This window comes from Mustelus asterias, chromosome 2, assembly GCF_964213995.1.
Source record: "Mustelus asterias chromosome 2, sMusAst1.hap1.1, whole genome shotgun sequence".
Lineage (NCBI taxonomy): Eukaryota > Metazoa > Chordata > Chondrichthyes > Carcharhiniformes > Triakidae > Mustelus > Mustelus asterias.
Window position 1 is genome coordinate 157426438 of NC_135802.1, and position 72089 is coordinate 157498526.

Below are 72089 nucleotides of genomic sequence, written 5' to 3' on the forward strand. Positions count from 1 at the left end.
TCAAAAGAAATCCCTGATTGATGGGCCACTAAAAGACATCCCCGATTGATGGGCCAATCAGGGAGCCTCTTGCTTTGTATTTAACCAGCAGTGCCAGTTCCTCTGGGACTCCTAGTGTAGACTACTAATGGAAAGCACTCTGTATGCTGCTGTCAGACTTGTAAACTAAGGGATTTTGATAAAAGGGACTTCTGCCTCCAAGGACTTATTCAACTTTACTAACTTTTTCACCCAGTAGGAATTGGTTTCTGCTGTTCCACAGAGGAGGAGGTGAGCTGTTGGTGAGTATCTGGTAAATATCAGGTAATGGGTCAGGGTCATGTGCTGCAGTTTGTGTGAAGATTAATTAATATCTAAAAGAAAATGAATAATTGAATCAAATAATTAATTAGTTGAAGATCATAAGTATGGCAGGACAGGTGATGTGCCAAGGCTGCAGCATGTGGGAACTCAGGGATACCAGTGTGATCCAGAGCAAATACATCTGCAAGTGAATGTGGCTTGAGGAGCTTCAGCTCAGAGTCAGTGAGCTGGAGGCTGAGCTGCAGACACTGATTCACATCACCTGGATGCTTTGTGTCAGAAGGTAGTCACACCCTTTAGAATAGAATCTTCTGATTTGGCCCCTTGAGCTTGCTCTGCCATTGAATAAGATCAGGGCTGATCTCTTTGTGTTTTGAATTCCACATTCCTATCTACCCCACATAATGCCGAAAAATATCTATCTACCTCCACCTTAAAAATATTCAACGATCCCCGCCTTCTGAAGCAGAGAGTTTCAAAGTCACACAACCCTTTGAGAGAAAAGATTTCTTCTCACCTCTGTCCTAAATAAATGGACTAAAAGGATGATCCCTAATAATAAAACAGTACTCCCTAGCTCTGGACTCACCCACAAGAGGAAACATCTTTTCCACATCCACTTTGTCAAGACCATTCAGGGTCTCATATACCTCATAAGAAGTCTTACAACACCAGGTTAAAGTCCAACGGGTTTATTTGGTATCACAAGCTTTCAGAGTGCTGCTCCTTCATCAGGTGAGTGGAGAGTTGGGTTCACAAACACGGCATATATAGACAGAGACTCAATTACAAGATAATGGTTGGAATGCGAGTCTTTACAGGTAATCAAGTCTTTAGGTACAGACAATGCGAGTGGACAGAGGGATAATCACAGGTTAAGGAGGTGTGAATTGTCTCAAGCCAGGACAGTTAGTATGATTTTGCAAGTCCAGGCAAGTCGTGGGGGTTACAGGTAGTGTGACATGAACCCAAGATCCCAGTTGAGGCCATCCTCATGCGTGCAGAACTTGGCTATCAGTTTCTGCTCGGCAATTCTGCGCTGTCATGTGTCGTGAAGGCCGCCTTGGAGAATGCTTATCCGAAGATCAGAGGCTGAATACCCTTGACTGCTGAAGTGTTCCCCGACAGAAAGGGAACACTCCTGTCTGGTGATTGTCGTGCGGTGTCTGTTTTTATATACTTCAATCAAGTCACTCCTCACTCTTTAAAAATCCAGTGGGAACAAGCCCAGTCTGTCCAACTCTTCCTCATAAGATAACCTGTTCATTCCAGGTATCAATCCAATAAACTTCCTCTGAACCGCCTCCAATGATCCTGGGCTTAACAAATAGAGGCACGGAAGACAAAGTACAGAAGTTATGATAAACTTTACAACTCTGGTTGGACCTGAACTGAAATCTTTGTGTCCAATTTTGAACATCATTATTTTGGAAGAGTTTAGAGGAGGGGCAGAAAAGATCTATGGGACTGGTTTCCTAGATGATGGATTTGAGTTACATGGATAGATTGGAGAAGTTGAGATTGTTCTCCTTAGAAGAGAGAGTGAAGGTTCAGAGGAGATTGGATACAAGTGTAGAAAATCATGAAGGCTCATGATAGAAGGAAACTGTGTCCCATTGTTGGAAAAATCAAGGACCAGAGAACACCATTTTAAGGAGGTTGTCAAACCTCAATGGTAAAATGAGGAACAACTGTTTTATGCAGTGAGTGTTTAGGGTCTGGATTACGCTACCTGAGATGCAGACCCTACTTCACAGCGCCAGGGACCTGGGTTCAATTCCGGCTTTGGGTTACTGTGTGGAGTTTGCACATTTTCCCCGTGTCTGCGTGGGTTTCCTCCAGGTGCTCCGGTTTCCTCCCACAGTCCAAAAATGTGCGGGTTAGGTGGATTGGCCATGCTAAATTGCCCCTTAGTGTCAGGGGATTAACAGGGTAAATACATGGTGTTACGGGAAGAGGGCCTGGGTGTAATTGTGGTCAGTGCAGACTCGGTGGGCTGAATGGCCTTCTTCTGCACTGCAGGGATTCTATGATTCTATGAGATGGAAGCAGACACAATCATGCTTTTCCAAAATGAATTTGATAAGTAGCTGAAGAGAAAAGGTTTGCAGGGATATGGGGAAAAGACACGGACAGCTAGTCTGTGCAGAAAGCCAGAATGGATATTCCGGCCGCGCTCGCCCCAAAACGGGAAAATCCCACCCAAGATCAACAGACCTTTGCATCTTCTGTCCCCTGCCCGCTACGATTCTCATGGCAGGTGGGATGGGAAAATTCCGGTAAATGGATCAAAGGGCCCTCTTTGGAGCTGTAGCCATTCTATGATAATCCTGTGGGATTCTTTTTGTGTGGATAGTCAATAATAATATTGGGCGGAATTCTCCAATACTCACCCAGGGTTGGGATTCTCCGGTCCCGCCGCAGTGAATGGAGTTTTGGCTGAGCCAGCTGGCAGCGGTGATGGGGTGAATGAGATTGGAGAATCCCAGCCATTATTTTTTGCTTTGGGTGATGGCGACTCTTTAAGTGTTTGGATTTATTAATATGTGAGGACATTATTGGCTGGATACTGGCACTGCAGTTTGATCTGTAACCTGGCTTGAGGCATTGATAGAAACACACATATTAAAGTAAATACTGGCAAGGCATTTGGTGCCACAGATTTACTGCCCAGTTTCTAATGCTGTGGGTTGGGATGGACTCATTTGAGTTGCTCTGGGAGAAGCTGTGATGGGTCTAAAATTAGCTGCCTCAGTTAAGCCCGTGACAGAGTGAATTGGAAAGCAAACTGGGACTGGCAAGATCTGTCAGGTCTGACAGCCAGAGGAAACAGTGTAGTGGTGTCTTGTCAGCAAAATAACACCATTCCTCAACTAGGAAAAAAACAGGCTTAGCTAATCTCTAAAGCTTTCAGGGACTCTTTACTTTCTGAAGTCTCTGGGTGTCTTTATTATAGAATCCCTACAGTGCAGAAGGAGACCATTTGGCCCATCGAGGCTGCACCAAAAACAATCCCACCCAGGTCCTATTCCTGTAACCCCACATATTTACCCCACTAACCTACGCATCCAGGGACACTGAGGGGCAATTTAGCAAGCACCTAACCTGTACATCTTTGGACTGTGGGAGGAAAACAGAGCACCCGGAGGAAACCCACGCAGACACGGGGAGAACATGCAAACTCCACACAGACAATGACCCAAGCCAGGAATTGAACCCAGGAGCTGGGAGGCAGCAGTGATAACCACTGTGCCACCATGCCATCATCTTCTTAGGCATCGATTGGGAAATATTACACACAACTAAGTGGCTTGAATTCACTTTTTTTCTGTTAGATTCTTTGCAAAAATCAGTTCCCCCAGTCCCATCGGAAATCTAACCTTCTTTATACTTTCCCAGAGTTCACTAACCAGTCAAGCTCTTCTTACACTTTAATGCTATAGTTTAGAAATAATTAAATATCATAAATGATTTAGCAAAGTGTAAGTGAGGAGTCTTGTTTCATCCTCCCTAAACTAACAAAAGATATATAATATCAGCCCTATTTTAACCACGCAAGTGGGTGGGTTTTGAATGAATGAATATCTCATCCAGCATCTCAAAAGTTTCAATGAAATACAGCCACCAGCCCTAGATCCAAAAATGCATTATTATGTTGCTGGCTCTGAAATTTCACTGGAGTTTTTCCCAGTCTCCCACTGTTAATCCAGACGAAGGCTGGTAGAAGCCAAAGGAAAATGACATTAAGAGGGATTTCACTGTACTTCCAACGGAGTTGGAGCAAGAAATCCCCCTGGTGAATTTCAGGCTGATTACAGTTCCCGTCCCATGTTGTCTTGGCAATAACATGAATTAGAGTGGCAACAAAACCAATCCAAAAAGCATTATAGAAAACTGATCACTAGTGATTCATCTTTGAGGCATTAACAATTTAAAAAGAGAAAATCTATTGTGTATATATGTATCCTGTATAATTTCAGGAAGGGCGGCATGGTGACAGTGGTTAGCACTGCTGCCTCACAGCGCCAGGGACACGAGTTCAATTCCAGCCTAAGGTGACTGTCTGTGTGGAGTTTGCACTTTCTCCCTGTGTCTGTGTGAGTTTCCTCCAAGTGCTCCGGTTGCCTCCCACACTCCAAAGGTGTGTAGGGTTAGGTGAATTGGCCATACTAAATTGCCCCTTAGTGTCCAATGATGTGCAGGTTAGGTGGATTGGCTATGTTAAATTGCCCCTCAGTGTCTCAAGATGTATAAATTAGGGGAATTACCGGGGTAAATATGTGGGATTACAGGGATAGGGCCTGAGTAAGGTGCTCTGTCGGAGAGTTGGTGCAGACTTGATGGGGTGAGTGGCCTCCTTCTGCATTGTAGGGATTCTATGTTCTCATATCAAAAGTCCTAGCTTTTGTAACACGTGAGTTCTTATGATTCTTTCAGATACACTCATCTCATATCTCCATGTCCACAACTGTTTAATCTGGAACAGTTTGTCATATAGGTCTCCATGGATAAAAAAAATGAACATTGCTTCACTACACACATTTATGCAATGTGTACATTCAGTAAGTACAGATGATTAACCAAGTGCTGATAACTTATTGAACTGTCCAAGATAGCCAGCACACTGGCCATATTTTAAATAGTTCCTTGGGCATTAAGTCACAGAATTGATATGGTGCAGAAGGAGGCCATTTGGCCCATCGTGTCTGCACCAGCTGAACATCATGACTAAGTGCCATTCCCCTGCCTTTTCCCTTATCGCTCCACATTGTTTCTATTCAAGTTATCATCTAATGTCCTCTTGTTTGTCCCGATTGAACCTGCCTCCACCACATTTCCAGACAGTTCATTTCAGACCCTAACCACTCACTGTGAAGTGGTTTCAATATGGCACCAGCAAATGGGCCACAACATTTGGTCAATATAAACAGCTGCCCGTGCTGAGAGTGGACCTCTAATTGATGAGGACTGTGCTGGTAGAACTATAATTGGCTTAAATCTATATTCAGATTTGATTTGATTTTGATTTGATTTATTATTGTCACATGTATCAGTATACTGTGAAAAGTATTGTTTCTTGCGCGCTATACAGACTAAGGATACCATACATAGAGAAGGAAAGGAGAGAGTGAGAATGTAGTGTTACAGTCATAACTAGGGTGTAGAGAAAGTTCAACTTAATGCGAGATAAGTCCATTCAAAAGTCTGATGGCAGCAGCGACGAAGTTGTTCTTCAGTCGGTTGGTACGTGATCTCAGACTTGTATCTTTTTCCTGAAGGAAGAAGGTGGGAGAGAGAATGTCTGGGGTGCATGGGGTACTTAATTATGCTGGCTGCTTTTCCCGAGGCAGCGGGAAGTGTAGACAGAATCAATGACTGGAAGACTGGTTTGAGTAATGGATTGTGCTTCATTTATGATCCTTTGTAGTTCCTTGCAGTCTTGGGCAGAGCAGGAGCCATACTGACCTGTGATACAACTAGAAAGAATGCTTTCTATGGTGCATCTGTAAAAGTTGGTGACAATTTCCTTAGTCTTCTGAGAAAGTAGAGACATAGGTGGGCTTTCTTAATTTTAGTGTCGGCATGGAGGGACCAGGACAGGTTTTTGGTGATCTGGACACCTACATACTTGAAGTTCTCAACAATTCTACTTTGTCCCCATTAATGTAGACGGGCATGTCCTCCACGACGCTTCCTGAAGTTGATGACTATCTCCTTCGTTTTGTTGACATTGAGGGAGAGATTATTGTAATCGCATCAGTTCACCAGATTCTCTATCTCATTCCTGTACTCTGCCTCATCATTGTTTGAGGTCAGACCCAGTACGGTGGTATCATCAGCAAACCTGGAGGGGAATTTGGCCACAGTCATAGGTGTATAAGGAGTATAGTAAGGGGCTGAGGAGGGTCATAATTTACTGCCTCAACTGCCTCACTTGCTCATGCCCCAGCAAAGAAAATAAATTTGGAGCTGGCAGCCAGTAACTTTATTAACCAGGACCAGGGATCTGAGTGGAGAAGATCAACCCAGAAACCAAGGTATGGAACAATAGAAGGAGTTCAGCACCACGGACAGTGCCAGGCCACTACAGGCTCATTACAAGCAGGTGGCATTAGGGACTTTTTCTATACTATTAGAGTACATCCAATAAATGTACAAAACAGCAACCATTCACAAAATGACATGATAGTAAAAGCACCAAGTGCATTTCACCATGGATAACTATCACCCTTAAGGGTGGCATGGTGGCACAGTGGTTAGCACTGCTGCCTCACAGCGCCGGAGACCCAGGTTCAATTCTGGCCTTGGGTCACTGTCTGTGCGGAGTCTGCACGTTCTTCCCGTGTCTGCGTGGGTTTCCTCCAGGTGCTCCGGTTTCCTCCCACACTCCAAAGATGTACAGATTAGGAGGTTTGGTCGTGCTAAATTGCCCGTTAGTGTCAGGGAGATTAGCAGGGTGGGGTGACGGGGATAGGGCCTGGGTGGGATTGTTGTCGGTGCAGATTTGATGGGTCAAATGGCCTCCTTCTGCACTGTAGGCATTCTGATTCTTGCCATTTACCATTCGCAATAGCATGACAGAAATTAAATTAGGACCGCCCAGTAAGACAGGCCATTTACACTCTTCTGCTGAAAGCTAAATAAGCTTCAGTTTAGATCAGATTCCCAGCAGTCCATTAACTCAATTCTAATTTATATATTGTGGGAATAGTTTGCCTGCCCTGCTTACACCCTCTCCCCATCACCATCATCTGTTGAAATACACATTTTACCAATTGTACCAGCAAGTGTTTAATCATATTCTTAACTTGCAAAGAAGTACTCAATAAGGAATACAGCTACTTCCAGGTAACTACCTGCGACCATATATAATACAGGTACTGCAGATTTATCAAAGTCATGCAGAACTTGTGAACAGGAAGGAATCGAATGAGCCTCAGGTGTTACATGATTTCTAAAAAGAAAATTTATAGAGGATAATTTTCTGCATCTATTTATCCATAACATCCTGTTAGTGGACAGGTCATCCGGTAAAAAGATGGCAGTACTTGCTGTTATGTGTATCCTTCATCCAGCCACTAAAATATCTACCCAAGTTTGTAGGTTCGAAATGTCCGGGTGCATCCTCTTTTATCCAGAGTTTGGGGCAGCAATGGTGGCAAAGCTGTCAAAGTTCAGCATCATGACTCCTCCGAAAATGATCTTGGAGTCCGCACATGATCTTGGCTCCCTGGCACTGTGAGGCAGCAGTGATAACAACTGTGCCACCATGCCACCCATTTGGAAATGGTACAGAAAAGCCTACCGTGAGAATATACAAAATAGAAACAGGAGAAGCCCCTCAGATCCCATCTGCCATTTACTAAGACCATGACTGATTTATATTCCATCTCCAAAGAGTGGATAAAACTGCACAGTGAAATAAATGAAAAGATTATTTGAACCAACTCACGCTGTGTAAATCCACGATCCCTTGCTGATTGATTACAGCTTGACATTTGAATAAAACACCTTTCTTTAGTCACCTGCTGATCGTGTACAAGCCGGAAAATATTCTGTTTCTGTTTATTCGCCAGACTCTGGAACACTGTAGCTATTCAAATGGATGTGCCACCTGCATCTCGTCAACAAATCACTTACTTACAGCAATCTTAGTTTTAAATGTGAAGAGTTCAATCATGTTGTTTATCCACTCACATTTTCTGCATGAGGTCAGGTAGGTTAGCTGGAAACCAAAATGGAGAGTATTTGATTGGAAAAACACAAATTATCACATTTTCCTGAAAAAGACGACATTCCCACTCATACGGGTGAGGAATTTTGTACTGTAATCCCCAGTCTTTGCGCAGTTAGCTGATCCCAGCTGGTTTAGCAGGGAAACAAAGATTAATGAAAAGTCCCCAATCATGATGGCAGAGTGTAAAACCTCTCAAGGCTCATACTTTCTATAGGAGGAAACTAATAAGCTAACAAAATAGAGAAGGAAAAAGAAACCTCAACAACTGCATGAATCAGTCAATGTTCCTTGGCATTCTCCTGGCAGAACCAAAAGACACTAAGTATTACAGTACATCAGTGTTGTGTACTGTCATCCAGGGGGACATTCAGACTTGGAGCAGTAGTAGTAATCGTTTTATTTATAGATTATGATGCATGTACCCCGAGGAACAATTTGGAGATGTCCTTGCAAGTAAATCATTACAATGAATATCCTAATTAGGATCAAGAGTGATATTCCAATTAGCTGTTTGACATTTGTGCAAGAGGCAAAGTGATTATCTTCCCTGAGGAAACACGGTAGCACAGTAGTTAGCACTGCTGCTTCACAGCGCCAAGGACCCGAGTTCGATTCCAGCCTTGGGTCAGTGTCTGTGTGGAGTTTGCATGTTGTCTATGTGGGTTTCCTCCGGGTGCTCCGGTTTCCTCCCACACTCCAAAGATGTGCGGGTTAGGGGGATTGGCCATGCTAAATTGCCCCTTAGTATCAGGGACTAGCTAGGGTAAATATGTGGGATTAAAGGGATAGGGCCTTATGTGGGATTGTGGTTGGTGCAGACTAGATGGGCCGAATGGCCTCCTTCTGCACTGTCAGGATTCAATGAATCAACATCAGAAAAACAGATTATCTGGGTCATTATCACATTGCTGTGTGTGGGAGCTTGCTGTGCACAAACTGGCGTTTCATATATTACAACAGCGATCAATTTTCATTGGCTTTGAAGTTCTTTGGGGTGTCCTGTGGTCATGTAAGATACCACACAAATGCAACTCTTTCTTTCTTCGAGCTTTTATTATATTTTTCACTAATTATTTGCCATTTAAATATTGCAAAATGAAGAATTATCAAAGGAAATGATATCAACCCATCCGAAGCACCCTGTAATTTTGCAAACTGATAATCTGTCCAATGCACTTAAATAACTCAAACTATTTCACAGATTGATACATCATTAACACCCTTACAATCACATTGCAAAGCCACGCTTCACAAGTGAGGTGAAATGTGAAACCCATTAACAGCAGTTTAGGAAGCCAATTATGCTAAAACAAGTTTGTAACACTGGCACTGACAGAAATAATGGGTTGGCTACATTTAAACGGTACAAGTGGGAGTGCGTCTGTAAATGTCATGGTCAGAGGGATACAATCTAGTTAATTGAAGTCATTCAGAGAAGCACAGTTATCATATTATCGACTCTTATCATTATATCAATGAGGATGTCATCTCCATTAACACTCCGGAGACCTTTACAATTTTCTACTGAAATAGAGAAGGCGCCTGAGATCTTGGAACAATGCAGATGAAAATTTTGTGATCTTTCTATAAGGAACTCTGGCCTGACAAGCTATATATTGATGTGAAGACATGTGGTTATGCCATTTCGAGAACCTTTCAAAATACCCAGATAATAGTTAATTTTTACATAGAATTGCATAAGATATCCAACTGCATATCACTCGATCCAACCAGTCCAAGTTGGTATTTATGTTCCACTCGCCTGTTCCCCCATCTTTCCTAGCCTATTCAGAATATTCTCTATTCTGTTCTCCATCATATGCTTATCCAGCCTTCCTGCAAATACTATTCATCTCAACCATTCCCTATGGCAGTGAGTTCCACATTCTCACCACTCCCTGGGTGACAGTGGGTGGCATAGTGCTTCACACTGTTGCCTCACGGCGCCAGGGACCTGGGCTCAATTCCGGCCTTGGGTGACTATCTGCGTGGAGTTTGCACATTTTCCCTGTGTCTGCGTGGGTTTCCTCCCATACGCCAAAGATGTGTAGGTTAGGTAGATTGGCCATGCTATATTGCCACTTAATGTCCCAGGATGTGTAGGTTAGGGGAATTAGTGGGGTAAATATGTGGTGTTACAGGGATAGGGCCTGGGTTCAATGCTCTGTTGGAGAGTTAGTGCAGATTCAATGGACCAAATGGTCAGCACTGTATGGATTCTCTAAAGAAGTTTCTTCAGAATTCCTTATTGGATTTTAAGGTGGCTATCTTATATCGACAGACACGAGTTATGTTCTTCCCCACAAGAAGAAACATTCTGTGTTAACTCTAACAAAACTTTTCATTGTTTTAAAGTCCTCAATAGATTACTCCACTGCCTTAGACCCAGCCTTTTCATCCTTTCCTTATATAACTAATAAAACAGGTGTGACTGATTTAGTATAACTTTCCTGCTGAACAAACGCAGAGGTTTTAACTGACATTGTACAGTATTAGGGCTGGTAGCCCATTGGGCTTGTTTGCCTGTTTCCTGTTCACTTCTTCCACAGATCTGGGCCAGAATTTTCCGGCCACTCACGACTGTGGGATCTTCCAGTCCCGCCGATGGCACACACCCTCCACGGGTCCCCCAGCGTCAAGGGGTGAATTCAAAGGGAAACCCTGTTGACAATGGCAGCACCAGATGATCCCCCTTGCCGGCCAGTGGCGGGTAACCTCTGCCACCGCGGAACATGGGTGGAAAATCCTGCCCGAGACATGAACTGGGGAGGGGAGTAGCCATGGGCAGTAGCCACTGTGTCTTTGCTACCTGCTACAAATATCCCTCGTCCCATTCCCAACCCACCCTCCTCGTCCCAATGTCATTCAGTACTCTCTCTCATGCTGGGTGTATTGAAATGAATAGAAAATGGGAAAAATGTGTGCAATGAGGGTTCACTAGATGCTTTCCTGAGATGAGAGAACTCACCCATGAGATTAAGAATGGGTCCATACTCATGGACAGCACGGTGGCACAGTGGTTAGCATTGCTACCTCACAGCACCAGGGGCCCTGGTTCAATTCCGGCCTTGGGTGACTGTGTGGAGTTTGCACGTTCTCCCCGTGTCTGCGTGGGTTTCCTCCGGGTGCTCCGGCTTCCTCCTACAGTGCAAAGATGTGCAAGTCAGGTTGATTGGCCATGCTAAATTGCCCCTTCATATCAGGGGGACTAGCTTGGGTAAATACACGGGGCTATGGGGATAGGGTCTGGGTGGGATTGTGGTCGGTGCAGACTCGATGGGCCAAATGGCCTCTTCCTGCACTGTAGGATTCTATGGTTCTACTCTCCAGCCTTTAGAAGATTGAGATTTGACCTCTTTGAAAGGTACAAGGTGCTGAAAGAGATGCTGAGACAGGCTAGATGCTGAGAGGCTGTTCCTGGGCAGGAGAATCTAGAACAAGGGATCACAGCTTCAGGATAAGGAAACAACCGTTTCAGACTAACTTTAGAAGAAATTTCTGCACTTGGAGCACAATGGGTGCTCAGTCATTGAGGATGTTCAAAGCTGAGATGGATATATTTTTGAACTCACTCTCAGGGAATCGGGGGATAGGGCAAGAAAGAGGAGTTGACGTTGAGGATCAACCATGATCTCAAAAATGGTGAAACAGGGTCAAGGGGCTGAAGGGCCTAATCCTACTCCAATGTCTTATGTTCTCAATGTAATGGGCCAGAATCTTACCGGCATGCCCGCCCCGAGGCTCGCAGAACAGAACTCTCGTTGGCCTCAGGCAGGATTGTTACACAGCTTTAATTTAAGCTCCTTCCAAGCATTCCAGTTTAATGAGACAAACAAGGACAGTAATTCAATTATTCCTTTACTTAACACTTCTAGTACCAACTCAAACATAAACATTTGCAACTCATTAACTCTTTTTTTGAACTTTAACACTAACTGAACATCAACTTTCAACTGAACTTTAACTCTTAAACCGCACTTTAACTGAATATCAATTTTAACAATTTAATTGAAAATAGATACTACCGAGTTAGGAAAACCTTGGCCAAGAACTATCCCCGCTGTAGATTCAATTTTCTTCTCTCTGAAGCATTCTTCTGGGTACAAGCTTTGTTGCGATGGTTGGTCTCTTGGCCTTATCGCTGCCAAACAAAGAACTCGCATGTCTTTTATCCACAATTCTCCACTCGCTTTCGGAAGATTCTCTGTCATCCAGCCAATTGTGTAACCAGAAATCGATCACATGGCTCGAACATCCAGTGAAATTACTTTTGAATGAAGCCATGATGCTTAGTTTATTTTACATGTCCCACACATAGCAGCCATAAAAATCAGAGCCACGATGTCTCAGTTAATGTGAACAACTCCCCTGATCTGACCAACACAGGAAGCTTCAGATCCCAGCTCCCAGACCAGGGCCTCTTTATGACCTGCATCTGGTTTTAATCTATAAGTTGACCAAAATTCCCAGCATGCTTCACCTCAGCCAGAATAGCCATTTTAAAGCCATTACTGTTGTTAAATTATTGTTGTAGCCGTTCTTTCTCCGTCCACAGGATTTTCAGAGCTTTGCCCGAGCAAGCTCGTAAAATCCCAGCCATGGTATCTATTTTGATCATTTGAATGCTTCACATAAAGGATGTTCTTTGGCCGCTGGAGCTTTGTATGTAAAGTCGATGAAGCGAGACCTGTTTGATGCAAAGCTCTGCCTTTTTTTCAGGCCACTGAATAATACAATTTCCACATCTGCAGGCAGCACAGAAGCCCCTACACAACCCGGCACTGTGGCCAGGCTGCCAAGGCAGGACCCCAGCCTCAATCTAGCGATCGTCCTGAGCACAAAAGGCACAGCCCCCCCCCCCCCCCCCCCCCCCCCACAACAGGTGGATTGCTCCTTTTCCAGAGGTGTCCCCAAAGACAAAAGAGGGCATAACATCCCGAGGCAAAGATTTGTCTGGCGTTCACCTTTAGGCCCAGACTCAACAGTGTGTTCATCCAAGGGACCTGAACTGAGTCCAAAATTTTGCCTCAGTGACATTTTACACACAGCCTCTTAGTGCCTGCCAAGCCTCCAGAGGCAGCTCATGTATTTGAACAGCACACATCCCCAGCGCCTGCCTCTGTCATCGATGCCTGATGACCAGTAATCCAAGGCAGCATAAACAGCAAAAATTTATATTTACAAAGCACTTTTAACATAATAAAACCCCCTGAGATGTTTCTCAGAAGCGTCATAAAGAAAAATATGACACCGAGACATGTAAGTTCCAATCAATCATAGAATCCTGACCGTGCAGAAGAGGCCATTTGGCCCATTGGTCTGCCGGAACTCTCTCTGACAGAGTATCTTACCCAGGCCCCCCACTCCCCATAACTACCCCATGCATTTACCCACGAATCTTCTTAACCTGGACATCTTGGGGCACTAAGGGGCAATTTAGCATGGCCAATCCTCCTAACCTGCACATCTTTGGACACTAAGGGGCAATTTAGCCTTAATAAGAATATATTAAATTGAGTGACCAAAAGCTTGGTCAAAAGGGGAAGAATTTAAAGAATGTCTTAAAAGAAGAAAGAGAGGTGGAGATTTCAGAGAGAATATTTCAGAACTTAGTGCCCAGGCAGCCAAAGGCATGGCTACCATTGGTGTACCACTTAAAAACGAGGACACAAAGGCCAGAGTTAGATGAGCACAGACATTTAGGAGGGTTATAGGGCTGAAGGAGATGACCGAGGTAGAGAGGTGAGGCCATGGAGGGATTTGCGAGATTTTTAAAATCAAGACGATGGGAGGTCACTGAGCACAGCGGGTGACGGGGAGCAGGATTTACTGAGAAACCAAGTTTACAGAGGGTACAATGTGGGACACCAGCCAGGAGAGCATTGGAATAATCAAGCCTAGCGGTAACAGAAGAAGAAATATGCTTTTCAGCAGCAGAATAGCTGAGACAGGAATGAAATCGGATCATGTTACGGAGGTGGAAACAGGTGATATTAGTGATGGTGCGAATGTGTGGTCAGATGCACATCTCAGGGTCGAATATGACACCTAGGTTCCAAACAATCTAGTTTTCTCTCAGAATGTTGCTAGGGAGGGGGATGAAACCAACATTTAGGGAATAGAATTTGGAATGGGCAGCAAAAGCAATGGCTTCAGTCTTTCCAATATTTAACTGGAGTAAACGTCTATGTTTTTTGTGTTGAATCATGTGGCATGGGCAGCACTGGCTGGCCAGCATTTATTGCCCATCCCTAGTTCCCCTTGGATGGCAGTTGTGAGTCAACCACATTGCTGTGGCTCTGGAGTCACATGTAGGCCAGACCAGGTAAGGACGGCAGATTTCCTTCCCGAAAGGACATTATTGAGCTAGATGGGTTTTTCCGACAATTGACAATGGTTTCATGGTCTCAGTAGATTCTTAATTCCAAATATTTTTATTGAATTCAAATTCCACCACCTGCCGTGGTGCCCAGAACATTAGCAAATTTCAGACTTAATAATCTAGCGACAATACCACGAGGCCATTGCCTCCCCTGAACCAGCACTGATAATGTGATTGTAATGACTGAAATCAGGGGAGCTCTCCTGTCTCCACAGAAAGCATTTTTTAAAGAACTTTTTATTCAACAAATTTTTATCTTTCATTGGCAACCATAGAGACCAGTGCAGTGTCCGAGCAGCCAAGTCATGTTCTGCTGAGGGGTCATCCAGACTCGCAATGTTAAATCTGTTTCTCTCTCCACAGACGCTGTCAGACCTGGTGAGATTTCCCAGCATTTTCAGTTTATATTTCAGTTTGCAGCATCTGCAGTATTTTGCTTTCATTTGGATAATGATATCTGCCCTGCTCATGGCTGTCACATTATCAGTTTTGGGTGATAGCTCTAAATCAGTGCCATCGATTTCTCTTCCTCCTCTTCCACACTGTGATATGAACTTTAAACCTATGTCTGAATTCCTTCCATCTCCTTGAAGGCAGAGGGGAAACCATAGAAAGCATTCTCTCTGGTTGTATCACAGCTTGGTATGGCTCCTGCTCTGCCCAAGACCACAAGAAACTACAAAGGGTCGTGGATGAAGCCCAGTGAGTCACACAAACCAGCTTCCCATCCATTGACTCTGTCTACACTTCCCACTGCCTCAGAAAAGCAGCCAGCATAATCAAAGACTCCACGCACCCCGGACATTCTCTCTTCCACATTCTTCTGTTGGGAAAAAGATACAAACGTCTGAGGTCACGTACCAACCGACTCAAGAACAGCTTCTTCCCTGCTGCCATCAGACTTTTGAATGGACCTACCTCGCACCAAGTTGATCTTTCTCTAAACCCTAGCTATGACTGTAACATTACATTCTGCACTCTCTCCTTTCCTTCCCTATGTACAATATGCTTTGTCTGCATAGCGCGCAAGAAACAATACTTTTCACTGTATACTAATACATATGACAATAATAAATCAAATCATTGTACCCAATCCATCGGTTTGATAACTCCAAGGATTCAATTCCCTCACCCACCAGGATCACGGCTATTACATAAGACTATAAGACCATACGATATAGGAGCAGAATTAGGCCACTCGGCCCATCGAGTCTGCTCCACCATTCAATCATGGCTGATATTTTTCTCAACCCCATTCTCCGTCTTTTTCCCCATAACCCCTGATCCCCTTATTAATCAAGAACCTATCTATCTCTGTCTTAAAGACACTCAATGGCCTGGCCTCCAAAGCCTTCTGCGGCAAAGAGTTCCACAGATTCACCACTCTCTGGCTGAAGAAATTCCTCCTCATCTCTGTTTTAAAGGATCGTCCCTTTAGCCTGAGGTTGTGCCCTCTGGTTCCAGTTTTTCCTACTACATCCTCATCCACTCCATGCACCACTCACTCATTGACACTATCACGACTACATTCACTTCATATCCTCAACCAATTTCTTTGGGGCGGGAAGAAAAGTAGGGAAGGAAGGAATATTTTGATTGTGCTCCTTACACAGGCCATCCCAAAATCAATTAGTTTGGAATACAGTCATATCAGCTTACATAGAAAACTGGAGGTGGCCATTCGGCCCTTCGAGCCTGCTCCGCCATTCATTATGGTCATGGCTGATCATCGAATTTAATATCTTGATCCCCCCTTCCTCCACCCATAATCCCTTGATTCCTTTAGCCCCAAGAGCTATATCTAATTCCTTCTTGAAATCACATTTATGCCTAGAAGATATAAATCATACCTTACATGCCTTCATGAGTCACCGATAAAATACAATTTGTTTTGGAGCTGGAACTCTCCTCTCCAACTTGTGGGGACGCCTGACAATTTTTCATGAATCTATTCTGTCCTGTAATTGTGTGAAGGCCAATCACAGCTGGATTCTGGTGTGAGTTGAAAGGTGTAAAGTCAATATCAGGAAGAGATGTCACTATTTTTGGTCTTCTGTGCAAAATCACATCTCCTTTGCATCTACCCTGACAACCGGTATTAGTTTTGTCTCTTGCTTCAGCACAGCCTGTCGATTAAAGCAAGCCCAGGGATTTGATTCTTTTCTTAAGAAGCATACTTCAGAACATTCTCATAACTCCTGTTCTATTAAATTTATGTGCATGTGTTCTCTTTGTGACAATATACAGAATTATTGAGGCCTTGACATTTCACTGAAAATGCATCATTTTTGAGGAGTTATGATAGTGAAGGCAAATACAACTTGCACAGAACTTTCAGGGCTGAATCATAGAATCCCTTCAGTACAGAAGGAGGCCATTCAGCCCATTGAGTCTCCGCTGACTCTTACCTGGGCTTAGCCCGTAGCCCCATGCATTCACCCTGCTAATCCCCCTAACCTGTTTAAATGGGACATTAAGGGGCAAATTTAGCCAATCCACCTAACCTGCACATCTTTGGACTGTGGGAGGAAACCAGAGCACCCGGAGGAAACCCACACAGACACGGGGAGAACGTGCAAACTCCACACAGTCAGTCACCTAAGGCTGGATTTGAACCCAGATCCCTGTTGCTGTGAGGCAGCAGTGCTAACCACTGTGCCACCGTGCCGCCCTAAATCTCTGATCGTAATCTATTCATGCATGGGATTCTGATTGTTATTGGCGTAAAGTATATAACAGGCCTTTTAAATGTGAGATATAGAGGAGAATGTTCCATTTGTTGCATCTGCTAGCTTTTTATAGGGCCAAAGGTAGTAACACAAGGAACTACCTCCTTCTGCTCTCAATTGTCCATGGCCAAATCATTTGAATACTTGGTGAAAGTTGTTCCATGAATGGTTTTAATCGAATAAATAAGGAGGGAATGTTCCCTATGTCAGAAGGCTTGGTAACCAGTGGATACTGATCTAAGGTGTTTGGTGAAGGAACCAAGATGAGATGGAGAAACTATTTAGTTTTAAAAATGGCAAATTTTTGCAATGATGGCACAGTGGTTAACACTGCTGTCTCACAGCGCCAGGGACCCGGGTTCGATTCCTGGTCTTGGGTCACTGTATGTGTGGAGTCTGCACGTTCTTCCCATGTCTGCCTGGGTTTCCTCCGGGTGCCCCGGTTTCCTCCCACAGTCTGAAAGATGTGCAGGTTAGGTGCATTGGCCATGCTAAATTCTCCCTCAGTGAACCTATACAGGCACTAGAGTGGCGACGAGAGGATTTTCGCAGCAACTTCATTGCAGTGTTAATGTAAGCCTACTTGTGACACTAATAAATGAACTTTAAACATTGCCCTGAAAAGGCGGAAGAAGCAGATTCAAAAGTAACTTTAGTAAGAGTAAATTCGAAATAGTAGCAATAGTAAAAGAGGATAATTGAAGGAAAAACATTTGCAGGGTTATGGAGCAGATTATGATTAATTGGAAAACTCTGCTGAAGGGTTAGCACAGGCTGCATAGGCTGAATAGCTTCCTTCTGTGCTGTATCATTCGATGATTCCCCAAGGCCTGAGACTCTGTGCCAATCAGCAATGCAAACAGAGCAGAAAATGCAAAATCTCTAAGCAGTATTGGTGGTGGGAGCAGAATCTGACGTACAATTGCATTTAGCTAACAAGGGAAGCACATGCTTATATAAATCAGACCTAATTCCCTTCGAATTAGGCGAGATTGAGATTCTTCCCACGCGTTTATCAATTATTATGAGGATATCAAAAAGGTTCGTCAACCCCGAGGATGAGGGAATGATCAGAAAGGGCGTATATGCAATCATTTAGACAATTCTGTCTACCTCACTATTAAAAATATATGATATATAACAAATTTCACACCATAAGTATAAAAGTGTACCAGCTATTTATTCAGGCACATCAACGCATGCAATGATTAGACTTTAATTAACATAATTACTTAATTGTCTCTCCAGGGAACATATATCCTCAGCTGTGCAACCGACAATCTTCCATGTCTCAGATTTGATTCTACGTCTACATGGATTGATATCAGACAGGAATACAACAAATACAAACTGTTCACTATCTCCACTTTACAGCCCACCTAATCCTCCAATTCAGTTCTAAACCCAGCAGTGCATTTCAACAATATTGTGAACTGGACAGAATAATTGACTATTTTTCTTTCGCTGTAGACACACTCATGGCGGGGTAACACAGGTCAGGAAGTTCCTCAGACCTTCTATCATCGTGACTTCTCCAGATTTCTCAACACACATATTGCAAAGTTATGGCAGCTCGTTGGAAGCAGCTCCGAGGAAGATCAAGGGCATCTCTATTTAGTGTGTTCAGTTTATGCTCAAATGACCCCAAACAGGAGTTACGGAACTGTGAAGTGAATGCGCTCTTCGCCACCAGTTTTCGGTGGTCACCTCATTATTGTGATGATGCACAGCTTGGGGGAAAAGCAAAGTAAGCACACAAAAAGGCTGGAAGCAGAACATTTGGCTACAGGTGAACCTTAAAGGGACTTTTCCAGTGATATTGTGACAGACAGAAAGCCACCAAGTTGGGCAGGCAGTTACTCACCAGTCACCTCCTGGTCACCACACTTTTATGCAGATACGCCTGCCTCCCACTGACCCAGACACAGGGCTCAGTAACACAGCCTGTTACATTTTGATTAATTATTGTCACATGTATTGGTATACAGTGAAAAATATTGTTTCTTGCGTGCTACAGAGAGAAAGCATACCTTTCATAGAGTACATAGGGGAGAAGGAAAGGAGAGGGTGCAGAATGTAGTGTCACAATCATAGCTAGAGTGTAGAGAAAGATCAGCTTAATATCAGGTCGACCATAAGACATAGGAGCAGAATTAGGCCACTCAGCCCATCGAGTCTGCTCCGCCATTCAATCATGGCTGATATTTTTCTCATCCCCATTCTCCTGCCTTTTCCCCATAACCCCTGATCCCCTTATTAATCAAGAACTTATCTATCTCTGTCTTAAAGACACTCAATGACCTGGCTTCCACAGCCTTCTGCAGCAAAGAGTTCCACAGATTCACCACTCCTTGGTTGAAGAAATTCCTCCTCATCTCTGTTTTAAAGGATGGTCCCTTTAGCCTGAGGTTGTGCCTATTCAAAAGTCTGATGGCAGCAGGGAAGAAGCTGTTCTTGACTTGACTTGATTTGATTTGATTTATTATTGTCACATGTATTAATATACAGTGAAAAGTATTGTTTCTCACGCGCTGTACAGACAAGTCGATTCGTACATGATCTCAGACTTTTGTATCTTTTTCCCGATGGAAGAAGGTGGAAGAGAGTATGGCCAGGGCATACTCTTGCATGGCGTCCTGGATTATGCTGGCTGTTTTTCTCGCGGGAAGTGTAGATGGAGTCAATGGATGGGTCAATGATACATATAGCACTGGGATTCTCCTGACTGGGTTAAGAGTAATCCAAGGAGCCATTACCAGAAGAGATAAGATGGCAATGATAAACTGGACCAGCGTGGGAAATTAATGAATATTAATGTTGTATTGATAAACAGTTCGGTTTCAGATGATCAAACCTTGTCTGCACACTTGGCCATCCCTTACCACTCGGATCTGTCAGTCTGTGCCCAAGCTCTCAGGATTAGGTAAATTACCCCAAGAGGACCATCCCTTAGATTGGGAATCAGACAAACAGAGATACCACCGAGTTAGATATCTCAGTACCAAGGTGACAGATCTCTGCGTGTGTCAAATGGCAGATTGACAAAATTAAGAAAAAGGTGCCAGGCATCCACCAAGTACAGCCATTAAGGCAAAGAAGTTCACATTCTTCTCAAACTATTTTGATTTTAAGATGACTAATTTATCCAGTGACTCGTTGAGTTATCGAGATCAGGAAAGTTCTGCGTACGATCCCTAGTCTGTGTTAAATGAACTGATTTCAGTCAAAGCAACAGGGATCTGCAATTTCCCAGAAATGAAACTCCATCCGTTTCCCACTCTTGTTTCTACTTGGAGTTGAAAGGGTGCCTTCATATTGTTGTTGGGGCTAAGCTGAGACTCCGGGCACTGTTGATAAACCTGGCAACACAAGTCAACACTCATTCATGAATGTCTGATGTTAGTGTAAATTCAGCCACAGCACATACAGGCTCCTGCAAGTTAAACAATAAAAGAGAAGATTAGTCATCATAAAACTTTGGATTTAATCAGCAAGTCAATTGCGGAAGGAACTAGGAAGATGCATTGAAGACAATAAAGATTAATAAAGACCTCCTCAAATTAGATTGTTAAACTAAAGTTGATCCTCAGCATCTCTTTTCCATAAATCCTTGTTCAGCAACCTGTACATTGCACAGTTAACTGAGCACATACTCCACATCCATGTTGCTTTTCAAGAGTGGCAGAGGTTATAAGGTCTCAAGGAGAAAGTGGCTAACGCGTATTAGGCAGTTTACCAAGTATGACATTTCCAGGTTTCAGCGTTATTTAGGGGTTGACTTTGCTGGGCGGCACAGTGGTTAGCACTGCTGCCTCACAGCGCTAAGGACTCGGGTTCGATTCCTGGCTTGGGTCACAGTCTGTGTGGAGTCTGCATGTTCTCCCCTGCGTGGGTTTCCTTCGGGTGCTCTGGTTTCCTCCCACAGTCCGAAAGACGTGCTGGTTAGGTGCATTGGCCGTGCTAAATTCAGTGTATCCAAACAGGTGCCGGAGTGTGGCAAGTAGGGGATTTTTCACAGTAACTTCATTGCAGTGTTAATGTAAGCCTACTTGTGACAATAATAAATAAACTTAAACTTTAGATATAGGGTGCGTTTCACTCGACTGGACTCTAACTGCTCTTGCCAGTGGGAAAAGCAGAGTGTTTCCCGCTGGGCAGTGCCCATCAGGTGGGACTCACCTACCTTCAACATATGAAAAAAATGAATATCTGAAATACGCCAACCAGTCCAATTTACAGAGATTGAGGCGCCATTTTTAAAGGGCACCCCAACTGCAGCATTGAGAATCAGCCCCTCCCCCCCCCCCCACAACGGACATGGTGACCCCCTGTCCAGCTGACTCAAATGCATTGTGTTGACCGTGGCATTTCCTCCACCCAGCCATGAGGGACTTCTCCTCCTCTATCTCTCATGTCCACCATCCTTTCTCACACATCAACTACTTTTTCTTTAGATAGATCTCTTCACCCCACAGTTAAAACAGACGAGTATTCTACTATTGTTATATCAGACCATGCACTCCACTCCCTCGACCTGGTTCTCACACCCAAAGATAAAGACTGGCCTCCATGGAGATTTAACACAACCTTACTATCTGACAAAGATTTTTGTAAATTTAGATCCAGTATAGATGTTTCTATTAAAATAAATCTGATTCCACCACCCCATCAGTACTACCTCAAAGCTGTCATCCAGGGGAACATTATTCCTTACAATGCATGTATTATCAAACAAAAAATTACAAGAACAAGAATTGGTGGACTCAATTTTAGAAATAGATTTTAAATATTCCATCACCTTCACTCCTGAGTTACATGCAGACAGGCTAAAACTTCAGACTCAATTAGACTTACTTTCCACAAATAAAGTGGAGTATATGTTACATTGGTCCAGGGGGATGTTTTATGAATACGGGGATAAAGCTGGCTGCCTTCTGGCCCACCTACTCGGGTATCAGTCTGTTTCTCGGTTCATCTCCAAAGTCTACGACTCCTCCCACAATCTTACCACTGACGCCTCTGATATTAATTTGACCTTCGCTTCTTTTTACTGTAACCATTATAAATCAGAATCCCCATGGGATAGCATGGCAATGACTGACTTTCTATATAATTTGGACATCCCATCTGTGGATGAGGACTTGAGTTGAGGCTTGGATGATCCTTTACGTCTGGGTGAGATAACAAACTACACTAAGTCTATGCAAAGTGGCAAGGCCCCAGGCCCTGTTGGCTTTCCAATTTAATTTCCTCAAGGGTTTTCTACTCAACTTGCACCCTTATTACAAGATATGTTTAGTGACTCATTGTCCCAAGGTTCTCTGACCTCCGACACTGACTCAAGCTTCCATCTCGCTTATACTCATATAAGAGAAAGACCCTGATGAATGTGGCTCATATTGGCCTATCTGCCTGCTGTACGCTGAGGTAAAGATGTTAGCTAAGGTATTGGCGTGCCCTTTGGAGCCTTGTCTTCTTGGTATAATATCTGGCGATCAATGTGACTTTGTGAAGGGACGCCAATTATTCCCAAATGTACGTTGTCTTCTTGACGTTATACTTTCCCCAACCGCCTCGACCCACCCTGAAGCTGTTTCCTCTCTGGATGTGGAGACGGCTTTTGACTGGGTACTGGGATTATTTGTTTACAATCTGGATAAATTTGTGTTTGGTTCAAAATTTATTTCATGGGTTTGCCCCCTCTGTATACCTCCCCTACCACAAGTGTGCACACTAACTTTCTATATTCAAAGTACTGGGGCGACACGGTGGCACAGTGGTTAACACTGCTGCCTCACAGCGCCAGGAACCTAGGTTCGATTCCTAGCTTGGGTCACTGTCTGTGTGGAGTTTGCACGTTCTCCGTGTGTCTGTGTGGGTTTCCTCCAGGTGCTCCGGTTTCCTCCCGCAGTCTGAAAAACGTGCTGGTTAGGTGCATTGGCTGTGCTAAATTCTCCCTCGGTGTACCCAAACAGGCGCCACAGTGTGGCAACTAGGGGATTTTCACAGTAACTTCATTGCAGTGTTAATGTAAGCCTACTTGTGACATTAATCAATAAACTTTAAAATCTTAACTTCCCTGTATCCAGAGGAACCATAAAGGGTACCTTTTGTCTCCACTTCTCTTTGCCCTGGCGATAGAACCCCTGTAAGAAGTCTCACAACACCAGGTTAAAGTCCAACAGGTTTATTTGGCAGCACAAGCTTTCGGAGCGTCACTCCTTCTTCAGGTGAGTGAGGCGTTGGGTTCACAAACAGGGCATATATAGACACAAACTCAATTTACAAGATAATGGTTGGAATGCGAGTCTTTGCAGGTAATCAAGTCTTAAAGGTACAGACAATGTGCGTGGAGAGAGGGTTAAGCACAGGTTAAAGAGATGTGTATTGTCTCCAGACAGGACAGTTAGTGAGATTTTGCAAGCCCAGGCAAGTCGTGGGGGTTACAGATAGTGTGACATGAACCCAAGATCCCAGTTGAGGCCGTTCTCATGTGTGCGGAACTTGGCTATCAGTTTCTGCTCAGCGATTCTGCGTTGTCATGTGTCGTGAAGATAGAAGGATAGAAGATAGAACCCCTGCCCATAGCCTTAAAGGCATCGACACTGCTGGGGGGTATCCACCAGGCTGGTGCGAGCACTGTGTGTTCTTTTATGCTGAAGACCTATGATATATTACTGACCTTATTGCCTATATTGATGACATAATGAATATTCTCGGTACTTTCGGCTTATTCTCTGGCTATGAATTGAATATCAGCAAAAGTGAATGTTTTCCAACCAACTCTATTGCCAAATAGATTCCCCCAGGTCACCAAAGTTAAGGTGGATTTACAACGCTGGGATAAGTTACCACTTTCCTTAGCTGGCAGGATTCAATCAATAAAAATGAACATTCTGCCCAGCTTCTTGTTTCTTTTTCAATATCTCCCTATCTTTTTACCAAAATCACTTTTTTGTCACAAGTTGCTATCACATTTGTCTGGGTTGATAGGACTCCTGGAGCCCGTAGAGCGATACTTCAGAGAGGGAAACGAGATGGTGGACTGGCACTACCTAGGCTACTGACCTATTACTGTTTTTAAGTTTGTTTATCAGTATCACAAGTAGGCTTACATTAACACTGCAATGAAGTTACTGTGAAAATCCCCTAGTCGCCACACTCCAGCGCCTGTTTGGGTACACTGAAGGAGAATTTAGCATGGCCGGTACACCTAACCAGCACGTCTCTCAGACTGTGGGAGGAAACCGGAGCATCCGGAGGGAACCCACGCAGACACGGGGAGAACTCGCAGACCCCACACAGTGATCAAAACCAGGAATCAAACCCGGGTCCCTAGCGCTGTGAGGCAGCAGTGCTAACCATTGTGCCGCCCAAACCAACTTTCAGTGTGATGGCTGGGAATTGAACCCAGATCAGCTGCTTGGAAGGCAGCGATGCTCACCACGATACCACCATCGCTCACTCACTGGGCAGCCAATATTCAAAAGGTTTCAATATGGTATCACTATCCAGATATAAACTGGTGTCTTTTGGAAGCGCATTCCTGCCCATCCTCTCTTTCTGCCTTAATTTGTGCCCCCACTATCCTGAACTCCTGCTAAATACACACCAAAGCCCATTGTGATTTCTACTTCAAAAATATGGAAGCAATTTTGTCAGCATTTTAAACTTGCCTCCTCCACTATTGGGCCTTATTTGTAGTAATATTCTTGCCTTCCAACCATGATTCAGCATTTGCTTTGTGGAGAGAGAGAGGGGACTCGGTCCATATTTGTCCTTGCTAATATTTTCCCTGTCACATATCTACAAAAGCTTTTAAAATCATTTTTTTATGTTTCTCGCTAGTTTACTCTCAAACTCTATTCTTTTTGTTGTCAGCTTTTTGATCCTCCTATCTAAATTCTAATAAGCTTCCAATCCTCGGGCTTACCACTTTTTTTGTCAACTTTAGAAGCCTTTTTCTTTGATCCAATACAATCTTTAACTTCCCTTGTTAGGCATGGTTGGATCATTTTTCCTTTTGTGTTTTTGTGTCTCAAAGTAATATATATTTGTCGTGAACTAAGCATTCATTCTCTAAATGCTAGCCTTTGCCTGTCTACTGTTATACCTTTAAATGTAGTTTCCCAATCAACCCACACACCTTCGTGAGATTTATGATCCAAGTTTTGGGTTGAACTTCATCACTCTCAAACTTAATGTCAAATTTTGTTATACTATGATCACCTCTTTAATGGTGAGATTATTAATCCGCCCTTTCTCATTGCTCAAGGCAACATCTAAGAAAGTCCATTACTGAGTTGATTCCTCAACATACTGATCTGGAAAAGCCATTGTGTATACATTCCAAGAATTTGTTCTCCATAGTATTGATACTAATTTGGTTTACCCAGTCTATATTGAAGTCCCCTGTGACTACCCTTGTTACACCCACCTCTAATTCTGATTTATGCCATTGCCCACATCAACACTACTGGTTGGTGTCCTATAAATAACTTCCAAAAGTATTTTCTACCCTTTGCTGTTTCTTAACTCCATCCAAACTAATTCTACCTTTTGATCTTCCGATCTAAGATCCTTTCTCACTTATGTACTGATCTTATTCTTTATTAACAGTGCAACCCCCCACCTCCTTTCCCTTATCCTTCCTAAGTGTTGAATACCCTGGACCCAGCATTGGTCACCCTGTAGCTATGTCTCAGTAATGGAAATTAGATCATAGAATCATAGAATCCCCACACTGCAGAAGGAGGCCATTCGGCCCAGCAAGTCTGCACTGACAACAATCCCACCCAGGTTCGATCCCTGCAACCCCACACATTTACCCTGCTAATCCCTTTAACCTACGCATCCCAGGACACTAAGGGGCAAGTTAGCATGGCCAATCTACCTAACCCGCACATCTTTAGATCTTACCTATTTACTTCTATTTGTTGCATCAATTCATCTACCTTTTTGCAAATGTTGCATGCATTCAGATAGCATGCCTTTAGTTTTGCCTTTTTAACATCTTTCTGTATTTTTTACCCTATTTTATGCCGGCCTTTGTTTCCACTGCCTTCCAATTTTACTTACCGCTTTCCTTCCTACCATTACCATCTTTGTTTCTCTCCTATCTGAATTCATTCTCTGGTTCCCATCCCCCTGACAAGCTCAATTAAACCCTCCCCAGCAGAATTTGCAAATCTCCCTGCATGGATATTGGTCCTGGTCTTGCTAAGACTGAACCTGTCCGCCTAGTACATATCCCACCTGTCCAAGAGCCAGTCCCAGAAGGTGACAACCACACCCCAGCAAGAAGTCCATGCCTTCAAAGAGAAGGGAAGGAGAGAAAATTGGTGAGACAGAAGAAGATTCTAACTGAACCAAATCTGGTATAGGACTGTGATTAATATTGTGACATATGCTAAAAAAAACTCCGGTTGTTTAGGATACGAGGACAGACAGCTCAATCAACATTGCAAATGGAGCTACAGGAACAATGACGATGTAAGTTCATCCTGTGTGTGCACACAACCATTTTATAGACACGGTTTATATTACTTTAAACAGATCAATAAGCTTCTATGGATTAGATGCACTAACTCAGATATATGAATATCTTTTGCTGGCTTGTTTCTTGTTTAATTCCACTTGCTAAATAAATAGGTTAAATCTATTCCATGCAAGTTAAAGGAGGTCAATGAATTCAAATTTACTCTGACAGTCTTTAAATAACTTCAAAAAAAGTTATATATAGATCATCGATAATTATATTTTACTTCATGCTTTCCCATCCTTTACATATTTAATGTAAGCAATAATTGATTCAGATATTTTTTATTAGCTCTTAAATGCTTCATATTCACCACCTGGTATTTGTATTATAAAATATTTCTGAAATGTTAACCATCATGTGTCTAAATATAAAGTACAGGACATTATCAGAAGTCATTATTGACTGAATTTCGTCCCATGTATGACTGACTATTCTCCTTCTGAGCCTTGACACTCCCTGGTGGAGCAAAAGCCATAGACAAATTCTCTCCATCTAATCCTGTTTTGGACCAAACACTCTAGTTGTTACCATGCCTACGGCTCTCATCTCCTTTTCTGTATTCCACCTCCGTGTGTTTCTTGGTCTGCCTTGCCTTCTCTTTCCTTGCAGGTTCCATGTCAGAGCTAGCCGTGTAATGTTGTTCACGGCTTCCTCAAAGTGCAGCCTATCCAATTCCACTTTCGCCATTTGATTTGGAGGACCGTTGGGTCTTGTTTTGTCTCTCTTCCCTCAGCCTAATATTATTGATGGCATTTGGCCAGTGTGTCCTTCTGAGGCACCTGTTGGTGAATAATTGGATTTTCATCAACATTGTTTGGGTGGTCCTCCATGTTTCGGAGCCATGAAGGAGAACAGACTTGATGGTGGAGTTGAAGATCTTTAGCGTTGTGGCCTTGGTGTCCAGATGTTGGAGAGAGTGATGAACACTGCTCTAGCCTTTATAATTCTGATCTTTATAGCCTTGTCTACCCCACCAGTAATACTTACAACACTACCCAGATAGGTAAAAGACGTTATCGTAGAATCCCTACAGTGCAGAAGGAGGCCATTTGGCCCATCGAGTCTGCACCGACTACAATCCCACTCAACCCCATGCATTTACCCTAGCCAGTCCACCTGACACTAAAGGGCAATTTATCATGGCCAATTCACCTAACCCGCACATCTTTGGAGTGTGGGAGGAAACTGGAGCACCCGGAGGAAACCCACGCAGACACAGGGAGAATGTGCAAACTCCACATAGACAGTGACCCAAGTCAGGAATTGAACCCGGGTCCCTGGCGCTGTGAAGCAGCAGTGCTAACCATTGTGCCACTGTGCCACCCATACTTACTTCATCCAACTCAATATCTTAATGGAGTTGTTGTCCCTGATGTTTATTCGCGTTATCTTTGTTTTCTCTGTATTGATGTTAAGGCCAACTTTATCTGATATTTGCGTCAAGTGACAGATTTTATCTTGCATCTGTATGTGGTTGTGTGATAATAAAGCCAAGTCATCCACAAAGTCTAAATCTTCCAGCTGTTCAGTGTGGGCCCATTGTGTGTCATTTCTCCCGTCGGGAATTGTTTGTCACAAAACCCAATCAATCACGAGCAAAAATGGGAACAGTGACATCAAACAGCCTTGTCTCACACCAGCTTGTACATTCAATCTATCAGAGATTCAGCTGATTTGGTTGGTGGAGATCGGTTCAGGATTAGGTTGAAATGTTTTGTCCATCTCCTGAGCCAATCTTTTACAAGCGGGGCGGCATGGTGGCACAGTGGTTAGCACTGCTGTCTCACAGCACCAGGGACCCGGGTTCAATTCCGGCCTCGGGTCACTGTCTGTGTGGAGTTTGCACATTGTCTGCATGGGATTCCTCCGGGTGCTCCGGTCTCCTCCCACAGTCCAAAGATGTGCAGGTTAGATTGATTGGCCATGCAGAATCGCCACATCATGTCAGGTGGAATAGCAGGGTAAATACGTGGGGTTGGAGGGATTGGGTCTGGGAGGGATTGTGGTCGGTGCAGACTAGAAGGGCCAAGTAGCCTCCTTCTGCACTGTAGGGATTCTATGAGAGTGAGAAGTTTTCCATCCCGGTCCCTAATCTGGGCATTTGTCTGAATTTTCCTGACAGCTGTTTAGTTGTCTCGTAGAGCTTTTTCATATAATGCTGCTCTTTCTGTTTCTTGTGCAAGATTCTCAATGTATCTCCTCTTACCTGGTCTTATATTAGCTTCAACTTCTCTGTTAGCCTCTGTGTGTTGCCCATGTGCACTTGCTTTTCGAGCTCTGGATATCAGAGTTAAAGGGGGAGCAGACACATGTTCACCACCTTCTTGTAGCCAGAGTCCAGCTGAAACTTAAGAGAGACAAACAAATAGACAGCTAGAGTAACATTGAACACCGACAATCTGAAGGACAAAGCAATATCGGGCTTGTGTCAATTCGCATGACAAAACAGCTTGCAAGCTCCTCAAGTTTTACAGGAAACATCAATAGGGAATCAATGGCCACAACCAAAGACCACTTGGAAGAGAACATGTGAGGATGTGTTGGAATGATCGGAAGGACCTTGGGGTCCGGGTCCATAGGACTCTAAAATCGGCCCCGCAGGTGGAGGAGGTGGTTAAGAAGGCGTATGGTGTGCTGGCCTTTATCAATCGAGGGATTGAGTTTAGGAGTCCGGGGATAATGATGCAGCTATATAAGACCCTCGTCAGACCCCACTTGGAGTACTGTGCTCAGTTCTGGTCGCCTCATTACAGGAAGGATGTGGAAAAGATTGAAAGGGTGCAGAGGAGATTTACAAGGATGTTGCCTGGATTGAGTGGCATGCCTTATGAGGATAGGCTGAGGGAGCTCGGTCTTTCCTCCTTGGAGAGACGTAGGATGAGAGGAGACCTAATAGAGGTGTATAAGATGTTGAGAGGCATAGATCGGGTGGACTCTCAGAGGCTTTTTCCCAAGCTGGAAATGGCTGCTACGAGAGGACACGGGTTTAAGGTGCTGGGGGGTAGGTACAGGGGAAATGTTAGGGGTAAGTTTTTCACACAGAGGGTGGTGGGCGAGTGGAATCGGCTGCCGTCAGTGGTGGTGGAGGCAAACTCAATAGGGTCTTTTAAGAGACTCCTGGATGAGTACATGGAGCTTAATAGGATGGAGGGTTATCATAGAAATCATAGAAACCCTACAGTGCAGAAGGAGGCCATTCGGCCCATCGAGTCTGCACCGACCACAATCCCACCCAGGCCCTACCCCCACATATTTACCCGCTAATCCCTCTAACCTACGCATCCCAGGACTCTAAGGGGCAATTTTTAACCTGGCCAATCAACCTAACCCGCACATCTTTGGACTGTGGGAGGAAACCGGAGCACCCGGAGGAAACCCACGCAGACACGAGGAGAATGTGCAAACTCTACACAGACAGTGACCCGAGCCGGGAATCGAACCCGGGACCCTGGAGCTGTGAAGCAGCAGTGCTAACCACTGTGCTACCGTACCGCCCCTATAGGTAGGTCTAGAAGGTAGGGATGTGTTCGGCACAACTTGCGGGCCGAAGGGCCTGTTTGTGCTGTAGTTTTTCTATGTTTCTATGAAAGAAAAGAGAACACAAGCTTGGATTTCAAACGCTTCTCTTGAAAAAAAATCAGAAAGAGGAAGAGGAGATGAACAAGACTAATTACTGGCTAATTAATATTCAGGAGCATGCAGGAAATGTTGTTTGAAAGATAGCAAATCAGCAAAATCTCGAACATGTTAACATACTAAAGCAAGCAAAAAAAGATTGCTTAAAACACAAGACTGTTTCTTGATCGCAAATGATCTCCAGAACCTTTTTAATTCATTCACAGGGTATGGGCTTCACTGCCTAAGCCAGCATTCATTGTCCATCCCTCATTGCCCTCCAGAAGATGGGGGTAAGCTGCCTTGTTGAACTACTACAGTCGCTGTAGGAACACCCACAGTGCTGTTAGCGAGGGAGTTCCAGGAGTTTGATCCAGTGATAGTGAAGGAACGGCGATATATTTCCCAGTCAGGATGGTGAGAGGTTTGGAGGGGAATTCCAGGCGGTGGTGTTCCCATGTGCCTGCTGACATTGTCCTTCTAGATGGTAGGGGTTGTGGGCTTAGAAGGTGCTGTCTCAGTGTCCTTGGTGAGTTCCTGCAGTGCATCCTGTAGATCGTACACACAGCTGCTACTATGCATCAGTAGTAGAGAAATGGATGTTTGTGGAAAGGATGCCAATCAAGTGGGTGGTTTTGTCCTGGATGATGTCAAGCTTCTTGAATGCTATTGGAGCTGCATACATCCAGGCAAGGAGAGAGGATTCCATCACACTCCTGACTTGTACCTTGTAGATGATGGACAGGCTTCGGGGGTCAGGAGATGAGTTGTTCTCCATAGAATTCCCAGTCTCTGACCTGCTCGTGTAACCACAGTATTTATATGGCTAGTCCAGTTCCATTTCTGGTCAAAGATAGCCTCCAGGATGTTGAGATTAGGGGATTCAGTGATGGTAATGCCAGTGAATGAGTGCTGGTTATATTCTCTCTTCCTGGAGATGGTCATTACTTGCCACTTGACAATCCAAGTCCAGATATTGTCCATGCTGCATTTGGGCAGGAACTGTTTCAGTATCAGATGAGTTGCAAAATGATGCTGAACATTGTGCAATCATCAGCAAACATGCCCACTTCAGACCTTATGATGGAAGGAAGGCCATTGATGAAGCAGCTGAAGATGGTTGGGTCTAGGATACTATCCTGAGGAACTCCTGCAGTGATGTCCTGGCCATATTCAGATCTTGTATCATTGTTGATTAGCACTTTGTATGGCAGATAGACCATTTGTCTTGTGTATCTGTCTTTCCTAGATGGCATAGGTAGTACCCTTACCAATATAAGGTATATATATTTAAGAAGCTAAATAATAGCTACAACAGATATTCAGGCAAAGAAAAGCACTTAACTGCAGCCACTCTGAGATATAGGAAAGTAAGAAAGGAGCCATCTCAAGTGCTGTAGCTTGTGTGGAAGATGGTATTAGTCAAAGCTGAAGATCCAAGTGAAAAAGATAAATCTGTCTCAAAGGAGTTTAAGTTTTTTAAAAAGTTGATTTATTAGTGTCACAAGTAGGCTTACATTAACATTGCAATGAAGTTATATGAAAATCCCCTAGCCGCCACACTCCGATGCCTGTTTGGGTACACTGGGGGAGAATTTAGCACAGCCAATGCACCTCTGCACATCTTTCGGCCTGTGGGAGGAAACTAGAGCACTCGAAGGGAACCCACGCAGACACGGGGAGAACATGCAGACTCCACACAGACAGTGACCCAAGCCAGGAATTGAACACGGGTCCCTGGTGCTGTGGCAGCAGTGCTAACCATTGTGGCACCGAGGAGGTAGTCATCACAAAACTTTAGAATCTAATGCCCTCATCTAAGAAGGAAGGAATTTGACCCACCAAATTACTCCTGAAGATGAGAGTGGGTAAACACTCAATGGTATTAATCATGTATATAGACTTGAGCTAATTGATATTTGCTATTCAGAGCTATTAACTTGTAAGAATCTTAATGTAATCCCATTAATTTGTAACCTTGCATACTTGCTCACTGCAAAACTAATACTGAGTATCCATTAGCCCTAATTTACAGTGAGATACGGACTTGTTTACATAACCTTGTTACTCATTTTATTGAGTAAATCTATTCATCAGTGGTTTGCAACGCAACTGCTGGACAACTCTGATTGCACTCATGTATGTCTATTAAATGTTCCTGCGTCCAACTGTAGCTGTGAGTTGTAAAAAGTGCTTAGTGATCAATTATGGTTTGTCTTCTTTGATGATTTGACAAAAAAGAATTAATACACTCGTGATGCAGCTTAAGAAAGGCCTACAAAATGGTTAGTAAATTCATTTCATTTCTATTTGAGGTGAGTTGAGATAGGCATCATTTATCTCTAGATCATCACTGGAAGGTAAAACCCCAGATGGGTCCTTAGTAAGCAGCAAAAGGATGAAAGTAAGGATTTGTGTTTCCTCAGTATTCAGTACCAGCATCACGATACTGAGATTCCCCTTTATTTCACAAGGATCACCATAAATGCTGTAAATTACATCTTCAGGAGCGGTTTAGAAATTTTTCTATTTGTAAATGCCACAGAAGATTAACTTTATGCAGCAGTCCCCAAAAGGTTATCACTGAATCACTAGGTGGCATGGTGGCACAATGATTAGCACTGCTGCCTCACAGCGCCAGGGATTCGGGTTCAATTCTGACCTCGGGTGACTGTCTGCGTGGAGTTTGCACACTTTCCCTGTGGCTGCAATGGGTTCCCTCCGGGTGCTCTGGTTTCCTCCCACGTTCCAAAGGTGGATTGGCCATGCTAAAGTGCCCCTTAGTGTCCCAAGATGTGTAGGTTTGATGAATTAGCCATGGGGAGAGGGCCTAGTTAAGATGCTCAGAGACTTGGAACAGACTTGATGGGATGAATGGCCTCCTTCTGCACTGTAGGGATTGTATGATACTTCAATTCGATGAATTATCACAGAATCCTTTAAGCCAAATAGAAGTTAGCTGGCTTATAATTATTCCTGAATGTCAGCTTTTACTAGACTGGATGGATGCTATGTTCTACAATCAAAAGAGAAAATGCTGGAAAATCTCAGCAGGTCTGGCAGCATCTGTAAGGAGAGAAAAGAGCTGATGTTTCGAGTCCAGATGACCCTTTGTCAAAGCTCAAAAACTCGAAAGCTTTGACAAAGGGTCATCTGGACTCGAAACATCAGTCCTTTTCTCTCCTTACAGGTGCTGCCAGACATGCTGAGATTTTCCAGCATTTTCTCTCCTGGTTTTAGATTCCAGCATCCGCAGTCATTTGCTTTTATCCAGCTTCTATTTACTACAATGACCTCAACATTGGTCCGAAACTTGTTTAACTGTGATAAAGACCATTTAATCAAAGCTGGCTGTTCTCCAATAACTTTTTTCGTGGGCAATTAATACTATCTTTCAACAACTGGGCATGTTTGGGTCTTTGCATCAAATTTGACAATCAAAGAACAAAGAAAATTACATCACAGGAACAGGCCCTTCGGCCCTCCAAGCCTGCACCGACCATGCTGCCCATCTGAACTAAAACTGCCTACTCTTCCGGGGATCATATCCCTCCATTCCCATCCTATTCATGTATTTGTCAAGACACCCCTTAAAAGTCATTATCGTATCTGCTTCCACTACCTCCCCAGCAGCAAGTTCCAGGCACCCACCACCCTCTGTGTAAAAAAAAACTTGCCTCGTACATCTCCTTTAAACCTTATCCCTCGCACCTTAAACCTGTGCCCCCGAGTAATTGACTCTTCCACCCTGGGAAAAAGCTTCTGACTATCCACTCTGCCAATGCCTTTCATAATCTTGTAAACTTCTATCAGGTCGTCCCTCAACCTGCACTGTTCCAGTGAGAACAAACCAAGTTTCTCCAACCTCTCCTCATAGCTAATGCTTTAATAGTCCTTATCTTTAGTGACCTATCAAGCATTCCAGAATTGAGGCCATAATATCAGTGCAAATGGGGAGAGAAAGCACCCACACCCTTAAAGTATCCAGATATAAATTCCTACATTCTGATCTCTTAGGGACTTCCGTGGCAGAATAGATTCAGTGTATTCTGACTTCAGGGATGTGTCGTTCAATCCCAACAACACACGGATGGGATGCGATAGAGTCAAAGGACCTTCCTGCTCTCTAACTCTGCGGCCCGCTTGCTTGTTTCCTGATCTCTCTGAGATCCCAGCATCTTCACACTTGCTCCCTTGTCCTCCTTCCCCTCCCGGCATCTCTAGACAGGAATGAATGAATCATCCAGAGCGTTTATCTCTGCCAGGTTTGGGCTCCTGGCTCGCTGTCGCCTCCTGCCGGTTTCTCTCGGCTCCGGCACAGCCTCCTCCCGGACACTTTCCACCCACCCTCCAACTTCACCGCTGAAACTGGCCAGGCTCGGTCTCTAAGTCCAATTGAATGGAATCACATTTAAAGCATCCCTTGCTCGCTGAAGCAAAAAGAAGCAGCGTCGGAAGGAGCAACGAGCCATTCGCTACCCAATCAAGCTGGTATTTGCAAACACAAGCTGCAGAAATGTCATGTTAAAGTTGAGATTTGACTTATCAAAGCATTTGAAAGTCCTCACTGTGTCCACAACAGCCCCAAATATAGGGGAGATGCAGATTTTCACAGTAACTTCATTGCAGTGTTCATGTAAGCCTACATGTGACTAATATATAAACTTGACATTACAGAGGCTGTGTTAAGTTTAAATAAGTAAAGCAAGGATTCAATTTAAATGTTATTTGTACAGAGCCGAAGTCCCTGTGCAGTGAGGAGCACTAACCACATTTAAACAGCAATGGCCAATTGAATCAGTTGGAAATTGTGGTTCTGGTTATATCTGACCGGGTGAACACCTTCAGACATTTGCTGCACTCCGGGATATTGAGTGGCTCATTCAGAGGCTGGAGAGGGATTTGTCAGACGGGATTCTCTGGGTGAATGTTGCAGAGATTGCCCAGGTTTATGTTAATCTCTCCCCCCACCCCCCCCCCCCCCCCCCACTTGTTACAGTCTGAATACTAATGGACACACACAGGGTCCTTTGAGAATGTGAATCTTTCTCGCTCACATCCTGACAGTGCAGACAAGAGCAAACTCTGGATTATGGCCAAAAATAAATATATTGAAAAATTCCAGTGAGGATCTTAATGACCAGGACAGTTTGTCCAGATGTAATTCGGGAAACCTGATTTCACCCCAGGAGGAGTGTAGGTGACAGCCCAGAATCCGCTCTCCTCCCTCCAGCTCAGTCACTCAGTCCCTCCCTCCCTCCCCACAGCCCTCCCTCCTCACCCCTCCATCCCTCCCTCCTCACCCCTCCATCCCTCCCTCCCCCTCACCCTGTCCCCCCCTCCTTACCCCTCCATTCTTCCCTCCTCACCCCCTCTCCCGCCCCTTCCTCATTCCCTCCCTCCCTCTCACCCCTCCCTCCCTTTTCACCCCCTTCTCCCTCCTCACTCCCCTCCCTCCCTCATCATCCCCTCCCTCCCTCATCCCCTCCCTCCCTCCCTCATCATCCCCTCCCTCCCTCATCCCCTCCCTCCCTCCCTCCCTCCCTCATCCCCTCCCTCCCTCATCCCCTCCCTCCCTCCCTCCCTCATCCCCTCCCTCCCTCCCTCCCTCATCCCCTCCCTCCCTCATCCCCTCCCTCCCTCATCCCCTCCCTCCCTCATCCCCTCCCTCCCTCATCCCCTCCCTCCCTCATCCCCTCCCTCCCTCATCCCCTCCCTCCCTCATCACTCCCCTCCCTCCCTCATCACTCCCGTCCCTCCCTCATCATCCCCTCCCTCCCTCCCTCATCACTCCCTCCCTCCTTAACTCCTCCCTCTCTTCCTCCCTCCTCACGCCCTCTCTCCAAATCTCCCTCCCTCCTCATTCCCTCCCTTCTCACCCCTCTCCCTCCTCACTCTTTGCTTCCCTCCTCGCCCTCTCCCTCCTCCTCAGCACCCTCACTACCACACACCCTCCCACTCTGTCCAAATTGGAGTTATCCTCTGGCGTCACCGTCTCAACAGTCTGCCTTTCGTTTTTTTAAAAAACTAAACCACGTCAGTCCCACAAAGATAACTCCCTCCCCTCCCTGGCTTATAAATAGCAGCTCCTGCGAAGCAGCAGCGAGTCTGTCTCCCAAAAAGAAGCAGGTTCAGTTCCAGGAGCAGCAGCTGGAACCAGCACGGGTAGGAATCCTTTTAGCTTCTCCTGTGAGTGTGTGGGGGGATCTGTGTCTGCAAAACTCTTGTTTGGTGGTCAGTAAATCAGCTTTATTTATTATAAAACAAGTATTCTAATTATATTGATTATAAGTAATATAATCTGTTATATTCTTCATTTATATGAAGAAAGTTCTGATATTCTAGAAACATTTTAGTGGGGTGAATATTTAGAAATTGGGCTTCCTCGACTAATAGAGAATTGTAATGCTGGGGGAAATCGCTAACTTATTTTCGTCAAGAAATAATTGTCAACATCCCTAACCCTTGTAATGATTTCTCCCCCTAACTTTTTGGCATTGAAGTTGTACTTCTCTCAACATGAAATTCTGAACCGGGTTTAAGTTGAGGTTATTTCAGAAGATGGAGTTAGAAAGTGTTGGCTTGTTAAGTGAAGTTTGGAAACTGGTCCTCTTTTCCCCTGAGCTTGGACAGAGTCTTTGGAGCTTTCATTCGCAGCAAGGTGGAAGCAGAAACGATTGTGGAACAACATCGAATCAGTGGGAGGGAGGGGGAGAGAAATTGCTTCCTTTAAGTAACTCAGCTGAGAATTTCACCGGGCTTGTCACCACTCTGTAACATATGCACTGTATTTTATTCCATCGAAAAGCTAAGGTTTTGAGTTGATTTTATTAGTGTAGGCTTACATTAACACTGCAATGCAGTTACTGTGAAAATCCCACACAATCGCCCGTTCGGGTACACTGAGGGAGAATCTAGCATGGCCAAGGACCTCAGGAGTGAACAAATTGAAAAGGATAACTTGAACTGAGTTGACTATTATCAAAGAATCTGAAACCTCCCCCCTCCCCCCCCCCCCACTGGTCTTTATCAGTCTCTCTTTTGCCTACTTTTCTGTTTGTTCCCCTTTCACCCACCACTAAGTTGTCAGCCATGTCCAGGCAGGGTGCTGCCTGGCTTGCAGCCTGGGTGAGCAGCGAGGTGTGGAGGGAGCTCTGGGTGCTGTTGTGAGCAGTGGAATTCGATTACCTAGCTGACTGTAATCAGTCAGGTAATCGAACTGACTGACTACACAAAAGACAAGTTGTGTGAGGATTATTCCCCCCTCAGTGCCTGGGGTTAGCATCAGAGGAGCGATCTTAGCCACTTAGGACAGGTCTCTGCCTGTATTTGAGTCAGCTCAACCCCAAGCTGTCTTTTCCTAAGGCTTTGGCTGGGCTCACTGTCCGGTAAGTGATCCTTAGACTTTTTTTTTGGGGGGGGGGGGTTTAGTCAAGTCTGTTTTACCCAGTGTCTGGTGAAACTCATCTCCACATCCACTGAGTTCTGCTATTGGCGATTTTTTAAAAAACAAATTACTGGATAACCTCACTACCTGTCCAATTTTCAAAATGATCTGTGCAGATGAGGGAGACAATACAATCTATCTGGTCATAAATTCTACTGTTCCATCCTCTCTATTCTGCCGAGGAAGCTTGGGTTATATATATAAATTCTATATTGATATATAGAATATTTCAGCAGGTGGGTTGAAAGAAGCCAGGGGTGGACCATTCAGGAATTCGATTACGCAGCTGACTGGGTAATCAAACTTACTGACCACCACACAAAAGACAAGTTAGAAGTTGAGATATGGTTCTTCACAATTCTTAACTATTGTTATTTGCCGGTTAAGGACATATAGAGATCCCTGGGCTTGAGCCCATCTCAACTGATGTGATGGAGTTGCTAAAATGTTGGATGTAAATCCAGACACACAGGGAAGATCAGAATTGTGCGAGGTTCTTTCCGCCCCGCACCACCCACCCCCATTCCACTTCCCAATTCAACAATCTGCGTCTATTCACCAATATAAGCAACGAAATGAACACTTTCCAATAAAGCGAGTAAAATCCGTCTGTTCTCAGCCTCTTGTCTAAGATCGAGTCCAAGATCAGGTGCAACGCCTGATCTTGTCAGCTTGGGTGTTGTTTATCTCTCTTTGTGGGGACCCTGAATTGCATTTAATTTGAATCTTTTTTTGGAGCAAGCGAGGAATGGATTAAGGGTCCACTTGGCACATTAGCTTTGTTAACTTAATTTCAGCAAAACGCAATCTGTTCAATTGAATTTAATCATTGCAGCAAATCCCGTTTTTAATGTTGAAAGGGATTTCTTTGGCACAGGCCATTTTCTGCTGGGCTATTGTAATTATCAAGTGATTTACTATAAACCCCATCAAACGCTGTATTTTCCAAAAAGACGCTTTCCGGAAAGAGCAGGAACTAATGAAGCAGCAACATCACCTTAACTTAGATCTTACAGACAGGGAAAATAGAATGTCAGCCCAGCTAGGCAACAAGACCGCACACCACGCAGATCCTCTCCACAGTAAAACTCCCCAGGTACCTTCCCACTGCAGATGAAAGAGATGAAACATCTATACTTTTACATAATATAAAAACAATATACTGTGGATGCTGGAATCTGCAACAAAAACAGAAAATTCTGGAAAATCTCTTGACAGCATCTGTGGAGAGAGAATAGAGCCAACATTTCAAGTCTGGATGACCTTTAGTCAGGGCTCAAGGCAAAGAAAATAGGATGAGATTTATACTCTAAGGGTAAGGGGGTGAGGGGGGGGTGCTGTTGTGTAATTAACTAAGATGTCATCGACAAAAAGACAAAGGGAATTTAAATTGTGGTGATAAAGGCTGAGAATGGTGCTAATAGCGTCCATTAAAGGAATCGGAATGTGGGCATGGCAGAACGAAGGTGCAGAGCGTCAAAGGACAACCTGAGGAATGTGGCAGGTAGTCCTAGTGGGGTGGGGGGAACAAGATTTAGAAGTGGACAAATGAAACAATGGAAGAAATTAAAATTAAAAATATACTTTCACCTTCTCCCTTCCCAGGGCGACAAACACTCCTACAGGTGAAACAGCAATCTACTGTCACTTCTTTCAATGTTAGTGTACTGTATTGATGGCTCAGGATGCACCCTCTTTCACAAGGGGCAAACCAAATTCAGATTGGGTGATCATTTTGTGGAACAAATCGATAGAGAGCATGTCCCCCGGGTTGTGATCGCTTGTAGTTTTAATTTCCAACCCCCCCCCCCCCACCCCCCCCCCCCCCTGCAACCAGCCATCAATATTTATCATAATTTGCAAATTATACACATTCGCCACTATCCTGCACAGACATATTGAAGATATAAACTACAAATAACAGGAATATAATACTGCAGCTCTTATGGCAAGTGAAGGATTTATCTAAATTTTGTGGCACAATTTCTCTCATTCCCCTTGTTCTAATATCACAGAATAATTTATTTGAAGTAAATATTTGGACACTTTAGTGCCATGCTGAAGATCAGTATTCGCACAGGATGGTTTTATTTACACTTTTGCAAATAAATGTATTTTTAAATATGCAAACTCGTGTCTTAGTCCTCGTCCTCTGAAACTGTTCTATTAAAGCTTGATGTAATCTCAAAGGACAGCACCCCATCGCTCAGACAGACACTTCACTGTCTTCTAGACTCAACGCTGAATTCAACACTTCCAGGTGATAACCACTACCCCATTATTGTGGACAGCTGTTGTTGGCAATGATTCTGCGGTTGCCATTTACGCCTCCTCTAATCATAGAATCCCTACAGTGCAGAAGAAAGTCATTCGGCCTATTAAGCCTGCACTGACAACAATCCCACCAAGGCGTTATCCCTGCAACCCCCCCGTATTCACTCTGATGCTAAAGGGGCAATTTTGCATGGCCAATCCACCTAACCTGCACATTTTTGGAATGTGGGAAGAAACCGGAACACCCGGAGGAACACACGGGGAGAATGTGCATACTCCACACAGACAGTGACCCGAGGCCGGAATTGAACCCAGATTCCTGGCGCTGTGAGGCAACACTGCTAACCACTGTGCCACCATGCTGCCCCCTAAACTCTGCTATTTACACCTCCTCTAGACCCTGCCATTTATACCACCTCTAGACCATTTATCTTGCACCATTTACCCCTCCGCAGTGCTGGTATAAGGCATTAACCTGAAATATTAACTGTTTCTCTTTCGACATGTAGATGTAGTCTGACCTTGCTGAGAGTTTCCAACATTTTCTGGTTTTTATTTCAGATTTTCAGCATTGGCAGCATTTTGCCTTTGTGCCACCAGAAGTATTCACACCTGCTCAGAGAAAATGTTCTGCCTGCAATGTTGTCTTATGTTTTCAATGTTAGGACAGGTTTCACTGAGTGCTTTGTGGTGTCTTCACTCTGCATCTACTGGTGAAATATCCGCCCTTTCGGTTACATTGTTAGACAAAGGCAGGAAATGAAGGATAACATGGATTCATACCTGTGGGTCCTCACTGTGTGTCCGGATCATTGCTCGCTTGTCCCCTACTAGTGATATACTTTCAGCCAACTCATCTATCTCGATGGTCATGCTGCAATGCAGAATGTTACACAAATTGGTCAATTCAGTGTGTAAAATGGAATTAAGCTAATGACCTGTTGAGATCCATTCCAGGAAGCATTGCTGTACATTTTCACACCAAGCAAGCAATGGCCCTTCAACAGCTAATTTGGAGATGGCTTGCACATCACCTTGGCCATTGTATTTTCTGCATAGGTTTGTGCTAACTCGGTGTTGCTGTACAAGAGTTAGATTTGGCATTTAGAATCATAGAATCCCTACAGTGCAGAATGAGGCCATTTGACCCATCAAGTCTGCACCAACTCACCAACAGAACATCTAACCCAGTCCCACCACCTGTCCAATACCCGTAACCCCATACATTTATCCTGCTAATCCCCCTAACCTACATGTCTAAGGGGTAATTTAGCTTGGCCAATCCACCCAACCTGCACATCTTTGGAGTGTGGGAGGAAACTGGAGCACCCGGAGGAAACCTACGCAGATACAGGGAGAATGTGCAAACTCCGCACAGACAGTGACCCAAGCTGGGAATCGAACCCAGGTTCCTGGCGCTGTGAGGCAGCGGTGCTAACCACTGTGCTACCGTGCCGCAATTTAGTAATTGAAAATCTGGCCAGTTGTTTGAACAGTTTAAATAGATGTTGCATTCTATTAAGGCAAGTTCCTCTTGTGGGACCTTGCTCATTGGAGACACCTTAAGAAATTTCATTGTGTTTTTCCAAGGTTTTTTATGGTATTTGAGGCACTGGGAGAGGGGCAGTGTCATTTATTCTGCATTTAACACATCGGCATCTGACATCACTTGCTGTTGATGCCCTTTGCTGAAAATATTCCAATCCCTTGTGTTTCAAAGAACTTAGAAAATACAGAGAAAACAGCCAGCCCTATGTTGTAAAGTCACATTCAAGGATTGAATCAAACTGATACTTACAGGCTTGTCTAACTTGGCTGATAAATTAGAATAATAAAATCTAAACTTAACTACCTTCAAATAACAATTCAGGTTTTAAGAATTTTTTTTTATTCATTCGTGGGACATGGGCGTCACTGGCTGGCCAGCATTTATTGCCCATCCCTAGTTGCCCTTGAGAAGGCGGAGGTGAGCTGCCTTCTTGAATCGCTGCAGTCCATGTGCTGTGGGTTGACCCACAATGCCTTTCGAGGGAATTCCAGGATTTTGACCCAGCGACTGCGAAGGAACGGTGATATATTTTCAAGTCAGGATGGTGAGCGGCTTGGAGGGGAACTTGCAGCTGGTGGTGTTCCCATGTATCTGCTGCCCTTGTCCTTCCAGATGGAAGTGGTCATGGGTTTGGACTATCTCAATCTTCCAGGTGTAGTGTTTATAAAAGGCTGTTGTAGGGGAGATAGCCTCTGATGACAAAAATATTTGTAGCAAATAATATTAGTGAGCAAAGATGTGCGGGTTAGGTGGATTGGCTATGCTAAATTGCTCCTTAGTATTAGGGGGATTGGTAGAGTAAATACATGGGGTTACGGGTGAGGGCTTGGTTGGGATAGTTGTCGGTGCAGGCTCAATGGGCTGAATGGCCTCTTTCTGCACTGTAGCGATTCTATAAATTAATTCAATTACTCAGTAAATGTTAGCTGTTATTATCTGCTGTGTTTATCGTTAACCCCAATTTCTCCTTGATTGTGAATGCTTCCCATTTGCGATGGGCTAAGAGTTTGACTGCTTAAGACTGATGTGTACCTGATCGAGGTTTCACTGCAGCTTGTCCATATTTCCTCTCATTCCAGCTATGAACAGTGGAATCTGTGTGTGCGTGTTTCTCTTGGTTCTCTCCTCGGGCTGCACTGGCAGACTCATCAATGGGTCTGACAATGGTGGTCCACTCGGAAGTGAGCTGAAGCAAAGCGTTGACATGCACCAGAGGCAAGTCCGGGAAGCCCAGTCCACTGACCAGGTGAAACCCTTCCACAGCAGCGAGCAAAGAGCCAACTTGGGAGCCCTGCTCACAGAATACCTCCAGCAGGTCAGGAAAGGTGAGTTACACCAACTGCAAAGTCAAACTGCCAACTTGCTAGGAGGTCAACACTTTCTGCAACTGCTTACAGAGTGCAAGCAATTTAACATATAAATGATGGGGCTTTTGTATATTTTACCATGTAGATCACCAGATATGTCATTACAACAAATCAATAGAACTCAACAGCTCAGAACATCCGGTCCCCAGATCGTTGGAGACTGGACACATCTCAAAAGTTACTCCTCGAGACTCCTTGGGAATCCTGATGCAATGGCTACATGGGAATTTTCCAAGAATTTTGGACTTCCCGATGGGCAATTCCCGTCCATTCAGAACCCTCTGAAAAAGTCTCCTAATCTTAGAGTCTTGAGAGTTTGGACAATTTCAACATGCTTACCTGGATAGTTTCCCGAGAAATATTAAGCTGAAAAATCCTAGTTTAACTCCAGGGTAACAATGTAATTGAACCCTGTGACTCCTCCCCCGACCCTCCACACCTGTCCCCTGACCTCACATTACTCACCCTACCCTCTTACCTCTCACACACTCATTCACTAACACACTGAATGGCTATTGAAATGTCCTGAAACTTAAGCATCCTGAAAGATAGATCTGCATATTCAAACCAACTGATGGGACACCATTGGTTGGAGGTATTAGTTTGGCACATTATGTGGGGGGATTCTATGGCCTTGCTCATCGCAAACCCGTAAAATCCTGCCGAGGTCAACAGACCTTTTCATGGTCCGCCCCTTGCCCGCTCCGATTCCTGTGGCGGGAGGGAAGGTAAAATTCGGGCCTATAGCCGTTCTGTGGAGAAAACAGCAATCATTTTCTTTTTCTCCAGAATCTACCTTTGGACAGAGAATGCATTGCAATGATGAAAAATAATCAGATTAACACTTTAAACAACAGTGTTTTAGTCTTTGTTTAGCCAGTGGGCAGGGATTCGGGAATAATTCCAATGTTTGCCTTTGCCCCCTTGTGTGTTAATATTCACATTATCGGTTGATGCCTGTTTTTTGCTGCTCTCCTTTTGAGTTTTACAGAAGCATAGAACTGATATAATCCTGCCCTCTAAAATTCCTTTTTTTGTATGCTTATCTGGAAAAGGACAGTTGGACAAGTTTTCCTGACATTCCAACACCTAGCTACATCATATGCCAGGGCACCTCAAACAGGAACACATTGTTTGAAGCCTCGGATTAATCCGATCCATTACAAAAAGGTTGGAGACTTGGCTTTAAAACTTTGGTAACAATACGTTCAACACTAGGAGCCATGGTAGCACTGCTGCCTCACAGTGCCAGGGACCCGGGTTCGATTCCCAGCTTGGGTCACTGGCTGTATGGAGTTTGCACGTTCTCCCTGTGTCTGTGTGGGTTTCCTCCGGGTGCTCCGGTTTCCTCCCACAGTCCAAAGATGTGTGGATTGGCCATGATAAATTGTCCATTAGTGTCAGGAGGATTAGCAGGGTAAATGTATGGAATTACAGGGATAGGGCCAGGGTGGGATCGGTTACGGTGCAGGCTAAATGGGCCACGTGGCCTCCTTCTGCACTGTAAGGATTCTATGAGCCAACAAGAGTTCCACAATGCGACAGGTCCATTAAGAGTGGAGGAACACATGTATTTATATTTAATGCCTTCAGGACATTTTAAGGTGCCCTTCTCCCCATGAAAATGCACTGAATGCCAGCTTAGAAGCCACAATATCCAAGCATACAGGGGCTGGAATTCTCTGACCATTCACCCCCCAGCAAGGACGGAGAATTTGACGCTCAGCCAAATCTCCGTTCACTGCAGCGGGACCAGAAAACCCCGCTGGCGTGAACGGCCAGAGAATCTCTCCCAGGTTGTCTGCATGAACCAGGCATAATGTTCCTTGAATATATTAAAACCCCCCTCCTTCCAAATTTGCCATAAACTAGGTGGCTCATGGCCACACATTTTACAGGGTCTTACAGTGGAATAACCAATGGTCCCAAAGGGGGCAGTTGGATGCCAGCAATGAAAATGCAAGTTACCTTCCTTTTAATTACATAAATTTACGTGAAGCCAGTTGGAGTAACGAGTGCTCCTCTTGGCTGCTCAGGCTTGTCACTGCCTCTCTTCACCCCCCCCCCCCCAACAGTTCCCACCCCAGACTTACCTGCTAAGCTTTGCATAGAATCATAGAAATTTACACAATAATTCTGTTCGGTCCATCATGGCTGTCCCAGCTGAAAAACAGCTAGCCAAATACTTTGTAACAAGTTATAGAAAAAGCTTAATCATTCATATATTAATAGAATATGGAGGGGTATTGGCACTGGACTAGTAATCCAGAGACCCAGAGTAATGCTCTGGAGACCCAGGCTCAAATCCCACCATTGCATGAAACCATTGTCGATTGTTGTAAAAACCCATCTGGTTCACTAATGTCCTTTAGGGAAGGAAATTTGCCGTCCTTACCTGGTCTGGCCTATATGTGACTCCAGATTCACAGCAATGTGGTTGACTCTTAGCTGCCCCTCAAGGGCAATTAAGGAAGGGCAATAAATGCTGGCCCAGCCAGTAACACCCGTGTCCCATGAATAAATGAAAAAAAATCCAGCATTTCCAAGTAATTCTTTTAAATGTCGTGAGGACTTCTGCCTCTCCAATCCTTTTTCAGACAGTGAAGTCCAGACCCCTGACACCTTCTGGATAAAATGATTGCCCCTCAACTTCCCTCTATTCCTTCCACCAGGTACTTTAGACAGCAGCTTGCCTATTGGACCAGTTGACATTGCTGAGGCACCAACGAATGAACTGCATCAAGAAGCCTGATTGGCATCTCTAGTTCATCAGTTTATGTGGATGAGTTCCAGCAATTTCCAACTTGCCTTAGCTGTTGTCTTCAAGCATGCATCTCCTTCGTAAAGCCTGCTTTGTGTCAGTTTCCAGCCATAAAACCTATTTTTCAGCCAGAAAATCGAATGACTCAATCAGTCCAGACCAGAGTCACAGAGTTTTGCAGCACAACAGAAGGCCCTTCGGTCCAATGTGTCTGGAAACCATTAAGCACCTATCTATTCTAATCCCATTTTCCAGCACTAGGTCCATAGCCTTGTATGCTATGGCATTTCAACTGCTCCTCTAAATGCTTCTTAAATGTGAGGGTTCCCGCCTCTACCACCCTTTCAGGCAGTGAGTTCCAGGCTCCCACCACCCTCTGGGTGAAAAACATTTTCCTCAAATCCCCTCTAAATCTCCTGCCCCTTACCTTAAATCTATGTCCCCTGGTTATTGACCCCCTTTACTAAGGGGAAAAGTGTCTTCCTATCTACCCTAACTATGTCCCTCATACTTTTGTACACTGCAATCAAGTCTCAGCCTTCTCTGCTCTGAGGAAAACAACCTCAGTCTAACCATCCTCTCTTCATAACTCAAACGCTCCAGCCCAGGCAACATCCTGGTGAATCTCCTCTGCACCCTTTCAAGTGCAATCACATCCTTCCTATAGTGTGGCGACCAGAACGGCACACGGTACTCCAGCTGTGGTGGACGATGCAGTACAAAGGAAGGAGCAGGTGTTGTGTATCCATCAAACACTTCCTCAATGTGTGATGGATGGAAACCCAGTGTGAGATGCGCTGCGGGTCTCTTTGCTGTACCCCCCGATGTCCACATGCAGAGAGGTATCGTCATGGGGGACAAGTTTCTGTTTCTAGATCCTCCCCTCCTCCTTTCTAAACAAGTGCCAAAGCTTTGGGTGGCACGCTGGCACAGTGGTTAGTATTGCTGCCTCACAGTAAGAAGTTTAACAACACCAGGTTAAAGTCCAACAGGTTTATTTGGTAGCAACAGCCACACAAGCTTTCGGAGCTCTAAGCCCCTTCTTCAGGTGAGTGGGAATTCTGTTCACAAACAGAAAATAACACGCCTCACAGTGCCAGGGACCCAGGTTCGATTCCCAGCTTAGAATCCCTACAGGATTCAGCCCATCGAGTCTGCACCGACCACAATCCCACCCGGGCCCTATCCCCATAACCCCACCTATTTACCCTGCTAATCCCCCTGACACCAAGGGGAAATTTAGCATAGCCAATCAACCTGTGAGGCAGCAATGCTAACCACTGCGCCACGGTACCGCCCCTATGTTTGGGTGAGTGGAGTCTGCACATTCTCCCCGTGTCTGCGTGGGTTTCCTCTGGGTGCTCCGGTTTCCTCCAACAGTCCAAAAGATGTGCTGGTTAGGTGCATTGGCCGTACTAAAATTCTCCCTCAGTGTACCCGAACAGGCGCTGAAGTGTGGCAACTAGGGGATTTTCACAGTAACTTCAGTGCAGTGTTAATGTAAGCCTACTTGTGAAACTAATAAATAAACTTTAATTTCTCTTCCCTGCGACAGAATTGCCATGAAATACTGTGTTGTGAAGTCATTTGCTTCCATTAAAGTAAAACAACTAACATGTTTGATATGGAATCCTACTGCCATTTTCAAAGTATCTTTGCAATCAAAAGGCTTTCCCGTTTGAACGATGAAAGAGTAGCTTGTTTCTATTGACGCTAAATACGTGACTGAATTACAATTGCACCATCTGGTTAGGACTAAGTAATTTTTGTTTTTTATGTTAGCAAATTGTGAATGCAATTTTCTGGATCGTAAACGCATGACTAATCTGCTTGATATTTCTGACAGCATACAAAGTCATGAAATAATTGGATATCTTTTGCTCGGAAGTACTGGGCACAAATGCTTCCAGAATTCTAGCTTTTGGAGCTTTTAATTAAAAATAGACAAAAATACCATTTTGGAGAAGGTGAACACTTTTTATATTCTAACAAAAACGTTAATTTTGTTTTTAAGAAGTCACTCATAATTTAAACATCTGACAGCCTGTTTAGGAGAAGACTGATTCTACATGGCTTTGAAATATGGGCAATTTAAAATTAAATTATACCAGAAAAATTGTACCGGATAGGAAAAAAATGATATAATCTATAAATCGATAGCGTCTCAAGTTAAAATAAGTAGATAAATCTCAGGAATAAACTTCTGTTTTACAGGCACAGGACAAATCTTGAATACAGGAGTGAAGCCAAACCTAAGATGAAGAGGATAGATTAATTATTGAAACAATTCTAATTTATAGTCTTCTGATTAAAAATAAATACTGCTTATCTTTAACTGGTGTACACATACTAGCTGTTTTAACTACTTAATCTGCGTTCAATTTTAGATAGCTGTTAATGACAAAAAGGACAAATTAAAGAGTGTGCATTATTAACAAGGATTTACAAAGGGGCCATTTTTCCCCCACGTCTGTGGCCACCTATGTACATTGTAATATGGCCGCTCTCTCTGCCAATGTAAGTCCTTAGGAAAATTTATGTTTCTAAGGTCCAAAAACATATCTAATATTTCTGAAGGTAAGATTAAAATAAGCTGTGAATCTAATCTCCACAGCTGTTGGTCAATAGACTAAATCCATCCCACATAGAATCTTGAAGTTGGTCGACCCCTCAGCCTGTCCCCGTGCCCGCCTGTCCCTAGGCAGGCACTGCTAAAACTGTTAGGCAATATGGTATAAGCCGTTACGTGTTAGCATGTTAATTCCCTCAAAATACAGCATATTTTATGAAATATTTGACCAGCTCTTCCAGCATGTCCTCTCTCCTACAAAATTCTCCACTTATTACTCCCCCCTCTAACCACACGGTTGAAGAGTGATCTGCTTCACCGAACCACTTGCTTCTCGATTTACCTTCTCCTTTTCAAGTTTGGAGTCGTGAACCGTGGCCTTTGGTCTTTCACCTAAGGTTCGCAAATAGAAACAGTACCTGGCGGCTGGGAGTTGTTTTGTAATGGATTCTCTCATCTCGATTACAGTTTTTCATATTAGAGAATCATCGCTTCCCCTCTGCTTTGATTACAGTGGTTCAGATTGAGAAATCACTGTACAGGAGCAGCCTGGACCTTATCACACTGACATGTGGTCTTGGCATTCTCATTTGCCGTGTTACAGTATGTATTTATGCATCGGATTATTTGTAAGAAAGGATATCTCATCCCTACATTGCAGAGGGGGCCCAATTGGCCCATCAAGCCTGCACCAACAACTATCAAACCCAGGCCCTGTCCCCGTAACCCCACATATTTGCCCTGCTAATCCCCCTGATACTAAGGGGCAATTTTGCATGGCTAATCCAGCTAACCTGCACATCTTTGGACTGTGGGAGGAATCCGGAGCACCCATAGGAAACCCATGCAGACACGGGGAGAACATGCAAACTCCACACAGACAGTGACCCAAGGCCGGAACCAAATCTGGGTCCCTGGCATTGTGAGGCAGCAGTGCTAACCACTGTGCCGCCCATATTTCACACCTAACGTACAGACTCAAGATTAAACATGCCTGTGTTGTGGCAACAAATAATTTATCACTGACGCTTGCCTGATATTAACTGTCTAAGTGAATGGGTTTTAATTGAGTTAAAACCTTGTCTAACCTTCAGCACTCTGAAGCAAGATACCACAGAGTTAGATTAAAACAATTAATTCAATTAAAACCTGGTCTAATCTGCGACACTCTGAAGCAAGGTACCACAGAGTTAGATTAAATCAATACATCAGGCTATTCTCATACAACATTGCCTTTTATTTCCCATCCTGTTCCTCTAACAGTTTCCGATCAAGGCCGTTGATTGAGTCAAATTGTAATGCGGTAAATTCAAGACTAACTAGGGACATGGCTGAGCTCCTTAAATTATTTCAGCCATTAACTTTCCTGCTGGTTAATAGACTTGAAATGAGCAGGGTTTGAATCCAAGTGCAAGTGGTGAAAGTCTGCTAAACCGTTAACCCATCACATTTCCCCACCTCTTTTGATTGCCTCTAAACTATAGGACCGAGAAGAGAAATGTCTTGGCCTCAAATGGTTGTGAACAGTTAGAATTCTTTACTCCAGAGTACTGGATGCTTATTCATCTAGTGTCTTCAAGACCATAAAACCATAAGACATGGGAGCAGAATTAGGCCACTCGGCCCATCGAGTCTGCTCCGCCATTCAATCATGGCTGATATTTTTCTCATCTCCATTCTCCTGCCTTTTCCCCATAACCCCTGATCCCCTTATTAATCAAGAACCTATCTATCTCTGTCTTAAAGACACTGAATGACCTGGCCTCCACAGCCTTCTGCGGCAAAGAGTCCCACACGTTCACCACTCTCCGGCTGAAGAAATTCCTCCTCATCTCTGCTTCAAAGGATCGTTCTTTTAGCCTGAGGTTGTGCCCTCTGGTTCTAGTTTTTCCTACTAGTGGAAAGATCCTCACCACGTCCACTCTATCCAGGCCTCGCAGTATCCTGCAAATTTCAATAAGATTCCCCCCTCATTCTTCTGAACTCCAACGAGTACAAACCCAGAGTCCTCAACCATTCCTCATACAACAAGAGAGAGGTGGATAGATTTAAAGGTGCCCAGGGACTATGGGGAATAATGTGGGGAAGGTGGACTTGAGTTGAAAGATTGGCTAATAATCCTGTTGAATGACGGAGCGGGTTCGAAGGGTTAAATGGCCTGCTCCTGTAATTTGGATTAAGTACAGCATACTGCAGATCTAGTTTCATTGTTTGTTTTTCCCAGGTTCTTTGGGTAGAGGCACCCTCATGGGACCCAAATTGCGGAACCTGGATCCCAACCACAGGATAAGCGATCGGGATTACGTGGGATGGATGGATTTCGGTCGGCGCAGTGCGGAAGAATATGAATATTCAGCGTAAACAAAACACACATTCCCACTTCTGTACAAATGAAAAACTTTAATTTGGTGTTTTAAGAATTCGTGTTTTAAATTCTATTTACTATGGTACTTAATGTGAACTTGTTTGTAAGATTGTATGATGCAATATATTGATATATATGCAGGATTTTGCAGAATCGTCTGGTTAAGTCCAGTTTCTTATTAATACAAAAATGATACAAGGTTAAAATAATTCAGCATCTCATCTGTCAACGTTCAGTACATCACAATAAAAGGAGCAAAACAGAAACTTTGTTTAATGTTTTAATAATCTGTAATAAAGAAAATGGACACACAGGATGGGTGAGAGGGTGGAACAGTAGGTAGTACTGCTCCCTCAGAACGCCAGGGACCTGGGTTGGATTCCAGCCTCGATTGTCTGTGTGGGGTATTTTTTGCTCAAAGATGAGGGTTATTATGAGTCTTGGGGAAAAGAAATGTTTCCCTATTCGCCATCCATTGAGAACATCAAACTCCCTCTCGATCAAGTATAATACAGACTCAGTCTCAAGGTCCTCTATTCTCTCTCTCTGCCTCTGAACACTCCCAACTATATCACTGGGACATGTTCCCCTTTGATGTAGTGCCAAAGATGATCTGTTTCAGAATAGCTCTGAGAGCAGGAAGGAGGAACAAAGATGAACACTGTAGAACCATTAGAACAAAGAACAGTACAGCACAGGAACAGGCCCTTCGGCCCTCCAAACCTGTGCCGATCATGATGTCCAAACCAAACTAAAAAAAAAGCCTTCTACTCATACTCTGTCTGTATCCCTCGATTCTCTCCCTATCCACGTACCCATCCAAATGCCTCTTGAATGTTGCTAATGTGCCCACTTCCACCACCTCCTCTGGCAGCTCATTCCAGGCTCCCACTGCTCTCTGCGTTAAAAATATCCCTCGCACATCTCCCTTAAACTTTCCCCCTCTTACATTGAACCTGTGCCCTCTTGCAATTGACACTTCCACCCAAGGGAAAAAACCTCTGACCATCCACCATGTCTCTGCCTCTCATCATTTTGTGGACCTCTATCAGGTCTCCCCTCAGCCTCCATCTTTCCAGTGAAAACAATCCTAATTTATTCAACCTCTCCTCATAGCCAACATCCTCGAGACCAGGCAACATCCTGGTGAACCTTCTTTGCACTCCCTCCAAAGCTTCCATGTCCTACTGGTAGTGTGACCAGAACTGCACGCAATGCTCCAAATGCGGCCTAAGGTTTTATATAGCTGCAACATGATTTGCCAACTTTTGTACTCAATGCCCCGGCTGATGAAGGCCAGCATGCCCTATGCCTTCTTAATCACCTTGGCCACCTCTGTTGCCACTTTTAGGGAACTGTGGACCTGCACACACAGATACCTCTATGTTAATGTTCCTAAGGGTTCTGCCATTTACAATATAATTCACACCCAAATTTGATCCTCCAAAATGCATCACTTTGCATTTGTCCAGATTAAACTCCATCTGTCTTTTCTGTGCCCAAGTCTCCAATCCTGTTGCATCCTCTGACAATCCCCCGCACTATCAGCAACTCCACCAATCTTTGCCTCATCTGCAAACTTACTAATCAGATTCCCTACATTTTCCTCCAGATCATTTATATATACTACAAACAACAGAGGTCCCAGCGCTGATCCCTGCGGACTAGCTACAGATCTCCATTCTGAAAAACATCCTTCCATCACTACTCTATGTCTTCTGTGACCAAGCCAGTTCTGTATCCATCTAGCCAGCCCACACCGAATCCCTTGCTATTTTAGTTTTTGTACCAGTCTGCCACGTGGGACCTTGTCAAACACCTTACTAAAGTCCATATAAACTAAAAAAGAGAAAATGCTGGAAAATCTCAGCCAGTCTGGCAGCATCTGTAAGGAGAGAAAAGAGCTGACACTTCAAGTCCAAATGACCCTTTGTCAAAGCTAAAAGGCATAGAAAGTGGGAGATATTTATACTGCAGGGTGAGGGACTGAAAGATGAGTTATAGTCACAGAATCCAGCGGAAAAGGCTGCTAATGGCAGTCCATAGAAATATAAACTACATCCACAGCCCTTCCCTCATCAATTATCTTTGTCACCTCTTCAGAAAACTCAATCAAGTTGGTGAGACATGACCTTCCCCGTACAAAATCCTGCCTGTCACTAACTGGTCCATTTTCTTCCAAATGTGCATAGATCCTGTCCCTCAGTATCTTCTCCAAAAGCTTCCCCGCCACTCACACCAGGCTCATTGGCCTATAATTTCCTGGATGATCCCTGCTTCCTTTCTTAAACAAGGGAACAACATTGGCTATTCTCCAGTCCTCTGGACTCGCCTGTGGTCAAAGAGGATGTGAAGATATCTATTAAGGCCCCAGCTATTTCTTCCCTTGCCTCCCACAGTAACCTGGGATAGATCCCATCCGGCCCTGGGGATTTAATGCAACTTATGATACTCAACACTTCCTCCTACAATATACTGACATTCTCCAGAGCGTTCCCACACCTATCCCTGACCTCAACATCCATCATATCCTTTTCCTTGGTGAATGCTGATACAAAGTACTCATTAAGAATCTCACCCACTTCCTGTGGCTCCACGCATAACTTCCCTCCATTGTCTTTGAGTGGGCCTACTCTTTCCCTTGCTACCCTCCTACTCCTAATGTATGCACAAAAAGCTTTGGGATTCTCCTTGACCTTGCACAGATTAACTCCTGGCATTATAACAGAGGGAAGGGCATTGGCAAAACAACTGAAGAAATTGTGCCAAGATTGAGGGACTTCAGTTTTATGCAGACAGATTTGATTTGATTTATTATTGTCACATGTATTAACATTCAGTGAAAAGTATTGTTTCTTCCGCGCTATACAGACAAAGCTTACCGCTCATAAAGAAGGAAAGGAGAGGGTGCAGAATGTAGTGTTACCGTCATAGCTAGGATGTAGAGAAAGATCAACTTAATAATTAAAGCATTGTTAGAGAGTTTAAAAGAGTTAGAATGAAGTTTTAGAAGCATAGAACGCGAGTAAAGGATAGAATTAGAAGGTATGCTAGGCACAGCTTGCAAGAAGTCGCCTCGCTCCGGCGCCATCTTGAAAAAGAAATTGATTGGAAAAGCCAGGATTTTTCTCCTCAAGGGGAATGTTGAGAGAGGACATCATGAGGGGTTGAGACAGAATACATGGAAAGAAACTGTTCAGCAAAGCGTTTGATAAGGTTCCCCATGGTAAGCTTTTGCAGAAAATACGGACACGTGGGATTGAGGGTGATTTCTTGGTTTGGATCAGGAATTGGCTAGCTGGAAGAAAACAGAGGGTGGTGGTTGATGGGAAATATTCATCCTGGAGTTCAGTTACTAGTGGTGTACCGCAAGGATCTGTTTTAGGGCCACTGCTGTTTGTCATTTTTATTAATGACCTGGATGAGGGCGTAGAAGGATGGGTTAGTAAATTTGTGGATGACACTAAAGTCGGTGGAGTTGTCGACAGTGCAGAGGGAAGTGACAGGTTACAGAGGGACATAGATAAGCTGCAGAGCTGGGCTGAGAGGTGGAAAATGGAGTTTAATGCGGAAAAGTGCGAAGTGATTCACTTTGGAAGGAGTAACAGGAATACAGAGTACTGGGCTAATGGTAAGATACTTGGTAGTGTGGATGAACAGAGGGATCTGGGTGCCCATGTGCATAGATCCCTGAAAGTTGGCACCCAGGTTGATAGGGTTGTTAAGAAGGCGTACGGTGTGTTAGCTTTTATTGGTAGAGGGATTGAGTTTCGGAGCCAGGAGGTCATGTTGCAACTGTACAAAACTCTGGTGCGGCCGCACTTGGAGTATTGCGTACAGTTCTGGTCGCCGCATTATAGGAAGGATGTGGAAGTGTTGGAAAGGGTGCAGAGGAGATTTACCAGGATGTTGCCTGGTATGGTGGGAAAATCGTATGAGGAAAGGCTGAGGGGCTTGAGGTTGTTTTAGTTAGAGAGAAGGTTAAGAGGTGACATAATAGAGGCATACAAGATGATCAGAGGATTAGATAGGGTGGATAGTGAGAGCCTTTTTCCTCGGATGGTGATGGCTAACACTAGGGGACATAGCTTTAAATTGAGGGGTGATAGATATAGGACAGATGTCAGAGGTAGGTTCTTTACTCAGAGAGTAGTAAGGGCATGGAATGCCCTGCCTGCAGCAGTAGTAGACTCGTCAACATTAAGAGCATTCAAATGGTTATTGGATAAACATATGGATGATATTGGAATAGTGTAGGTTAGATGGGCTTTAGATTGGTTTCACTGGTCGGCGCAACATCGAGGGCCGAAGGGCCTGTACTGCGCTGTAATGTTCTATGTCCCCACTGGCGGAGTGGTCAAGAACTGATGGACAACAATGAGAAACGATTATGAAGCTAGTGGTTATGATCTGGAATGCACTGGCTGAAGGAGTAGTGGAGGCAAATTCAACTGTGGCTTTTAAAAGGGAATGTGATAAGTGCCCGAAGAGTGAACAAAAATATAATGGGGCCAAAGGGGGAGGATGAGTGCTGGTGGGAATGGAGGGGCTGATGGGGGGGGGGGGGGGGGGGGGGGGGGGGGGGGGGGGGCGGGGGGAGTTTGGGAGGCAAGGATGGTGGTGTGAAGGGTGGCACAAGGAGGCAGGGATTTGTAGGGGGCAGGGTACAGCTAAAGCTCTGCTGCAAAGGGCCAGCACAGACTCAATGGGTCAAATGGCCTCCTGCGGTGCTGTATCCAATTTGTTTGATTCTAAGGTGGCTGAACCAAGTAAGCTGTGCTGAGTGACAACTGCAATGCTTGCATTCAATCAACCACAACTATGTACTGACCTTGGTTAGAGTTGCCTGGTGCCATATTGGATTGAGTTCTGTCTCACCATTTCATAAGATATAGGAGCAGAATTAGGCCATTCGACCCATCGAGTCTGCTCTGCCATTCGATCATGGTTGATATGCTCCTCATCCCCATTTTCCTGCCTTCTCCCCATAACCCTTCAACCCATTACCAATTAAAAATCTGTCTAATTCCTCCTTAAATTTACCCACTGTCCCGGCACCCACCGCACTTTGGGGGAGCGAATTCCACAGATTCACAACCCTTTGGGAGAAGTAGTTTCTCCTCAACTCTGTTTTAAATTTGCTACCCCTTATCCTAAGACTATGACCTCTCCCAATGTTGGAAGCAGCCACTTTCACCTCTTCTCTGGCACTGAAATCAGATAACAATCAAGGTTGTGGTGAGATTGAGCAGAATCAGCTTTGGCAATCCGGTGTTGCTTTGCTGATATTATTGCTCACATATTCCATCCCTTTGCTGATGATTCAGAGGAGGATGAAATGGTAACTGATTGGCTTTTGTTTCTTCTGTTTTATTCAGAAAAAAATTTATTTATCGGTTACAAGCAGACTTACATTAACTATGCAATGAAGTTACTGTGAAAATCCCCTAGTCGCCGCACTCCAGCACCTGTTCGGGCACATTGAGGGAGAATTTAGCATGACCAATCAGCCTAACCCGCACATCTTTGGACTGGGAGGAAACTGGAGCACCCGGAGGAAACCCACGCAGATATGGGGAGAATGTGCAGACCCAAGCTGGGAATCGAACCCGGACCCCTGGCACTATGAGGCAGCAGCGCTAACCACTGTGCCACCGTGCCGCCTATTGTTAATTGATCAATTGAATCTAAAGCTGAGCCAAAGTATCAGGTTCTGAAGGATGCTACATGACAACAAGACTCAAAAAAGGATATCCTCTCGTCAAGTATTGCATGTCAATATGTACTTAAACATACATTCCGCACAATTTAATTTCAGCATTCATGGGATGTGGGCATCATTGGCTAAACCAGCATTTATTGCCCATCCCTATTTGCCCCTGAGAAGGTGGTAATGAGCTGCCTTCCTGAACCGCTGCAGTCCATGTGGTGTAGATACACCCACAATGCTGTTAGGAAGGGAATTCCAGGATTTTGACCCAGCGACAGTGAAAGCGTGGCGTGGCGTGGAGGGGAACTTGCAAACCATGACATTCTCTTGTACCTGCTGTCCTGTTTCTTCCAGGCTATAGAGGTCACAGCTGGAAGCTGCTGTTGAAGGAGCCTTGGTGAGTTTCTGCAGTGCATTCTGAAGACGACGTGGTGCTGCTGCAGGTGCTGGAGTTATTAATGTTTAAGATGCTGGGTGGGTTGCCAATCAAGTGAGTTGCTTTGCCCTGGATGGTGTCGAGCTTCTTGAGTGTTGTTGGAGCTGCACCCATCCAGGCAAGGGGAAAGTATTCCCTCTCACTCCTGATAGTGAACAGGCTTCAGGGAGTTAGGAGGTGAGTTAATCAGTGTGGGATTCCTGGCCTCAGACCTGCACTTGTAGCCACAATATTTATATGGCTATAATTTGGCACAGGGTGGCACAGTCGTTAACACTGCTACCTCACAGCACCAGAGACCTGGGTTTGATTCCAGCCTTGGGTGACTATGTGGAGCTTGCACATTCTCCCTGTGTCTGCGTGGGTTTCCTCCGGGTGCTCTGGTTTCCTCCCGCAGTCCAAAGATGTGCAGATTAGATGGATTGGCCATGATAAATTGACCCACAGTGTTTTTTGAGAGTCGGTGCAGGTTCGATGGACCAAAAGGCCTCCTTCTGCACTGTAGGGCTTCTATGACTCGAGGGGGCAGAACGGTGGCACTGTGATTATAGTCCCCGCTGCCTCAGTGCCAGGGACCCGGGTTCAATTCCGACCTTGGGTGACTGTGTCTGCGTGGAGTTTGTACGTGAAGGGAAAGGTTTAATGTATTTTGTACCTAAAGGGAAAGGGTTAATGTATTTTGTACCTAGAGGGAAAGGGTTAATGTATTTTGTACCTAGAGGGAAAGGGTTAATGTATTTTGTATCTAAAAGGTTGAACTTTGTACTTAGAATGTATCACAAACATAACCCTTCATTGTGGCTAAACTCCTCAGGTTTATACTGCCTCTGACATTGATACAAGTTATTCATTCTTTAACTTTTTATTCTTATAACAATAGACAGTCAATGTGAATGTTAATTGTAAAGTTTTACCTTTTCTACAAGCTTGTGTGTGGTTTGAGGAAAGAAAGCAATTACGTGATGTGGAGTGCGATACGGCCGTTTGACGGGAAGACTCCCCGCGGGGACAGCTGCAATTGCACGGGTAACTTCAAAGGGGAAACCGCGGAAGAGCAGGAAGCCGGTGTTTACTTCGTGACCAGCAGTTGTGAATTGTACTTTTGAGTTGTGACTAGTCTGGAGTTTGCTTCGTGACTAGTATTGGGAGCTATGCTGTATATATATATATACCCACTTTTGTGTGTTCAGGGAGAACTTCGGCTTCCGCTTTCAGGGGTCAAGTTCTCCCGCAAGCTTGTGAGAATAAAGCCTTACTGTATTTTGACTCAGACTAGTCTCAGGAGGTATTTTTTACCTACAACAGTACGTTCTCCCCGTGTCTGCATGGGTTTCCTCCGGGTGCTCCTGCTTCCTCCCACAGTCTAAAGGTGTGCGGGTTAGGTCGATTGGCTATGCTAAATTGCCCCTTAGCGTCAGGGGGATTAGCAGGGTAAATATGTAGGGTTACAGGGATAGGGCCTGGGTGGGACTGTTGTCGATGCAGGCTCGATGGGCTGAATGGCCTCATTCTGCACTGTAGGGATTCTATGGTAATTTGTATGGCTACAATCTAGATTAGTCCAATAAACTGATCAATGACTTGTTTATACAGCCTGTTTTCCTTCTGGAGTAAATTTATATAGTTATATAACGTGCTTTGTGAACTGATGTTTTTTATGCAAGTTACTGAACCAATATGTGAAGCATTAATAATTACGTGGAGTTTTGTCGAATATTATAGTACATTTTACGGAGTCTAAAATAAGCTCCAGTTTGCGGGACAGCTACAGTTTGCTGGTGCAGAGGTTTCACTTGGTGGGCTGCCAATCCCATCGGAGTTAATTGATGGATCCTTAAACAAAGACAGTGGTCACAGCGTTCCCAGCCTCGTAGTGGCAGACTTGGTGGTGGAACCGTGTTGGGAGTTTGCCCAATGCATTCACACTGCCAGCGAGATTTCCCAGGGCAGGCAGGGATGCCAAGGGGCCAGCCAATATACTGAGTTAAGGCCTTAATTCAGGGCAATTTTGCAGCCTCCATGTGGCAAGCTGGGCAGCCCTTTGAGCCAGAGGCTCCGTCTACAGCCCCAATGATCCAAGTGGAGACGTTTTCCCCTTTGATCCAAGGAGGTCCCTGATCTGCCTCAGCACTGTCCACCTCTCCCACTGGAAGGTCTGGAGCAGTCAGCCCTATGACTGGGCTGGCAACCTCAAGAGCTGTAGTTTTTTTTATTCATTTATTGGATGTGGGCATCACTGACCCAGCATTTATTGCCCATCCCTAACTGCCCTCCATTTCAGAGATCATTTGAGAATCAACTACATTGCTGTGGGCTCGGAGTCACGTGTAGGCCAGACCGGGTAAGGACAGTAGATTTCCTTTCCGAAAAGACATTAGTGAGCCAAATATGTTCTTACAACAATTGACAATGGTTTCACTGTCATCATTAGACATTTAATTCCATATTTTTATTAAATTCAAATTTCACCATCTGCCTTGGTGGGATTTGAACCCGGGTCCCCAGAACATTGCCTTGGTTCTCTGGATTACTAGTCCGGTGACAATAGTACCACGCCACTGCCTCCCCTATATGAAATGCTGGTTAGGCCACAACTGGAGTATTGCGTGAAGTTCTGGCTGCCATGTTATAGGAAGGATGTGATTGCACTCAAGAGGGTGCTGAGGCGATTCACCAGGATGTTGCCTGGGCTGGATAGGCTGGGGTTGTTTTCCTTGGAGCAGAGAAGGTTGAGGGGGTACCTGATTAAGGCATTTAAAGTTATAAGAGGTTTAGATAGGAAGGAGCTTTTCCCTTTACAGAGAGGTCAATAACTAAGGGGCATAGATTTAAGTTAAGGGACAGGAGGTTAATAAGATGTGAGGAAAAACCTTTTCACCCAGAGGGTGGTGGGAGTCTGGAACTCACTGCCTGAAAGGGTGGTGGAGGCAGGAAGCTTCACAACATTGAAGAAGCATTTAGATGTGCATTTGAAATGCTGTCACATGCAAGGCTATGGGCCAAGTGCTGGAAAATGAATAGATAGGTGCTTGATGGCCAGTGCAAACACGATGGGCCGAAAGGCCTCTTTCCATGCTGCAGAAACTCTATCATTCTCTGAACCCACTTACAGGCCACCTCAGGGCAAAATGGCTCCACCTGCCTGGCTCCCAGCAAGTGTTGGCTTGGGACACCATTTGGTCCCGACTTCAGTGTCCAGAAGCCCATGGGGAAATCCTGCCCAATGATGCAACCCAGGATACGGGAAAAGGGCTGTCAGAGGATCCATGCCGGGTTACCCTGCAGCAGTTCCTACCCATTGAACTCACAACAACAGTATTAGAGTCAGAGAGGTTTACAGCTTGCAAACAGGCCCTTCGGCCCAACTTGTCCATGTGCTCTTTTTTTTAAAACCACTGAGCTAGTCCCAATTGCCCGTGTTTGGCCCATATCCCTCTATACCCATCCTATCCATATACTGTCTAAATGCTTTTTAAAAGACAAAATTGTACCCGCCACTCACCACCCTGTGTGTGTAAGATTGCCCCTCTGGACCCTTTTGTATCTCACCCCTCTCACCTTAAACCTATGCCCTCTAGTTTTAGACTCCCCGACCTTTTGGAAAAGATGTTGACTACCTAGCTGATCTATGCCCCTCATTATTTTATAAACCTCTATAAGATCACCCCAAAGTTTCCTACACTCCTAGGAACAAAGTCCCAGTCTATCCAGCCTCTCCTTATAACTCAAACCACCGAGTCTCGGTAGCATCCTAGTAAATCTTTTCTGCACTCTTTCTAGTTTAATAATATCCTTTCTATAACAGGGTGACCAGAATTGCACACAGTATTCCAAGTGTGGCCTTACCAATGTCTTGTACAAATTCAACAAGACGTCCCAACTCCTGTATTCAATGAAGGCGATCGAGATGTCACTAATCACTCGTCTCAGCCAGAATTTAAACTGTGACACGACAGAAAGGGATGAAAATGTTAGCAGGAAATCTTTGTGGTGCAGTGGGTCGCATCCCTCTCTCTGAGACAGCGGTTCCAGTTCAAGTCCCACCCCAGGACTTGATGTCCAAAGAAGCTCATAACACAGCCAACAAGTTGAATATCAACCTGCAGCGGGTAAGAGCGGGACAGATTCCTGGTCAGCCGTGTGATGGAAAGAAATTTGGAGCGTCTACCATCACTATCCATATCTCCAGATTACAACACGTGTAGCTTCTTACACAACTGAGCAGACCCAATGGGTTGAATGGTCTCATCCTGTTTCTTATGCTATAGACTTGTGTTTCTTGTTCAATTTTTAAAAAATCTATAAAGACAATAAAACGTAACCAGAATTGCAAATAACCTAATCTTGGTCTGTTGTACTATGTTTGGTTTCGGATTTGGTTAAAAACGTGAATCCTATTCATGGCACAGTGGTTCGCATCGCTGCCTCACAGCACCAGGGACCCGGGTTCGATTCCGGCCTTGGATCACTGTCTGAGTGGAGTTTGCACGTCCTCCCCGTGTCTGCGTGGGTTTCCTCCGGGTGCTCCGATTTCCTTCCACAGTCCAAAGATGTGCGGGTTGGGTGGATTGGCCAGGGTAAATTGACCCATAGTGTCGGCGCAGGCTTGCAGGGCCTGTTCCTGTGCTGTACTGTTCTTTATTCTTTGTCCCAAGATGTATAGGTTAGGGGGATTAGCCATGCTAAGTGCTTGAGGTTACGGGGATAGGGTGCGTAAGATACTACGCCAGAGAATTGGTGCAGATTTGATGGACCGAATGGCCTCCTTCTGTACTGTAGGGATTCTATAATTCTATTCTTATACAATACAGAAAAGTACAAATTATTAAAGGATTGCTCAGTCATTAATAAGCATTGGGTATAAATGCACAATGTAACAGTGCAGTCACTTTGTTTGCTGGTGGCCTGTGCAAATAAATATTGTACCATTGCTGGTCATGAGCAAATATCAGGTGAGAGAGCGCACTCTGCTGGCCAGCCAGCACATTTCAGCTCCATCTAAGAAAATCAGCAACGCCATAACTTGGATGTTTAAAATTAAATGTTCAGTGTCTGGATTCATTTGAAGGTTAACAACACCAGGTTAAAGTCCAACAGGTTTATTTGGGAGCAAAAGCCACTAGCTTTCGGAGCCTTGAGCCCCTTCTTCAGGAGACCTGAAGAAGGGGCTTAAGGCTCCTAAAGCTTGTGGCTTTTGCTACCAAATAAACCTGTTGGACTTTAACCTGGTGGTGTTAAACTTCTTACTGTGTTTACCCCAGTCCAACGCCGGCATCTCCACTTCATTTGAAGGATCAGCACAAAGTGTGTTCAAGGAAAACAGTTCGCGTCGTCAAACAGAAGTTTGCAGTAGTTTGCAAAGTCAAACTAAAAATGATAAAACTACCCAGCTGTAAAAATATTTCATAAACATTCTATTCATTTGTTCCAACCAGGAGGTTAAGGCATGGAGAATCGCAGAACGTTGGGAGGGAGGCTGTGGGAAGAAAGAGAGGAGAGAGAGAAAGAGAAATCATAGGGAAGGGAACATATGGGTGGGCAGTGGTGAGCACTGCTGCCTCACAGTGCCAGTGACCCGGGTTCGATTCCCGGTTTGGGTCACTGTCTGTGCAGAGTCTGCACATTCTCCCCGTGTCTGCATGGGTTTCCTCCGGGTGCTCCAGTTTCCTCCCACAGTCCAAAGATGTGCGGGTTAGGTTGATTGGCCATGCTAAATTGCCCCTCAGTGTACCCGAACAGACGTTGGAATGTGGCAACTAGGGGATTTTCGCAGTAACTTCATTGCAGTGTTAATGTAAGCCTACTTGTGACACTAATAAACAAACTAAAAAATAGGAAGCAGGAGTAGGCCATTTGTCCCTTCAGGCCTGATTCAGCATTCAACTCGATCATTGCTTCATTGACCTGTGACAGGGAGCTGCAATCTTTTCTAACGCAAGTTAAGAAAAATTTACTGATTAAAGTTTTGGGGTTCCTTTTCAGCAAACTTTGGATCAAGAGAAGCAAGATGTTATTTAATAGCTGCAGTATTTAATTCTTGCTGCCAGGTGGCAGTGTGTAGATCCAACTCTGTACGGAGAGCACTCAAGAAGCTTGAACTGAATCAGCCTCTCAGCTCGTGATCATAGTCATTATCACAATTGGAGCTAAGCTTGAAATGAAATATACCCCTTTGCGTAGAAGTAATAAGAATGGGATTGTGTTGGCCAAAGGCCAGAAACAGGTGTTAAATTGGTGCCTAGTTCACAATTTTCATGCTAACGGCTGATTGTGATGTCAACACACCAGGCTCTCAACCTGACAACTGCAGCTTCACCATTCGAGGGTTAATGAGATACAATTTTCCTGAAGCTGCATATGGAGCCTGCACTGCGTGCACTTAGGTGCACACTCCCACACGCACACTCCCACACGCACGTGCACACTCCCACACGCACGTGCACACTCCCGCTCCCTCATAACTGAAGCTCCAAATCATACTTCTGGGGTCAAGGACAACCAAATTCCAGAACATCATATAAATGAAAGGGGAATAGACGTCCTCTTGATTGACTTTCTTCTTGACTGTGTATAATGATTAATGGCGCATGGTACTGAGTCTCGAGCGTTACTGATCCCATGTATAACATCGTAGTAATTTGTTGTCAAGACCACAGAAGCAAAGGAGGAGGGATGTTATATACTTAAGTGGTTGCAGGTTGTTTTAAGAGCTGATAATGTGATTTGATGATAATGTCATTAGGGCGTTGCAGAGGCCAATGTTTTACATACAGTTTGTACTCTGCTCCTTCATCAGGTGAGTGCACAGTGCAGGCAAGAGGTTCTGGAATACTTCTGTTGTTGTTAGTTTGAATTTACCTGTATACACCCATGTCTTTTCTATTTGTTTAAAAATCACCCCCAACATTGTTAGGACATCATCTCCATAGGAACCTCTTTCAACATTCTGGGATGTAGATCACCAGGTCCCAAAGACGTATTAACCTCCAGCCCCATGAATTTTTCTATTTTATCTTTCTTACTAATACTAATTTCCTTCAATTCCTTATGCTTCCTTGTCCCTGTGATCTCTAATTCTGGAAGATTTCTTGTACCTCCCTTAGTGAAGACAGACACAAGAGTAATTATTTTGTTTCTCTGCCACTTCTCTATTGTCCATTATAAATTCTCCTGGCTCTGCCTGTAATGGACCCAAACTTGGATTAGCCAAACATTGCACTTTAATGTCGGAAAAGCTCTGGCATAGCAGTATTACTGGACAACAGGCAGCGTCCTAGGACAACGCTCTGGCAACTGGAGTTTGAACTTCGCCATGGCAGATAGTGAAATTTGAATTCAATAAAACACTAATAGTAACCATAACACCATTGCTAATCCTTGTAAAAGCCCCTCTGGTTCCATTGAAATCTGCCATCCTTACCCAACCTACATGTGACTCCAACAATGTGGATGATTTCAGGCTGTTCCCTTAAATGACAGAGCAAGCCACTCAGCTCAGGGGCAAGTAACGATGCCCAGCCAATGATGCCCATATCCCATGAATGAATTAAAAACCCATGGTAAGAGGTCTCACAGCGCCTGGTTTATTTGGAATCACGAGCTTGCGGAGCACTGCTCCTTCATCAGGTGAGTGTCTTTCATCTCATCTCAGGAGCAGCGCTCCGAAAGCTCGTGATTCCAAATGAGCCTGTTGGACTTTAACCTGGTGTTGAGAGACTTCTTACTGTGCCCACCCCAGTCCAACGCCAGCATCTCCACATCTTAAAAACCCATGGAAGCATTTGCAGTGAACATTTATGTTTTTCATTAGTTTGCATTTATATTCCAATGTCAGTTTCTTAGTCCTTATTTTCTGCATTCTAAAATGCTCCCAATCCTCAGTTTTATGAATATTTATGTCAACTTTATAACTTATTTTAAAAAATCTTATACAATCCTTAACTTGCTTTGTAAACCATTGTTGATTGACTTCTTTTTGGGTTTTTGTGCCTTGAAAGAATGTTTTGTTGCTGTAAGCTATGTAACAATTATTTAAAGACACTCCATTGCTAATGTACCTAATATAGGATAAGGAAAACAGTAGTAGTTTAAAGGGATTTATATATGTAATGCTAAATATTAGAAATAAGGTATAGTTTTAAGTGGGTTCAGTGTTTTTGTGTAGGAAGCCTATTGTTAAATTCATGCTAGACAAAGGTGTTTGTATGTGTGGGTTTTTTAGCTCAGTTCAAACTAAGCTTCTATTGTGCTTAGAGGGGTTTATGCAGAAGCATAAAGTCATTGCTTAGCAATCGGGGGCACCTTTAAGGTAGGAAGACCTTTTGAGTTTTACTTTTGGCTGAATATATTGCAGTTGGAGATCAGAAGCCAGGGAGTGAATATCTCTCAGCTCTGCTGGAAGAAAAGCCAGACAGGAGAAGGGAATTGCAATCAGGCGGATTTCCCAAATAATCGGATAAAGTCCAGGCTACCAGGGAATGGGAACAAAAAGAATGTCTAAGATAGACGGAAGTTAAAGAAACAGAGACCAAAACGTTGCATAAGTTACTGTTAAAGGAGAGTTCAATGGAAAAGCAGATAAAGTGTTCTGAATTGAAGAGACAGCTGCAGTAACCAGATTTAAAGTGGGAAAGCAGACTTCAGAGGTAAACCAGAAGTTTGGTGCCACCTTAATACAATCTGGGAATCGATAGTTAAAACAATTGTGAACAGTTTGTGTAACAGCCAAGACAAAACGAATCCTGAAGGGAGAGGTGTGGAACCTGGAAGCAAGTTGTTAATGGAAGTAGCTGAGGGAAAGCATTGTTTTAAAGATGATTTAAAAGCATGTTTTTATTTCAGCGGACTTGGAAATCGCTTGTGCGGAAGCCGGAATTTGGTGAGACAAAGTGACCCATGGTACAAGAATTATTTGGGGGAAATTTGAGGAAAAATCCACAGAAATTCACTCGTGTTCAGAGTGGAGCGTGTGTCTGACCACAGCCAACCTGTGTGTTTAAAGGGAGTGTATGTTACTGAGACCATTATAGCCGAAGAAATGCTTTAAATCTGTGTTAACCTTAAAATCAATGCAATTAATGTGAAGGAAGTCATGCTATTGGAGGTTCTGGATGTTTTGTTTCAAAGGGAGAAGTATTTCTTTACCCGTAAGTAAACAAATTAAAATTTGGAGACACACAAGGGCCGGGATTTTACTGGCTTGTCACGCCAGCTTATGGGAGCCAGATTTCCAGCGAGGCCAGTCTCTCGCCGGAAATGGGCGAGAGACTGAATAAATTTTGTAAAGATATTCTAATGTTAATTTCCACGGCATTAGCAAGCCCAGTGCTGAATCGTCTGTGCTCACTTGCCTTTGTGGCCTCACCGGGAGAGATCCTCTCCGACGAGGAATACACCTGCTCCCCATGAACGGGAAACAATCATATTGACCTTGGCAGTAGAACCAGGAGCCACTGAGGCCTCGGGAAAGGGAGTGTCCCATGGGCAGTACCAGCCCAGCACCTTGGCACTACCCACCAGGCAGGGCCAGGGGGCAGGGCCAGGCCATGGCAGCCCGATCGGCGGGGGATGGGGAGCCACTGCGCACTCTGCTTGTGATCGGATCAGGATGGGGAGGGGGGGCGCGATCAGTCTGGGTAGCCGGGGGGGGGGGGGGGGCGGGGGTGTCAGGAGCTACATGTCACTGTGGTGTGGGACTCTCAAATCAGTCACAGGGGGGAGGGGAGTTTGTGAGGTTGCCTGCAACAGCAGGGGCCTGACAGCTCTCTCTCTCTGTCAGATCCCTGCTGTTGGGGTTGCACTTGTACAGAATCAGAGGTCTGCACATGCACAATAGCTCCCTCTGCAGGCTGGCTGGTGAATTAAGCACATCCCACTGCCTACAGTCTAGCTCATTTTTTCAATGTGTGAAAACACGCCCAAAAAATGGATCAGGAACTCTTCCCATTTTCACGCTAGCTGGACACTTCTTGTAAAATTCCTTCCAAGGGCAGATCGATCATCGATGATTGGCTGATGATGCGTGTTCCAGGGAATTTTATGATGGAAAAATTCCTTCCGAAAGAACCAGATAAAGTCCACATAACTAGGGAATTGGAAAGGATGGCTCAGGCAGACTGAAGTTAAGGAAACAGAGATCAAGTTGAACAAGATACTGCTCAGGAAAACTCAAGGGAAAGGCAGATAAAGTGCTCTGAATTGAAGAGACAGCTGAAGTAAACAGATTTAAAGTGAGAAAGCAGACTTCAGGGGTAAATTCAAAAGCTTGGTGTCATCTTAATAGAGACTGAGAATTGATAGTTAAAGCAATTGTGAAGAGTTGTTGAATAAATGCTTTTTCCTATTGTTAAAATAAATTAGCAGTTCTGCGACTCTATTTCTCCATGTTTTCTAAGTAAAAACATTTTGCATCGGGGTTCCATTCTGGGATCTTCCCGGCCAGTTCTAATAGTAACTGGGATTGTAACAATACACTTTAATGCATTAACTCAATCCACCTCAGCCAATTTGCCCGTCATACCTTCATAGTTACTTTTGTTCAAATTGAACACCCTGGATTCATATTGAAATAGCTCACTTTCAAAGAATGTAAAATTCCATCATATTATGATCACTCTTCCCGAAAGTTTATTTTACAAGATTATTAATTAGCCCTTTGTCATTCCATAATACCAGATCTAAAATTGCTTGCTTGCTAGTCAATTCCTCAACATACTGGTCTAGAAAGTTATCCTTAACACACTACAGAAACACGTCCCCCAAAGCACTAGTGTTCATTAGATTTATCTAGTCGATATGCAGGTTAAAATCACCAGTATTACTGTATTACCCATGCTACATGCTTCTTTATTCTCCCAATTAATATTACGCCCCATACTACCACTACTGTTTGGTGGCCTATAAACAACTCCCATCAATGTTGGAGAGAGAATGGAGCCAACATTTTGAGTCAGGATGGCACCCAGACTCAAAACATTGGCTCTATTCTCTCCCCACAGATGCTGTCAGTCCTGCTGAGATTTTCCAGCATTTTCCATTATTGCTTCAGATTCCAGCATCCACGTTATTTTGCTTTTATCCAACTAGTGTTTGCTGCCTTTGTTTTTCACCTGCTACTTTTTATTTTTTTAATACATTTGTGGGACATGGGCATCGCTGGCTGGCCAGCATTTATTGCCCATCCCTAGTTGCCCGAGGGCAGTTGAGAGTCAGCCACATTGCTGTGGCTCTGGAGTCACATGTAGGTCAGACTGGGTAAGGACGGCAGATTTCCTTCCCTAAAGGACATCAGTGAACCAGATGGGTTTTTCCGACAACCGACAATGGTTTCATGGCCATCGATAGATTTTTATTCCAGATTTTTTTTTTTTAAATCGAATTCAAATTCCACCATCTGCCGTGGCAGGATTCGAACCCGGGTCCCCAGAACATTAGCTGAGTTTCTGGATTAATAATCTAGCAATAATACCACTAGACCTGTTACTACCTTTATTCATTTTCAATTTGAGCTACCCGCTCAGGTTCCCATCCATGCTAGTCAAAACCATCTCCAACAGCAGTAGCATGTCCTGTTAAGGTGTAACCCATCTTGTACAGGTCCAACCTGGCCCAGAGCTGGACCCAATGTCTCAGAAATCGGATGCCCTCCCTTCCACACCAATTCTCCAGCCACTTGCTCGCTCCTCCTCTTCCTATCATGCACTGAATGTAATACTCAGATGACTGGTTTGGGGTCCTGCTTTATAACTTCCATCCCAACTCCCTAAAATCTGCTTTCAGGACCTGATCCCTCTTCCTACCTACGTCATTGGTACCAATGTGGATCTCGATCTCTCGCTGATCACCCTACCCCAGAGGGATATCAAGCAGCCACTCCATGACATTCTTGACCCTGGAAGCAGGAAAGCAACACACCATCCTGGAGTCATGTTTACTGCTGCAGAAATACCTGCCTGATCTCCTGACATTCAAATTCCTTTTACCTATTTATCTCCCACTCTTCTGCCTTCCCTTCTGTGCAGCTTAGCCACCCATGGTGTCATGGACTTGGTTGTGACGGCACATCTTTGCGGGACTGTCCCCGTCATCCAAAGTGGAAAACTGATTAAAAAGCAAGATAGACTCAGGGAACTCCTGGCACTACCTGCCTGGTTCTCAAGACTGCCTGGTGATCACCTGTTCCTTCTCCGCCCAAATGCTCCTAACCTGCAACGCGACCACCTCCCTTAACATGCAATCCACTCAGTTCTCAGCCTCGCAAATGAACCACAGAGACTGCAGGCATCATTTGGGTTCCTAAACCCAGTGCTCAAGCATCTGCAGCTGGTGATACTTCCTGCAGATATGTTAATTTAGGACACACGGTGCATCCATGACTTTCCACAGGATGTACATTTCATTCGGCCAAGTTGCCCTGTCATAACTTTTTTAAAAAACCTATTTATTACAATTGAAGGAATAAGTAGAATATCTTACCAGTTACCCACCGACCAGCTTCTTCCCCTGCACGGAGTACGAGCCAGCTTCTCGGAGCTGAAAAGAGATATTTAAAGAAAGGAGCACCTCTTTCCCATCTTCAGCCAAGTCCCACTTTATATCAGTGCACCCAGATCAGTGCACAATGGAGGGCAAAATAGCAGAGAAAGTTCTCCTTTTTTATGATCCCTGGAAAACAACTGATTCAGTTTAAAGTTTATTTATTAGTGTCACAGGTAGGCTTACATTAACACTGCAATGAAGTTACTGTGAAAATACCCGAGTCGCTACGCTCCAGCGCCTGTTCGGGCACACTGAGGGAGAATTTAACACAGCCAATGCATCTAACCAGCACGTCTTTAAGATTGTGGGAGGAAACTGGAGGACCCGAAGGAGATCCACGCAGACACGGGGAGAATGTGCAGACTCCACACAGACAGTGACCCAAGCCGGGAATTGAATCCTGGTCCTGCGAGGCAGCAGTGCTAACCACTGTGCTACCGTACCACCCAAGCTTCAAGCTTTGGAAAACCAGCTACCTAATTAACTAGTTGCCGGTCCTCAGACAGCTTATATACTCCTGTTTTGAGGCTGAAATAAAACATAACTTTTGAGTATATTTTACTTAATTGCTAAAGGAAAATCGGATAGCGATTAACCCTCATTCTCATTTAGTGTATTTTGGTTGTTGGTTCTTGGTCATCCATCATCCCCCACCATGCTCACGGATCTGCATTGCTTCCTAGTTTGGCAATGTCCTGATTTTAAAACACTCATCCTGGTTTTCCAATTTTTTGTCATTCATTTGTGGGACATGGGTGTCACTGGCTGGCCAGCATTTATTGGCCATCCCTAGTTGCCAGAGTTGAGAGTCACATGTAGGCCAGACCAGGTAAGGACGGCAGATTTCCTTCCCTAAAGGACATTAGTGAACCAGATGGGTTTTTCCAACAATGGTTTCATAGTCATCGTTAGATTCTTAATTCCAGATATTTTTTATTGAATTCAAATTCCACCATCTGCCGTGGTGGGATTCGAACCCAGGTCCCCAGAACATTAGCTGAGTTTCTGGATTAATAGTCTAGCAATAATACCACTAGGCCATCACTTCCCCCTCCTTCACAGACCTCAGCCCAGCCATCCCCTCCGTGAAACCTCAGGCAGAATGCAGTTTGGATAGTGGGGGCAGGGCTGATGCTTGAAATAATCCCTTTACACAGATGTTTCCTTCATTAACCAAGCCCTCCAGCCAAGGGACTGATCGGATTTCCACCCCAGAGACCCTAGAAACCCACTTAGTGGAAAGGTGGAGGGGAGGGGGGGGGGGCTTTCAAACTGTTGCCTCACGCAGACTATATTTCATGACACCTCAGAGGCGAAAAGCTGGACTGCCTCCGGAGGACTCGGACAAGCCCATCACCTCAAAGGAGCTGGCCAGATCGGCAATGCGTCCTCTCAACCTGGACCAGACCACACCCTTAAAAGGCCCTGCTTGGAAATCCCGGAAATGGGATCGGGAATTAGGTCCCGGCTGCCATTATTAATGGTCCATGGAGTCTCCCCGATGTGGGAGATCTAGGGTTCCAGCAACATTAGGCACTAGTAGTCTACTTGGGTACAAACAGCACTAGACACTATGAGTACTCTGAGCTTTGACAAAGAGTCATCTGGACTCGAAACATCAGCGCTTTTCTCTCCTTACAGATGCTGCCAGACCTGCTGAGATTTTCCAGCATTTTCTCTTTTGGTACAATGAGTACTCGATCTTCCAAGCTTTAATTACTTGTGCACAAGGAGAAACAGACTTGCAGCCCCTCTGCAGAGTGTTTCTGATGCTACATACAAACAACTTGGCAATTATAGTCAACTTCAGCGACTGAAAAACAAGCAATTTTTCTAATCCTCCATTTGTATACATACTCACCAATCACACCCTGGCTTTTTGCTCTTTCTTATTTAATGAAAAACTGTCTTCTGCTAATCCTTCATTTGCATAGTGTGTCCCCATATCCTGCCTTTGGTATTCTGTTATGGAAAACTCGGATTTTTCTCATCCTCTGGTGAAGGCCAAAGAACAGATTGTTTACGGGGCTTATGCAGGTGAAGATTAGCCGTTCATGCTAAAGACCCCATTGAAGGCCTGTGCACTGATGAGCATTTTCCATTGCTTGACAGAGATTTATGGAACTTTAATTTTAACAATTTAACTTCCACACCGACTCCATGAAAATCCAGCCAATTGTTCAACAAGGATAAAATATTTACCTATATGAATCATGAGCTTGCTATAGAGGGAGTGCAGTGAAGGTTTACCAGGCTGATTCTTGGGATGGCAGGATGGACATATGAGAGACTAAATCAGTTAGGATTATGTTCATTAGACTTTAGAAGAGTGAGAGGGGGGATCTCATAGAAACTTATAAAACTCTTAACAGGATTAGACAGGGTAGATTCAGAAAGAATTTTCCCGATGGTGGGAGAGTCCAGGACTAGGGATCATTGTTTGAGGATAAGGGGTAAGCCTTTTAGAACTGAGGTGAGGAGAAATTTCTTCATCCAGAAGGTGGTGAATCTGTGGAGTTCACGACCACAGAAAGTAGTTGAGGCCAAAACATCAATCAGATAAAATAGTTGATTTGTCTGACATGTGACAACCACTTGCGACAACAAAAACCTACGTGCAAGAATCCAAGCCTTGCTCGTTCCTTTTCAGGTTTTATACATAATCTCTTATTCTCTTTATACTTTCATGGGGTGTGGGCATTGCTGGCAAGGGCAACATTTGTTGTTTCTCCCCAATTGCCCTCGAACTGAGTGGTTTGATTTCAG

At 44.4% G+C, this 72089-nt stretch overlaps 1 protein-coding gene across 1 annotated transcript; it reads left to right on the plus strand.

The window, feature by feature from the left end:
* The first annotated feature begins 36418 nt into the window (after positions 1-36418).
* On the plus strand, positions 36419-50896 carry ccka (cholecystokinin a). The gene is made up of 3 exons (XM_078229296.1): positions 36419-36473; positions 42658-42903; positions 50500-50896. Exons 2-3 carry the CDS (start codon positions 42660-42662, stop codon positions 50634-50636), a joined length of 381 nt encoding a protein of 126 aa, XP_078085422.1. The 5' UTR covers positions 36419-36473; positions 42658-42659; the 3' UTR covers positions 50637-50896.
* The last annotated feature ends 21193 nt before the right edge of the window (positions 50897-72089 follow it).

Bases quoted from the DNA above. Each gene is read 5' to 3' on its own strand.
- ccka (XM_078229296.1), top strand. From the start codon at position 42,660: ATGAACAGTGGAATCTGTGTGTGCGTGTTTCTCTTGGTTCTCTCCTCG. The intron at 42,904-50,499 runs GTGAGTTACACC...TGTTTTTCCCAG, and splicing joins CCTCCAGCAGGTCAGGAAAG to GTTCTTTGGGTAGAGGCACC.